Here is a 71,274-nt window from a genome sequence, read left to right as displayed (position 1 = left end):
AGCTCATTCCTTCCATTCTCTTTCAATCACAATGACAGAAAACTCCAATTTTGCTCAACCATCCATCCCAAAGTTCGATGGTTATTATGAACATTGGGCTATGCTTATGGAGAATCTTCTCCGATCGAAGGAATACTGGACAATGAATCTGTCACTGAATTCTTTGCAAGAACTCTCAAGATTGCAAATAACATGACTGCACATGGTGAAAGAATGGAGCAAGTGACAGTTGTTGAAAAGATTCTCAGATCAATGACTGAGAAATTCAACTATGTAGTGTGCTCAATAACTGAATCCAATGATGTAACTACTATGTCCATAGATGAGTTACAAAGCAGTCTCCTTGTTCATGAGAAACTTATGAAAGGCAAAAAGAGTTATGGTGTCACAGTTGGAGAGGAGCAAGCTCTCAAGGTATCCAAGGTATGAATACTGACTGCAAGCATGTGGCTTGGTATCTTGATAGTGGCTGCAGCAATCATATGGTTGGCAACAAAGATTGGCTGTTTGAATTTGATGAAAGCTTCAGAGAATTAGTGAAGCTTGGGAATGACTCAAAGATGGCTGTAATGGGCAAAGGTAATGTGAAATTGGATATGGAAGGAAAAATAATAGTGATTACTGATGTGTATTATTTGCCTGGCTTAAGCAATAATCTGCTTAGTATAGGGCAATTACAGCAGAAGAGTATCACTATTATCTTTAAAAACAATATGTGTCAATTGTTTCATGAAGAGAAGGGATTGATCATTAGCACTGCTATGACTGCAAATAGAATGTACATCATCTATGCACCTGTGATAATTCCAAATTGTCTGCAAATAACAAAAGAGGAAGAAACTGATCTATGGCACAAAAGATATGCACATCTCAGCCTTAGAGGGTTGAAAGTATTGACTGGAAAGAAAATGGTTAGAGGCTTGCCTGAATTGAAGGATAGTGAAGAGAAGTGTGGTGATTGCTTGTCAGGGAAGCAACACAGAGATAGTATTCCAAAGCAGGCAAATTGGAGGGCTTCTGAGAAATTAGAACTTGTGCATTCAGATATCTGTGGTCCCTTAAACCCTAAGTCCAATGGAGGGAACAGGTATTTTATCACTTTCACTGATGATCTTACTAGAAAAACTTGGACTTACTTTATGCAAGAAAAATCTTCTGCATTTGAACTGTTTAAAAGGTTTAAATCCCTAGTTGAAAAGGAATCTGGATGCTTGATTAAGTGTCTTAGAACTGATAGGGGTGGTGAATTCACATCTGCTATGTTCAATGATTTCTGTAGCTCTCAGGGTATAAAGAGACAATTGACAGTTGCTTATACTCCACAACAAAATGGAGTCTCAGAAAGGAAAAATAGAACACTATTAAATATGGTGAGAAGTATGTTATCTTGCAGAGAAGTGCCTAAAAGATTCTGGCCAGAAGCAGTCAATTGGGCCACTCATGTCATGAATAGGTGTCCTACTTTTGTTGTGAAAAACATCACACCAGAAGAAGCATGGAGTGGACACAAACCATCAGTGAAGTACTTCAGAATATTTGGGTGTGTGGCTCATGTGCACATTCCAGATGCTCAGAGAAAGAAGCTGGACAAGAAAAGCATCAGATGTATTCATCTTGGTGTTAGTGAAGAGTCCAAGGCCTACAAGCTCTATAATCCAAAAGAAAGGAAGATCATTGTCAGTAGGGATGTGGTATTTGAAGAAAATAAAAGTTGGAACTGGGATAAAAAGGCTGAAAGCTCAAAGAACATTCAGTATGGAAGTGATAATGATGATGATAATAATGATATTGCAGCAGACAATGAAGGTGTTAATCATGATGAGGCTGACATTGACAATGAAAATGTCAATGGAAATCTTGACAGTGACATGGACTTAGAAAATACCAGTGATGAATCACTTTCACCCAGGCAAAGAAGACCTCCAGGATATCTCAGTGATTATGTGACTAGAACAGAAGAGCTGGACAACATTGATCAACTACAAAACCTTGCAATAGCTATGTTCAGCACAAGTGAGGATCCAGAAACCTATGAAGATGCAGCAAAATTAAAAGTTTGGAGAGAAGCAATGGAATCAGAAATCAGCTCAATTGAATCAAATGATACTTGGGAATTGACCACCCTTCCTCAGGGAGCAAAAGCAATAGGTGTTAAGTGGATATTCAAAACCAAGTTTAATGAAAATGGCAAAGTAGAGAAGTACAAAGCCAGACTAGTTGCAAAGGGATATTCACAAAAATATGGTGTTGATTATGGTGAAGTATATGCACCTGTTGCTAGATGGGATACTATAAGAACAATTTTTTGCTTAGCTGCTTATGAAAAATGGCCTGTGCTACAACTTGATGTCAAGAGTGCTTTCCTTCATGGTGAGCTAATGGAGGATGTGTATATGATGCAGCCACTGGGATATCAGAGAGGAAAGAGTGATGAAGTGTACAAGCTTAAAAAGGCCCTATATGGTTTAAAGCAAGCTCCCAGAGCTTGGTATAGCAAGATAGAATCTCACTTCATGACAGAAAAGTTTGAGAAATGCACTCATGAAGCTACCTTGTTTGTCAAGCAAGGCAGTAATTAGAAGATTTTGATAGTTAGCATATATGTGGATGATCTTATTTACACTGGTAATGATGCCTTGATGATGGATGAATTCAAAGCATCAATGAAAGAGAAATTTGCAATGACAGACCTTGGGAAAATGAAGTATTTCTTAGGAGTTGAAGTAAGTCAGAGTGAACAAGGAATCTTCATATATCAGAATAAGTATAGTGCTGAAATTCTGAAAAGGTTTGGAATGATGGACTGCAACAAGGTATGTAGCCCAATTGTCACTGGATGCAAGCTAGTGAAGGATGAAAATGGGAAAGCTACTGATGCTACTACATACAAGCAGATGATTGGATGCTTAATGGATCTACTAGCCACTAGACCAGATATGACTTTTGCTGTGTGTTTGGCTGCTAGATACATGGAAAGACCAACTGAAATGCATGTTGCAGTGGTGAAAAGAATAATGAGGTACTTAAAAGGAACAATGAAGTTTGGTATTTTGTACAAATGTAAGAGCAGCATTGGATTAACTCTGCAAGGTTGGAGTGATTCAGATTATGCTGGAGATTATGATGACAGGAAAAGCACCTCAGGTTATGTGTTTACATTAGGGGATAGTGCAATTTGCTGGTCCTCAAAAAAGCAACCTATTGTTACTCTATCAACAACTGAGGCTGAGTATGTTGCTATAGCCTCATGTGCTTGTCAATGTTTGTGGTTGAAAAATGTTTTGGATCACTTGCACATTGAGCAAGTTGGCAGCATTACTGTTAACTGTGACAATAGTTCCACTATCAAGTTATCTAAAAATCCCATTATGCATGGAAGGAGCAAGCACATTGATGTGAGGTTCCACTTTCTGAGGGATCTAAGCAGAGATGGAGTGATTGAATTGAAGTTTTGTAGGTCACAAGAGCAGCTATCAGATATCATGACCAAGCCCCTCAAGCTTGATAGCTTTTGCAAATTAAGGGAGGGAATTGGAATGTGTGAATTTTCAATTTCGAATTAAGGATTGGTGTGGCCTGTATGTGTTGGTTGTGTTGGTTTGCAGCTAGATTGTAGCTGAAATTGCTTGTTCTTGATGGAATTGCTTGTTTTGCTTGACTGTGTTGGCTTGCAGCTGGGTTCGTGTGCTTTGTTTACTGTTGCACTGCTTGTGCTCATAGGCGCGCCTGCAACCTGTGCCTGCAACTTGTGTCAAGCCTACAAGCTGTTGACTGCAACTTTGTTACTTAGTTCTTTGCACTGCATTTTTCTTTGTTCAGTTTTAATTGTAATGTTTGAATTTGGTTTTAGAAGGTTTAAGTTGATCAAGTTTGTAATGATCAGCTTAAGGGAGGGTATGTTAGGAAGCTCTTTGGGCCTAGATTGATTGGGCTTGGCCCAACTTTGTAAGCCTATATAAGGCAAGCTTTACTATTGAATACAACATGGATCATTGATTACCCAACAAATAGGAAATGATGATATTATATAATATAAAACAGAATCACACTAAAGGTAGGAATTAATAACATCACTAGCTTGTATTCATCATTCTGAGATTATGGTTACTATAAAGAAATGTATTCAGTAACTGCTAGGCCAACGATGCCACTCTCATTTTCTTTGTACAAAGTGATTAATTTATTGGAGTCAAAATCAATCCTTTAAAACCCAGAATCAATAATGTTAAATCTCCAGAAATACTAAAATTCATGAATGACCATTTTTTTTTTTTACACCAAATTCATGCAGCTTGGCTCTTCTATCCGTTCATTCATTAGCACACCTCATCCTCCTAGTCCTAACCATAATTCATCAGTCCTATATACGTACACAGGCAATTGCTTGTAGCTGTCCATAATAACAGCAGTGGCAAAATTTTCCAGCAAGTTCACCTGCTAATAGTTTAAACTCCTTAATCTTGCTTACTGCCGCATGATTTATGAATATCCCTTTAATCTCAGTCAATTCCTTCCAACCATTTATCCAAAACTGATGCCACAGTCTCCTCCAGATAAATCCTCTCAGCTTTAATTCGCCGCATATCTCACATTCAACCATGCTCACCATGAGTCTTCAATCCATTTATGCTTGTGTTATGATGACCAATTAGTTGTGGAGTTTGGTCTTCTAGATTAACATGTACTTTGTCTGAGAGAACCATTTTGATATCTTTATGTCTCCTTCTGATAATGAGATTTAGTAATGGATGGTGGCATGTCCGTGTGACTAAGTGACCATAACCTCTTTATATATAACCTAGATTTGTTTATCATTTAGTCTCTATACAATAAGGGTTTACTTCCTATTAGATACAAGCCCAAATTATCCCAATCTTATTAGATCACCTTTAATTGGAAATAAGCAACAATATACAATACAATTATTCACATATAAACATAATTTGCATCCCATTGATACCCAAAAAATGGTGAAGAAAACTTAATCATATACTAGTATAGTGCATTGCATTGTTGGCCACAGTATAGACTATATACATTGGTGCAAGCATTCAAATAAGTTCTGTATATAATGCATCTAATTACAATTGTTTATTGCAAGCATCAGAAATAGACATAATCATCATTAATCATACAATTAAGAATAGACCAACAACCATATCTAAGAAAATAAGGACAAAATAGAGATGCGGACTGTCTAAACAAAACAACTCCTCCACTTGAGGCACTAGAAAGTTGATCATTGTATCTTGAAGGACTTGAAATGAAATTCTATCTAGCATCATCAATTTTCAACTGAGAGAAAACTGAATCTTCTGCACTATTTGATTCATCATTAACCATCCCAATAGACATATCATCCATTTCAGTCAGTGTAGACAGAGAAGGTAAACGGCGAACATTAGGCAATTGAATTGATACAGAAGCACTGCTAGAACTATCCTCATGTGGTTCTCTATGTACTGCACCTCTCTGAAGCTGCAAAGCATATTCCAAGTCCCACAACACATCGCCCATTGATGGCCGATCAGAGCCATCATCTTGTAAGCATTTATCCACTGTCTCACTAAACTTTCTAAGTGAGTTTGGTTCAATTTGTCCCTTGATGGAAGGATCAATGATGTCTTCAAGTATCCCTTTGTCTTTGCAAAATATTCCCCACTCAGCCAAGTTCACCTGTTCCCTTGGAAGCGACGGGTCAATGGCTGTTCTCGCACACAACACTTCGAGTAGAACCACACCAAATGAATAAACATCAGATTTTTCTGTAAGCTGTTGTGATCTAAAGTACTCAGGATCAAGATACCCAAAAGTTCCTTTAACACCTGTGCTGACATAAGAATGCTGATCAAGAGGACCACTTCTTGAAAGACCAAAATCAGCAACTTTAGCTACAAGATTCTCATCAAGCAATATGTTTGTAGATTTCACGTCACGGTGAATGATTCCACCAGCTGCACCTTTGTGTAGGTAATGAAGACCTCTCGCAGCCCCAATACAAATCTCAAGCCTTTGCTTCCAAGTCAAAAAATTAGTCAAATTTGTACTGTACAAGCTGTCTCTAAGCGTCCCTTTTTCCATGTACTCATAAACAAGTATCATCTCATACCTTTCATCACAATATCCAATTAAGGAAACAAGGTGTCTGTGACGAATCTTAGACAAAACCATTATCTCAGCTTGAAATTCAGGTAGTCCTTGACCCGACCCTGGCTCACTTCTTTTCACTGCAACCGTCATTCCATTCTTGAGAACTCCCTTATAAACATTTCCAAAACCACCCTTTCCAATTATCCTCTTCGCATCGAAATTCTCTGTCGCGAACTGTAGATCAAGCAAGGAGAGTTTCAATCCAAGGTTAATGTTAGGTAGAGGTGAGCCTTGAATTGTTGTTCCATCAGTTAATCTGCTGTGAGAACTCCCTCCTGCGGTAGCTCGAACTGGCAACCATTCTGAATTCTCAACAGGCTTTTGTTTCCTGATTTTGCTAACCCAAAGAAACAAAACCACCACAATAGAAACCAAAACTAAACCTCCAACGACCGAACCCACCACCACAGGAAGACTAATCTTCTTCGAATTGGAATCCGAATCATCTAAGGGAATCAAACCCAATGATTCAATCACTTTCATTAGTTCTAGACCGTTTAAAAATGCATTTGGTTTAGCAGCCGTTGTATTAGGTGCCACACTAACATTCAATAGTCCAGAGCCATCGGAACGAACCACAAAATCATAATAATAAGCAGAAGACACATCTGCACCACCATTTACAGTAATAACAGGCTGGTCATAAATGTTGAGAATGAAAAGTGTAAGTAAACTCTGTTGGTTAAAAATGTCACAAAAGTGAAGCCTGAGGAAATGATCTGTATTCTTCTCCACGGGAACACTCCAACTTATACTTAAACCGTTGGAACCGTTTTTACTCTCTTTGGCAGTTTGATAAACAACATCTGGAGCAGTATATTGATCTGAATGTAAACCATCAGATTCATCATCTGCATTGCGTTTAATTGTACCTCCAAAAAAGGGACTATCCTTAGCGTTTTGTGGATCAGTTATATAGCTGTCATCTGGCAACCATTCTCTCGATAAGTTATCGGTTTGTCTAGTGACGTTTTCGCCCCCGACGTTAAGACGGTGTTTGGTTTCCAAAGCTCGTGAGAGGAAATCGTGACTATAAGTAGTTAAGCCTCGACCAGTAGAACCGGTGTAACTGAATCGTGCTATTGAACCAGGGATCAAATGAGTTGGGAGCATAAAGAGTTCTATGGCATTAACAAACGCGAATGATGAATTTTGAGGTGTGAAAGTGATTTTGAATCTTTTTCTGATGATTTTAACGAAATACTCTTTTATTAAGCCGGGGTTTGTAGTGTTTTTTGCGTCGAAATTTTGTAACAGAGAGAAACCAGGAACAGAAACGTTGAATTTTGCAGTGTAAAGGTTAATCGGTGAAGAGAATGAAAAGAAGTGTAAACGTACCATGTAGGTGTTGTTTGGTTCAGTAGTAAATTCATAGGAAGATTCAGAATGAAAAATTCTTGCAGTTTGGTAGAGAGGTGAAGGCACTGTTGATTGATTGCTTTCTGAGTAACTATTGCTGCTGAAACTTTTTTTAGGGTAATTACTGTTTAATTCACCAATATAAACGTTGTTATTTTCAGTAACTGGGATATCTGATCCGCAATTGATGAAGTATGTGTTTTGGTGAACATATCCAAGTGAGAGGAAGTGTAGTGATGAGAATTGAAGAAGAAAAGTAACAAGTAGAAAGATAGAGTGTTGAATTTTGTGGAGGTGAAAAGTTGGCATGTTTAGTGAGAGATGAAAATTATGATTATTTGATGAAATTGATGATTGCAATTCATGGAAGTTGGTAGAAAAGTAGGGAGTGGAGAAGAGAAGAGAAGCTAGGAACCAATGAAGAAGACTTTAGATAAGAGGAAGACTTTAGCTGTGGACTGTAGTTTAGTTTGAGTCGTCAGATTTGAATTTTCTGCTACTTGTTTGTTTCTGTTCTTATTTTTAAATACGTGTGGAAGTTGATTTATCAACTACTAGTACTACTTGAACGTTTTTTTAATTAGGGGGGTGTATTGGATTGGGATTTCATGAGACAATTTTGGCAAAAAAAAGTCTTGATGATTTTATGAGATTTTGTTGGACTATATTGATTTTGTGAGATTTTAAAGACTTTTTTACAGAGACTTTTTTACAATCAAGATTTTTAACACATGATTTGAATGGATTTTGAGAGATTTTTTTCAAAAAACTTTTTACAATCAAGATTTCATAATACTTTATATATTAAGAAACTTTTGTATATTAGGCAAATTTTAAAAGAATCAATAAATTTTAATAAAAGAAATTATATTTTTTTGGGAATCCAAATTTTTAAACAAAAAAAAAGCCTTACATTTTTTTCACGTATATGTTTCTAATCACAAATAAAAACCATTATCACCATTGATGGGAAAAGAAGCAGATGAAGGTAACGAAAAAAAAATTGCCGTAAAAAGTTGTATTGAATCAAAAGTTTGTAAAAAAGATGTAGAATTTGTTAAAATATTTTTTTGCAAAAAAACATATTTGATAGAAGAAGAAGAAGAAGAAGAAGAACTGATATAATGATGATGAAAGTAAAAAATCTTGGAGAGTTTGAAAAAGTCTCAAGTTTTTTGGTGAGATTCTTGAACAAGTGAACAAAGAAAAGAAGGAGTGCAGTGATGATGAACTATGAAAAAATAAAGAAAAAAAAAATTTGATACAGTGATGATGAAAATAAAAAGTCTTTGAGATTTCAAAAAAGTCTCAAGGCTTTTGGTGAGATTGTTGAAAAAGTCTATCAAGTGTATTTTCAACTAAAAAGTCTCTCAAAATCCATTCCATAGAAGAATCCATCAAAATCGGTAGACTTTTGAATACCAGTAGACATTTTAAAAGTAGTACCAAATCTCAATTGAATACCAACGGATTTTATTGCCCTGAAAAAAAAATCATGTTTGTCTTAATTGAATACCACAAGATTTATTTAACTTTTGTAAAAGTCTTGATTGAATACCTCAAGATTTTTTTGTCATAAAAAAGTCTTTTAAAATCCCATGAAATCTCAATCCAATACACCCTCCTTAGACTTTTTAATATAAAAAGAACTGTTCCGATGTAGAACTCCGGTTCACAACCGCGGTACAGCGTTGGAAGATACCTCTTCAGACTTTTGAATAGTTGTTATTTGGTCGGAATCCTTGTCTTCCGGACTAATAATGGTGGTGTACGAGCAAATCTTTCAACAGTCAAGTTAGTATGTGCTTAAGGTGGAATTGAGATTCACTGCCGTCCAAATTTCCTGCTGTTCCCAAAGTTTACACACAAAACTACCCATTTTATTTTTTTGTTAAAATTATATCTTCTCTCTCCTATAAAAAAAAAATCTCCTCTCTCACAAAATGTATTACTGCACCTTTACTGCAGTATTTTCAACTGCAGGAAATCCAAACTGCTTAAGGTGAGCGCTATGTGTATGTTTGGTTTCAATTCTGGAGCAGCCAGAATTGATTCTAGACCCGTAGAATTGATTCTGGCTTGTTTGGTTTCTCAAAAGTATAATTGATTCTGCCTCCAGAATTGATTCTACTTGAAGCTAGAAATTGTAGCTTCTCATTCTAGAATTGATTTTTACACTCAAATTTTTTGTTCAACTCACTTTTGTATGAATATATACAAACATAAATCAATTCTATCAAACTCAATTCTATCAAAATCAATTCTGTCAAACTTAATTATGTCAAAATCAATTATGTCCACCGCAGAACCAAACACATACTATGTATAATTGAAGTATATTTTGAGTGGTGGTGATATGAGTTTTAAATGAAAAATGCTAAATATAGTGAAAGAAGTAGTTGTGAATACGTCACGAAGCCTTGTGATTGGTTATTTAACACCAATACCATGGTGTTCTTCACTAAATCTAGAACTTAAAACAGTTTTTCTGTCTCACTTTTAACTCTTTAACATGTTTCTTGAAGTTTTACGAAAAATATTCCGGGTTGTATAACACCACTCGTCTCATATAGACTAATAGATGTGGTATTGGGTTTGCGCTAACTTTATGTTAACCGGTGTTTTAAGGAAATTGTTTAAAAAGTAAAAAAGAAATAACTTTTACATAAAAAAAATGATATTATTATTACTTTGATAATATTATATAAATAAATTCTGTAAACAATATTTTAAGATATTTATTAGCAATTTAGCATAGTGTGACTTTTTTTTTTTAGACAAAATGACAAACAAATTTACGCACACTTGTAAAAATTTCTTGACTGTGTGACTTCATTTTTATAAGACTATATACTTGAACTATTTGAGTAATAAAAAAATGAAAGTTCCCTCTAAGTTAAAACATGATTGGTTGGTTGAAGTCTGGAGTCATAATTTTTGACGCACTTATGCAGCAAATCCAAGTCCCTATTTTAGTAGTATTCAATTGCTGCGGAGAAAGAGTTAAGAAGCTGCTGCTAATAATGCAGCCAAAGTGAAAAGGCACACTAGAATCCAAATATCTCTCCCAGGGCATTAAAATTTTCAAGAAGTCCAAAGTGGTATTTATTTGTCGTGGCGTTCTTGTAATGGAATGGAATATAGTAGAAATTTGTGCGTGCAAATAGTACAATATATATTTTTATATTTTTAGTACTAATGATTTTCGATAATTGATCTATAATATTGGTAAAGTCATAGGCTATGAAGTAATTAATTTAGATTAATAATTAGCAAAAAAAGAAAAATTGTGTTCAATGATTTATAATTGATTGATATAGAAAAGCGTGTACTCACCAAAAAAAAAATGGATGTAATAAAATAAATTTAAAAACAAGCTTTTTAGATACAAATAAAGAAGGCTCAAATTCAAAAAGCAGGAAAACTAAATAACAACTAGTCGTCGGCCCGCGCGTTGCACGGGTTTTGTGGAACACCATAATAAAGCGAATTAAGTGAAGAATCACATCGAATTTTATAGTGGAGCTTTCAAGATCCATGATATGTATAAAATTAAATTTTTTCCTAAGAGCACACATAATTTAATTTTCTAATGTTTAGATGTGCATCTCAAATAATATAAACTAAGTTGGTCAATTTTTTTCATGAGTATAGCACGTTTAGATGATGAAATTTAAAATCATTCATATAATCATTGATAATATGATCAAGAAGTACATTGCATAATCGTTACATCCAAAAGAGCAAACAAACTTAAAAACCAAATTATAATAAGTACAATACAAAAGTGAACCACCATATTGTTGGATGACTCAGTTACATCAAATTTTGTAGTTGAGCCTTCAAAGACCCGTGACATGTATAAAATTTAATAGAAATGTTTATACTTCAACCTCTACTAATAGAAAGGTTTATAATTTCTTCATGATACTTCGACCTTCGAGTATTGATAGAGAGATTCATAATTTACGCGCTATTATAAAGAGGTTTACAATTTTTTACGTAAAAATTATCAACCTCTAAGTACGTATAGAGAGGGTTATAATTTTTGTGTATACTTCAACCTCCAAATATTGATAGAGAGATTTATAATTTTTACGCGCTACTCATAGAGATGATATAATTTATGTGTGATACTTATAGAGAGTTTTTTTTTTCTTTTCGCGTTAGGTCAACATCAAAATATTGATAGAGAAGTTTATAATGTTTACGCAAGGTTTATAATTTTTGCGTGATACTTAGACCTCCGAGCATTGATAGAGATATTCATAATTTTTACGTGCTACTTATAAAGAACTTTATAAAAAAAATTCCGCGCCACTCATAAAGAGGTTTATAATTTGTGTGCGCCACTTATAGAGTTAAAATATCTCAGTAAAAATTATCAACCTCTAAGTACGTATAGAGAGAGTTATAATTTTTGTGTATACTTCAACCTCCAAATATTGATAGAGAGATTCATAATTTTTACGTGCTACTCATAGAAAGAATATAATTTATGTGTGCTACTTATAGAGAGTTTTTTTTTTAATTAATTTTTTCGTGCTAGGTCAACATCAAAATATTGATAGAGAAGTTTATAAATTTTACGCGCCACTTATAAGAAGGTTTATAATTTTTGCGTGATACTTCTGAAGTAGCAAAGTTTTTTTACAAGGAAGGGGAGGTTTGAATTGTGAACCTTTTTAAATTTAAACTTAAGTCACAAAAATAAATGGTTAGTAACAAAATTAATTTTGTGCTCAGTATCGTTCTAAGAATGATCTGTGCTGTGTAAAAACAGATACAGAAAATAAAAGTTTAAGGGAAAGAAGATAAACACAAAGAGTTATCCTGGTTCACCCCTAATCTTTGGGTTACGTCCAGTCCCCACCACCTGTGAGTTTGTCCACTAGAATCACTTAAATGTTACAGATCCAAGACTTACACATTCACCTTGATCTTGACCTAAGATCAACAACTTACCAAAGCTCCTAGAGCTTTGAACTTTCCTAGTCACCTTGACCAAACAACACTCAATCAATAGTCACGTATTGACTTGAGCAATTACAATATAGATGATTTGTTTCTAAGCTTAATTTCAGACTCACTATAAAAGAGAAGCTTAGATGAAAGCACTCTAAAGAGATTTTGTACTCAGATTGTGTTACAAGAGAGTGACTTAAAAAGGACTTAGAGCTAAAGAGATTGAATGAGATGTTTATCACTTGAATTGCTTGAAAACTCTTGCTCTTTCCCTTGGACTTGATTGCCTTTTATAGATGCTTGCTTGAGGTTGAAGCTTGGCCTTCAAGTATATCAGTTAGAGAGCAAAATAGAGCTGTTACTCAGTGCTCTACATGCAGCAGACAACTTCTGCATAATTTGCAGATTCTCTGTTCAGTCTTGGAACAGTCTTGATTTCCATTTGGCTTTGATCCATAAGATCCAAATATGTGTGAGCTGTTACCAAGTACATATGAGTTGTTTCTTACTTCCTTCCACTGTCATGTATCAGATATAGCCGTTTGGATGCTCAGAAAAGGACTCATGACAGTTGGAAATGGTTTTGAAAAACTGTGTGCAGGATCAGTCTTGCATCAGTCTTGAAACAGTCTTGACTGCACCAGCCAAAGTGATGAACCTTCATCCTTCCTTCCTTGTGGTGTGCAGCTGTTAAATAGCTCTAAGGGCTGATCAGTAGTAGCCTTAGCTTGAGAATAAAACCAGCTGGAATAGTACATGAGCATATGAGACAAAAAGTACTTCTATGACACCACATTGAAGAATGTTCCCAAAATGGTCCTTTAGCAAGTACATCACAACTCATACTTAAAAATGTGTTGTTGCATTCTGATTGGTCTAGGATATGTGATCAGGTGTTTTCATTGGATGATCAATACCATAAAAGATCATGAGAGATCAATGCTTGTGATTCATCACATGACTAGGAAAGCATATACTTAAATTCCATCACATGTTGTTGATCCCAAAAGAGATTATCTCCTGTAGTGATTTGGTCCATGAATCCATTGTAAAGTGCTTATTTGTTTTGTTCTTAGTTGACTTGAAAAACCAGAAAGCACTTATTCCAAAACGTGCTTATAGGTAAAATTGTAGTCTGTCTACTAAGAATGTTCTCAGAATGGTCTTGAAACAACTTTGCAGGATTTTTACTTTGCAAGTGGTTTGTTAGAATCTATTTAATCTTATGCCACTCAAAAGCACTTGTTAGATAACAAAATGATCAGAATCATTTAAAATATAATTAAAGATGTTTGTAATCTTTAAAACATCAAAGGTGGATTTTGCCTCAACAACTTCGACCTCAAAGCATTGATAGAGAGATTTGTAATTTTTACGTGCTACTTATAAAGAACTTTATAATTTTTTCGCGCCACTCATGAAGAGGTTTATAATCTCTGCGCGCCACTTGCAGAGTTTTTTAATTTTTGCGCACTAGGTCAACCTCTAAATATCCATAGGTGGATGTTAAAAATGGGAAGAGAAAATTGGCCATCGATAGTTTTCATCTCTTCCCAAAAATTTAATCCTCATTGCAATCATTATGATGCACATGAAGTCTTCCTTGCATGCACCGTATTGTTTTTGCTATTAATTGGTGGGTATGATATTTAGGTGTAGAAAAGAAAATGTTAGATGCTAATTAAAATGTTGCATGCAATTTTATTGGGTAGATGAATTTTTTTTCTATTTAGTATTCCACATTACACGTGTGATCAGGTTGCTTGATATGATGAAGCTTATTGTATTTCAGAATTGTTCATGGTGATACATCAATCATTTTTCTCTATTTGAAGTTGCAAGTTTGATTTTTCTTCATGCATGATGATCTTTAGTTTGGTAAGTTGATAAAAATACAAACTTGCCACCAAAATAAAACATTTGCACTATGAGCTTCAAACTCATATGATCTTTCTGAATTTTTTTCCTACCCCAACGATCTTCACTCTACCCCAACATATTTATCAAAATACCAAGTATACCCTTATAAAAATTAGTATATTTTAATTTTTTTTTTGTCGTATTATATTGTTCCGGTGGACTGTTTCATCCTCCCAAAAAACTATTCCGATAAGTATTTATCTTTACCGTTATGTTAATTTTACCGGTACACTTTTTAATAAGTGTTCCGATATATTGATTTTACCGGTACACTTGGTTTCAATAAGTGTTCCGGTATGTTTAATTTAAACACTGATCTCTTCGTTCATCAATAATTGCAGAGCATGTTCTGCTTCTTTCAAGAATAATCGAGTTAGCTGTTTTTGACCTCGTGTATATACTATAGCAGACCATTTGTTTCTAGTCATCAACTTTGTTTCCGCCGACTCATTTGCCATTCTGCTCAAAGGAAATCAAGAAAAATGTATTACAAAGACAACAATATATTGAAGGAAAAATAGTACCGGAACACTTATTAAAACCAAGTGTACCGGTAAAATCAACATACCGGATCACTTATTAAAAAGTGTACTGGTAAAATTAACATACCGGAATACTTTTTAAAAAGTGTACCGGTAAAATTAACATATCGATAAAGATAAATACTCATAGAAACTATTTTTTGGAGGATGAAACAGTCTACCGAAACAGTATAATACGATAAAAAAAATTATCAAAATATACTAATTTTTTATAAGAATATATTTGGTATTTTGAAAAATATGTTAGGGTAGAGTGAAGATTGTTGGGGTAGAAAAAAAAAATTTCTAACTTTTTTATGTGTTTCTTTACGGCATGATCCAAATTAAAATACAAGGTAGTAGACCGACTCAATAGCCCAACTCATTTTAATATAGCTGTGGATAAAATAATAGGTTGTTTGTTATGATTTTTAGGGTTAACAAATAGTTACTTGTAACAAAAAAAAAAAAACAAATAGTTTGTTATCGTATGAGTTTCATTCATAGCATAATATAGCTATATTCTATGGAAAAAATCTATTATTATTTCATAAAAAAAAAAAAAAAAATCTATTTTTTACCCAAAAAAATGTACATATCTTTTTTAATTTGACATAAGTTAAACACAGGCAGACGCGAAACGCGCTTGCCTGGCCAATTTTTATGGGACAATAAGTTTAAGTCAAATTTAGATTAGATTTTTGTTTACTATAAAATTTTGAGGTTTAAAATTGAACCATCCAATTAAACGAATGGTTTTGAGCTTGTTGACTGCATGCATTCACCAACTTGTGTGACTATCCACACAAATCAAATGCGTATTTTGTTGAGAATTGAGATATTCCTGACTTCCTGTTAAGAAATAAAGCAGTAAAAAAAAAACTGACATGTGGTCTTTTATGTCCATTTTTTGTTGGGGTCCTATAAGATAATGTTATCTTTTTATTTGTTTGTTACGTACGGAAAAGTTTGTTATGTTCTGTTTACCGCAATTTATAGGAAAATGTCTTTTATTTATTCTAGGATAATGCTTCATAGAGTGAAGTATTAAGGTAACTTTAAATACAAGAAATATATATAATCCACTACACTAGTGAATAGTGAGTGAAGTATCATAGTTTCTTCTTGGAGATGGATGCAACAGAGAACAAGAAAACCCCTGTTTCCAACTTACAAGAAGAGGTTTGTTTCTTTGCATCACCTTGCTGCATTTTTTTTAAAGTAAACTTTGTTGCATCTTCTCCCTTTCTTATTTTTAATGAATGTTCTGTCCATTGTTCGTCTCTTACAATTTATCATGCTTCGCAATGTACTCTGACTATTATGATCGTATAATTCAATTTAGGGTTATTTGTTGTCTCGTGCTTCGCAATGTATTCTGACTATTATGATTGTATAGTTCTATATAGGGTTATTTGTTCACATATTAACTAAGCAAGATTTCCTTTTATTTGGTGTGGAAACACATAAGTATTGTTTCTGCCTTTGATTTTCTTCCATCAATGATTTTCGGACAAGCACTTAAAGAGAGTAAAATGAGTAATATAATAACTACCGTTGATAAACAAATTATTAATGGTTGATTTTTCTCAAAATCACCCTATATACTACCTATTTTACTAACTAATTTTTACTACCTATATGCAGGATGATTCTTTGTTTGACTACCTCAATAGTCTATCTCCTTTAAAGACCAAAACGCGCGTTGAAGCTACTCTGACGTTGAACGCACTTGGCATGGATTATTCACTTCTGGCATCAAAGCCTAAAGTTTCGTCCGAAGATGTAAATAAAATATATAGACATGAAGAAGCTCTTACTGATTCTACTCATGGATGTCAGTACTCACTTGGGCCATCTAGTCAACATAAAAAGATCGAGCTTCCACAAGCTATGCAATATAGTCCTTATAGCTCCGAACAACGTCCTCTAATTTCAACTGAAGAGGCTAACTGGGCTCTTGAATTACTTGGCATGCAAGTACCAAATGGTACCAATGTACAAGACAATTCTATGAAAGATTCAGTTGAGTGTGGAACATATATCCCTGCACCAATGGAAAGACATTTGGTGCCATCTGAGAATGATGATTTCACCAAGTCATCAGTTCACATTCCTGGTGAAGATTTCTGTCGGAGTACCCCCGACCTGATGAGTAGAGTGCAATTTAACGACCTAACGAATAAACTATTGGATGAAAACATGAAAATGACGTCAAAAGTGCATAGTAAAGATTCGATTGGTCTAATTTCTTCTGGCTCAGAACATGAAATGGAGGAGGAAAGTGTTGATTTCTGTCAGAATATCCCCAAAAGGAAGAGGAAAGTGTAGTTGTTGATTATTGATTCCTTTGCTTGATGATCTTTATTCCATTATTAACTTTCTTCATCAGACTAACACCAATGTTCAACTTTTCAGGAAAAGGTCCGATCTAACTGGGGAAGGAGGGGCATGCAGAAGCTGTAAATGTAAAAAATCAAGGTGTTTGAAAAAGTAAGTTATAAAACATACATGCTCCTTTTTTTGGGTCGATGATTGCGCAAAGATTAAGCTACTATTATAAGTTGTGAATTACCTTCATTTATATCGATTTTTCAGTTATTGTGAGTGCTTTGCTGCTGGAGCCTACTGCATAGGACCTTGCTCATGTATAGACTGCTCGAATAAAGGAGATAATGAAGATACAGTTCTGCAAGCTCGCAGGAAGAATGATTCTAAAGTCATAACAAGTTCTAATTCCTCACCTCAATTTGAGGTCAGCAAATAAATTCAAACTTTAATTTTTTATTTTGCTTTTGAATTTGATCCTATATTAATGATATTTTTCTTGTAGGAGGACCCTAACATAACTTTAGCTTCAAAGCCAAAGCTACAGAAAAGAATATGTAATTGCAATAAATCTGGTTGCCAGAGGAAATATTGTGCATGCTTTAAGGTATCTGCTGTTACATATATCATATATTATAGGGTCTATATTATATTATCATGTAAATTTTTAATGTGAATTACAATGAATGGTTTTGTTTTGAAGGATGGTGTTGGTTGCTCTCCAATTTGTAAATGTCAAGGGTGCAAAAATATACATGGTAGAAAGAATAGTACAGCTGAAACAAAATCTGAGCTTGAAGAAACACAAACATTACAAATTTCCAGGTTTGATATGCTAATTTTTATGTTTGATGAGGTGAAAAGTTTATGCTCATTATTGATTTCTATTAATTTGTATGTGATAGAACATTTCCTCCATTACCATATTCATCGATGGGAAAGCCGCCTCAAATATTGTGTTCTGAATTGTTCGGCAGCCAAAACCAGGAGCTTGTGGAATCAAATGCTACTGGATCAATAACTATTCCAGATGATGTAAATTGCATCAATACTTCTTCTATTGGCAAGTGGATATGCATTTCTAATCCTGGTTGCGAAAATGACGTTGAATCATCACCTACTCGAAGTGGTGGCCAGAACTCGACATTAGAATGAGGGAAATTTTGTTTTTCTTTTGATACTATATGCTTAGGTTTCTCTCTGTATATGATTCAGGTCTTCTTTTTCTTACTTTTTCAAATCTTATTTTGTTATAGTCTGTGCATTGATTCCACAATGCACAACTTCAATTGTTAACATGAACTAATTCCAATGTTACTTAAAAAACTATTTGTGAATGCACATGTCTATTGATTTTTTCTTGATATTTAAGTTTGATATTATACTAAATTAGAAAATTCATTTAGAATAAAACATTTAGAAATATGTAAAATATAAATGAAAATAGTGTGCAATTTCATGTAAAATTTATAAAATGAATAAATTTGTTGATAGAGTTGAGAATAGGCCAGACTGAGTTAGGCATTTTTTCAATGCATAATATGACGAAGCCTTTTTTCGCGACAGAACACGAATGCGGCGGCAATAACATTAACTCTGCCCTTTTGATTGGTTTGTATGGAGCTTTTCCTGAAATTTGTTCGAGGGTAAGTATTACTTGATTCACCAATATAAAGGTTGTTACTTTCATTAACATTGATAGTTGCACACTTGGGACATGAAAAATGAATTCAATTTCCAATAGAACATCAAAACATAGTTGAGAATGATTACATTACTAAAATCAATTCATATTTGTCAAAACTTTCATATCATTGCTACCGTAAATAATTTCATTCATTCATTCATAGTACCACAACCAACTTGTATAAAACTACAAATTTATCCCTATCTTGAATCACTAAAATTACATCTTTATTATTTAAAAGTAAATAAAATAATGAAACTAAATTTGTAAGCTAACACCAGCTTATTATTCTTTAAACTCTCAAGTTAAGGGAACTAATGTTCAATGAGGGATATGACATTTGAGCGAGCCTTACACATGGCCTCTAAGGGAATTAGCTTTGGTGTAGTGGCTCCTTTTCCTTCCCTCATATCAATTTCTTCCTCACTAATTCTTTTCCAATCAAAACATTGGATAAATAAAGCCAAAGTTAAACCAACTGTACGTTGCCCTAAATTTGCTCCTGGACAAGCCCTTCTTCCTAATCCAAATGGAATCAACTTTTCAGCTTCCCCTTCTTTATCAAATCTCTCTGGCTTGAATTGTGTAGGGTCACTCCATAGTTGAGAATCTCTATGAATTGCCCAAGCATTAACCAACAAAATAGTGCCTTTTGGGACATTGTAACCTCCTATGGTGCAATCTGTTGAAGAAAAATGGGGTGCTAACAATGCGAATGCAGGATGCAACCGAAATGTCTCGTGGATTATATTTTGAATGTAGGGAAGATTTGAAATGTCCGACTCTTCTACTAAGCGATCATGTCCTATGTTGGCATCGATTTCATCTCTAGCCTTCTTTAATACTTCCGGATGATTGAGTAAAGCAGACATTGCCCATTCTAAAGTTGTAGCTGATGTTTCTGTTCCTCCAAGGATCATAACCTAACAAGTCAAACAAAATCAATTTCAAGATGAGTGGAATCATCGGTTACGCTTAAAAAGAAATGCTACTTTGATTTTATAGATCATATATATTGTTGCAACCGTAGAAACCGTTAGGTTAGATTAAAAATAATCTCTCTAAATTTAATGGTCCTTACAATTGCATCTGCAGAATATAGCTGCATACTATATTCTGCAGATGCATATATAATCAAGGTATTACCACTATTACATGGTTAGGTACAAAATTCAAATAAGGTATTAAAAAATTAAAATATCAGGTTCAGGTATAAAAAAATTGCTTAGTTACTTACCAGAACAATTCCTTTGATGATTTGATCAGTATAATACTCTGGTTGTGATTCTTGCAAGTTCAAGAGATGATCAATCATGGTATTCCCATTCTCCTTCTTTCTCCTAATCTCATCAATAAGTCCTTGCAAAAACCCATCAAATCTTCTACTAATCCTTTTCAACTTCTTCTCATAATCACCAAAATCAAACAACCTAAAAATCCCAACAAATTCACCGGGATTACTCGATCCACCCAACGATACCATCTCCTTAATCAGTTCCCTAAATTCTTTTGCTCCTTCCTCAACACTCACATCACAATCCTCTCCATAATACCTCTTTCCAGATATCATTCTCATTATCGTGTTAAAAGTCATCTCCGAAAATTTCGATTTCATTTCCACTTTTGCAAAACCGTCTCTAGAACTACGAGCTAGGCTTTGCAAGAGCCTAACTGATGTAGGAGGATTTCTTCTGTATTTTATTATTTTAGTTAGATTTAGTTTTATTATATTTTAGGTTGATTCCTTATTTTTATATTTCACCTAGATTAGTTATTTTTTATATTTTAGGTAGATTTGTTATTTTTATTTAGTTAGGTTAGTTATTTTTATTTTTACAATGTTTTAGGAGATTTGTTATTTTTATTTTTCACTACTATTTAAGCTAAATTATTGTAGCTTTGAAGGCAACCTTTTGATTCAATAAAAATTCAGAGATTTTTCTCAAATTTGGTGGATTCCAAATTACTCTTTCGGTGGACTCCGAAACCCTATTTTGACAAGTTTGTGCTTGCGGCTTGTCTTTATCAATTAGGTTTAGCGTTTTGCTTTTCCTTCACGCTTCCGTACTGCGTCAGTTGGTATCAGAGCAGGTTTCTCCTGTTCTTTTCTAACGTGATCAGATGGGAGATCAACCGGTGACGAAAATAGAGTTTTACGGTGCCATGATGGCTTTAACCGCGGCCATCACAACTCTGACAACACAGGTGACAACGTTATCCAACAACAACCGAAACTACAATAACAATAGAAACAGTAACAACAACAGAAACGGCGACAACAACCGCAACAACCCATCTACTAATGACTCGAGTTCTAAGGATGAGGAAGTTGTGTCCGAAAAGGGAGGTGAAGAGAATCCAACTAGGATAAAAAAAATTGTCTTGTGCAAGTCTGGCGATCCACAACTTGATGTCGACCTACCTGTGGCGGCTCCGTTTAGGCCAGATGTATTTGTGCGAAATCCGGCAACAACCTCACCGCCACTAGAACCTCCGGACACTAGGATGCAGGCGGCGACTTCCATCTCAGCAAAACCTCCGCATCACAGCCGTCACATTGAACTCAAGGATTTGCTTATAGATCGGGTTCAATTCGGATTTTACCTTAAATCTTATGGTTTAGGCACTAGCTCAAACATGTTAACTGAGTTGGGTCAAATACCCTTTTGTGATAAATTTCAAATTCCGTGTTCTATCTTTGAGCAATGGAACCCCGGTGGTTATTTGGATGTGTTGACACGAGACAGGTCCTCTCACTTAATTCAATGGGATCCAGGAGGGTGGTCTCTTGTTCATTGGAGGAGTCAACCTGCAAAGGAAGCTCTTTATCAAGATGAGAACTCGAGGTCGAGTTCTTTTGAGGTAGAGGAGTCTGATGTAGGAGGATTTCTTCTGTATTTTATTATTTTAGTTAGATTTAGTTTTATTATATTTTAGGTTGATTCCTTATTTTTATATTTCACCTAGATTAGTTATTTTTATATTTTAGGTAGATTTGTTATTTTTATTTAGTTAGGTTAGTTATTTTTATTTTTACAATGTTTTAGGAGATTTGTTATTTTTATTTTTCACTACTATTTAAGCTAAATTATTGTAGCTTTGAAGGCAACCTTTTGATTCAATAAAAATTCAGAGATTTTTCTCAAATTTGGTGGATTCCAAATTACTCTTTCGGTGGACTCCGAAACCCTATTTTGACAAGTTTGTGCTTGCGGCTTGTCTTTATCAATTAGGTTTAGCGTTTTGCTTTTCCTTCACGCTTCCGTACTGCGTCACTAACGATTTCGTCTTTTCTAATTCCTAAAAAGGAGTTTAAACGGTGTGTTGAGAGAACCTCGAGGGAGATTATACGACGAACATTACGCCAGTGATCACCATAAGGTGCTACCGTAACAGCAGTGTAATTGTAGCCAATGTGTTTGCCAGCAAGAAGAGGTGGACGGTTAGCTAAAATGGTGTCATTTTTCGTGAAACATTCGTGAACGATCGAAGGTGATGAAACAACGACGACTAAACGTGAACCGAACCATAGGGAAAATACTTGACCGTATTTTTGTGAGAGATTGTAGAGAGTACGGTGAAGTGGATGTTTGAGTTGATGAATGTTGCCAATTATAGGAATACTTAATGGACCTGGTGGAAGATTTTTGAGTTTTTTTGTTGTGATTAATAGAAAGATTAGTGTTAAAAGGGAGATAATAGTGATGAGAGTGTAATTGAAGAATGGTGTCATTTTGATTGATAATTTTGGTGGGTACGTACAATTTAATTGCCAAAGTGATTTTGTTGATTGATTCTATGATTTGTTATGTAGTTAGAAATGCGTTAGTCTCTATAAATATGGGTTTGGTTGGTTTGTAATAATCAAAAATTTTTTTTGAAGGATTGTAATAATCAAAATTGTTCAGCTGTTATTATGATTTTGACTTATCACGAGATTTGTTTTTTCTTCCTACTTGAAAGTGTTTTTTGACTAATCTTCTTCGTGAGAGTTGATGTGTATGAAACGAAATTAATTTTTGCCACGGAAATGATATGTTTGTGGTTAATACAACTAAGATTTTTTTAAGAAATATTTGAAATTTAGCTTGTTCAAAATTCTTTCTAACTTGGACCAGTCAGAACTAGTGTTTTTGTTGTAATTGGCTTCTAAAATTATGTCAGCAGCATTGTCACCTTGAGGGTTAGAGGAAGGAGACAAAATACTACTAATCAATGTATAATACATTGTTCATACATACTGATATTACCTGCGACCGCGCCGGCGTTTAGCTTGTGTAAACCCCTGTTGAAGCGGAGGGGGTTGTGTACCTGCAGGCACTCCGACGGTCAAGTCAGTTTAAGTGTGGAGTGAGGTTTTCTGTGCTAAGATAATACGTATTTTTGTGAATGGTATGGAGTCACGTATATATAGCCCCAAGCGCTAGGCCAAGACCCTTGATGACATTTAATGGCCATCAAGTGTCTGCCGGAAAACGGCTGGATAGCCATGATATGCAGTTAATGCTCATCATTCTGGTAACGGCCGTTACAATACGCGTTGGTATTGTGACCGTTGGTGGGTTGAATATTCCGCCGAGCGTTCTTGCGTTGGGGATTGCTTGGAAGCCTTTGCTCGTGGTGCGTCGTCGTCCGAGCGTCCGATCCCAGTCGAAAACACATACTTTCTTTTCTTTTTCCATTTAGTTTTTTTTTTTTTAAAATTAGGTCTAACTCAATCCTAAATTGGATTGTAAGAAGATGAGGGTTATCCTTACTTATAAACATATATTCAGGTCATACTTTCTTTGTTTCCGACATAAAAGAGAATTTGTCAACAAAAAAAACTCCATAAAAGAGAACAAAATAAAATTTTAAATTAAACATTATTACAATTAAAATTCACTAAAGAAATATTAACATATCTCCGTCCACATGCTCACCCAGACTAAATTTTTTTTTTTTAATTTTATAGTATTGATAAAGCCTATGCATGTATTGGCAATATTTAATATAAAATAATATTTAACAAACATTCTAACTCTGAGCAAGTGGATAAAATAATTATCCACAAAATTAAAATGGATAAAAGAAGATAAAATGTTAACCATTATTCATAATAATTTTTTGCAAATAAAAAAGCTAAGATAAAAGGAGGAGGATTACCAGGCAAAGGGCAAACTTAACATGCTTGTTTTTTATATTATGGCTAACATGCTTATTGAAACACAAATTCTATTTACGGTGGAGAAAAACACCACATTTCACATAACCAACCAAAAAATTTATTCCATCGATAACCATATCAAAGGGGGAAAATACAAAGAAGTACGCTATCTAAAAAATAACTCTTTAATTTTCATGGAGACACTTGCGAGTTGATCGTTGTGCCTTGATTTGCTTCACATGAAATTCTATCTAGCATCATCGATGTTGTAGTTTCAGATTCATCAACCCTCCCTTTAGACATGCAATCCACTTCAGTCAGTGTAGACGGAGAAGGTAAACGATAAATCTTTGGCAATTGAATGGATACAATAGCACTGCTAGAACTATCCTCATGTGGTTCTCTCTGAAGTTGCAAAGCATATTCCAAATCCCACAACACATCAACCATTGTTGGCCTATCACGACCATAATTCTGTAAGCATTTTTCTACAGTCTCACTAAATATTCTAAGTGAGTTTTGATTAATTTGTCCTATGATGGAAGGATCGACGATCTCGTCAAGTATACCTTTTTCTTTGCAAAGCAATCCCCACTCAGCCAAATTGACTTGCTCACTTGGACAAGACAAATCAATGGCTGGTCTTGCACACAACACTTCAAGTAGAACCACCCCAAAAGAATAAACATCAGATTTTTCTGTAAGCTTTTGTGATCTAATGTAATCAGGATCAAGATAGCCAAAAGTTCCTTTAACACATGTGCTGACATGAGAATGTTGATCAAGAGGACCTGTCCTTGAAAGACCAAAATCAGCAACTTTAGCTACAAGATTCTCATCAAGCAATATATTGGTGGATTTCACGTCACGGTGAATTATTCCACCATCTACTCCTTTGTGAAGGTAATGAAGACCTTTAGCAGCACCAATACAAATCTCAAGTCGTTGCTTCCATGTCAAGCAAGGCAAATTTGTATTTGTACAAATTCTCTCTAAGTGTCCCCTCTTCCATGTACTCATAAACAAGTATCATCTCATAAATTTCATCGCAATACCCTATTAAGGAAACAAGATGTATGTGACGAATCTTGGACAAAACCATTATTTCAGTTTGAAATTCAGGAAGTCCTTGACCTGACCCCGGGACACTTCTTTTCACTGCTACACTCATTCCATTCTTGAGAATTCCCATATAAACAATTCCAAAACCACCCTTTCCAATTACCCTCTTCGCATTAAAATTCTCTGTTGCGAATTGAAGATCAAGAAAGGAAATTTTCAAGCCAAGGTTTATTTTAGTTAAAGGTAAGCCTTGAGTTGTATTTCCATAAGTTAATCTGCTATGAGAAATCCCTCCTACAACAGTTGGAATCTACAATAAATTGGAATTCTCAACAGACTTATTTTTCCTGATGTTACAAGTCCAAAGAATCAAAACCACCACAACAAAAACCAAAGCTAAGCCTCCAACGACCGAACCCACCACCACCATAGGAAGACTAATCTTCTTTGGATTGGAATCTAAATTTACCGGCGATTCAATCACTTTCATTAGTTGTAGCCCGTTTAAAAATGTGTTCGGTTTAGCAGCTGTTGTATTAGGTACCACACTAACTTTCAATAGTCCAGAGCCATCTGTACGAACCACAAAATCATAATAATAAGGAGAAGACACATATGCGTCACCATTTACGGTTGAAATAACAAGCTGGTCATAAATGTTGAGATTGAAGATTGTAAGTAGACCCTGTTGATCAAAATTGTCACAAAAGTGAAGCCTAAGGAAATGATATGTATTCTTCTCCACAGGAACACTCCAACTTATACCTAAACCGTTAGAACCGTTTTTACTCTCTCTGGCAGTTTGATAAATAACATCTGGAGCAGTATATTGATTTGAATATGGACCATCAGATTCATCATCTGCATTGCGTTTAATTGTACCTTCAAAAGAGGCACTATTCAGAGCATTTTGTGGATCAGTTATATAAATGTCATCTGGTAACCAATCTCTCCACAAGTTATCGGTATCTCTATTGACAGGTTCGCCACCAATGTTAAGACGGTGTTTTGTTTCCAAAGTTCGTGAGAGTAAACTGCCACTGTAAGGAAATAAGACTTCTCCAGTAGATCCCATGTAATTGAAACGTGCGATTTTATCAGGGATAAAATGAGTTGGGAGCATGAAGAGTTCCATTGCGTTATAGCTTTTTACATTTTTCTCATTTTACCCTTATTATTTTTATTTTTTATTTCTTTATTTTTTTAAATATAATAACTACTCAGTAACCGTACCCACTAACCATGTAATTTTAAGGCCCGTTTGGTGCGCAGAATATGATAGTGACAGGATAGGATATAAAACAGGATAATAAAGATAGGATATGATATCAACAAGTTATCCTATCATGTGTTTGATGCACACAGGATAACAAACATAATAACTATTATATAATGTTTTTAATACATCGTACTTGCTCAAAATAATATGATAAAATATATAACATATTTAAATGACAAAATTACCCTTGTAAAACATTTTTTTTTTAAATTATTTTGTAATACTATCAATTTTATAAATAAAAAATATAAATAAGTAATCAAATAAATTTATATAATTTTAAATAAAAATCATAAGAAAATAATCAAGTTTAATTTTTTATATGAATCATGATCAAATAAATAACTCAATGATATATACATGATAGATAAGCTAAATAAATATGTGATATATCTCATACGTAAATAATAAAACTACCATTGCAAATTAATTATATTTAATTTGTTATAAAATTTAAATTAATATCCCTATTTTATAATTTTTTTAAAATTATTTTACTTTAAAATATTGTAATTTTAGTAAATTTTGACTTTTTAGATTATGTAAATTACAAAATTACCCTTGTGAGAAAATCGCATATATATATATATATATATATATATATATATTTTTAAAAATTAATTATTTTATTATTAATTTACTATCAAATTATTTTATTATTTATATTTTGTTAATTTTCATTTTTTATTTTAAAATATATTTTATAGAATAAATCGGTAAATTATTTCTTATCCTATCCTGCTGGTAACTCAGCTCAAATTCAGGATAAGAACTTTAACTAGAGAGGCAGGATAGGATAAGCTCCAGGATTAATTTATCATATCCTGCTGTTTCACCAAACACTGGATTAAGACAGGATATGATACAGTTATCCTATCATGTCTCTTATCATGTGCACCAAACAGACCCTTATGTTATTTTGTACTTACAATAGCTAAATTTGTCAAACACTTTAATTTTATTCTACTAATTATTCAGCTATAAGCTATCAACCATCAGCTATCAACTATAAGCTAGTTTTTCAGCTATCAGCTAATTTGTAGCTTATTTTTACCAAACATGGCCTAAATGGAACAAACTCAAATTCATAATCATCATTAGTATAAGACGAATTATAACCATTTAAAGCCAAAATTATAATCATGAAAATTATAACCATTTGCTTAAAAAAAAAATTTATAACCATTTAAAGCAATATATATATATATATATATATATATATATATATATATATATATATATATATATATATATATATATATATATGAGTCAGGATCCGTTGACACCAACTAGTTTGACACCAAATGTTACACCTCTCAATAACGTTTTAACCGATATAAATTTTATAAAATCCACCGTTGGATTGAAAGTTTACATCATATAGATCATTTGTGTAAAATTTCAGACAAATCCAAAATCATTTGATATGCTATTGAGACACATAAAGATTAACGGCATTTAAAAAAATACAAAAACCGTTAATTTTGATGTATCTCAATAACATATCAAATGATTTTGGATTTATTTGAAATTTTACACAAATGATCTATATGATGTAAACTTTCAATCCAACGGTGGATTTTATAAAATTTATATCGGTTAAAACTTTATTGAGAGGTGTAACATTTGGTGTCAAACTAGTTGGTGTCAACGGATCCTGACTCTATATATATATAAACATTTGAGTCGGGCCGGGTCGGGCAAAAGTGCACACGGCACAACCCATCTTGAGTCCACAACCTAATTAATTTTAGGGGTGGACAACGGGCCGGTTTGGGTCGGTATGGGCCCAAAACCTCAAACCGGCCCAATCCACGGTTGATGAACACTGGCCCATTTTGACCCAATTTCTCATTCGGATTTGACGGGTTTCGGGTCTAACGGTTTCGGGTCTGGTCGGATAGTTTCGTACGGGTTCACAAACAAGCTTTTTTTTAGCAAAAAAAAAATTCAAAATCGAGCAAAATAAAAAAAAAATTTGCGAAGATTAAAAACTTGGATTGAAAAAACCAGAACCTTCAGATTTGTATCATCAACTAACAAAAACATGAAACAATTATGATTTGAGAGTAAAAAAAAGTGAGAAGTATCTCTCAAATAATGATATTGAGATATTGAGAGAACATGTTCTTCTTCACCTATGAAATCCATATTCTGCTTCACCTATGAGAATGAAAAATAAAGTAGTAGAATTCATGAAAAAAGAAGAGAGAACATGAAAAAATGGTAGAAGATGCAGGACAAGTATGGTGTGAGATCTAAAAAATGTATGTAGGTAGTGGTTTTAACGGAAAGAGAGTTAATGGTAAAACAAGTGGTTTTATTTCCCCTTTTCAAGGGCCAATTTATTGTTATTGTTATTTTCAATAATAAAAAAAATTACTAATACTAGTTGTGTGTCTCGAGACACAGTTTCCACCACATACCACATATATTCCCAATGAATAAAAGTAACTTTATAGTACTACGTGTATTAATTAACAAGAATAAGACATGGGTTGAGTTGGTTCGGTTACCCATGGATGGAGAAAAATAAACCGAACCCGATCATTGCTAACCACAGAAAACCGATATTTTGGACTTTTGGACCCGTTTTGCTTGTTGAACCCGACCCGTTTCGGGTTTTTAATCTCGGTTACAGTGGTTTGGTTCGGTTTTTCGGGTCTTGTCCACCCCTAATTAATTTAGTACTTGGTAAATTGTTTGGCAAGAAAATTGGAAAACAAAGATTATTATATGGTCGAGCTTTGCCATCGTCACTACATTTACATTACATTATTATTATTATTAATCACAATCACACCACCGCATTCTTAAACGGTGCCGGTATCACACTTTCGTATCAAAGAAAATATTGTTGGTTATGTTTTTAAGTTTTTTCTCTCCTTCTTCTACTATTCCATAGTCCATCGCCGCCACACTCAAAAGTCTTCGCATCTCTCCCCAAATACTACGAGATGCTATTTTCACGAATTTCTAGAAACCTTAGAACTACCTTCAATGGATGTCGCTGGTATCTGTCTCTTCCAGAACACAACCGTCGGTTTCTATTCTCTCAGTCACCTAGAGATTCTACTCAACATGTAACTGTCTTCTCCTCTGTTCATCTCAGTTTGACTTTGACTTTTTGCCTTTTTTAATTGTGCTTCAATTTGTGCTTTTTTATATCCCTTATGTTTCAATTCGAATTGGGTTTACTAATGTGTTCTATGGAATTGTTGCTTTGTGAATTTTGTATGTAAGCATGATTATAGTATTAGTGCCTACCATTTGTATGTAAGAATGATACTTTGCTTTTTAGTAAAGGAAAAAATGAGCTGTTTCTACTAGATTTCAATATTTGTATTAAGTATGTGTTAAGAGTTCCAAATTCGATGAGATAAGGTCTGAATGTAAGAGTTTATGAATGGGGGCAATCTTCATCTTACAAGCGGTTTTGTAAGTTTGATTTAAGTCCAGTCCAAATTCTAAGAGTATGATCCTGTTGTGGTGATTTGTGAATGAATGGTGCAAACACACACGGTTTTGTGATCAATAAGTGCGTGTGAGTTTGCCGAACTCATGGTTTTGTAAAATCAATGTAATTTCGGCAAATCAACTGTGATACCTGTTCTGAACAGAACTAGGATTTTATCCCAAGAGGATAAAGGAGAGGTTAGAGGAACTCACAGTGAGTTGGATCGGTGGAAGGAATGCTCCGATGTGGAGGTAGAGACCAGAATCCAATGAATGAAAGGTGGTGTAACTGCAAAAAACACTCCGACGCCCAAGTCGGTATAAGTTTGAGGTTGAGGTAGGTTAGAGTGAGGCATACCTTGTGAGGTTGTGAAGGGTTTTATATATAGGCCAATGAATGTGGCATTGGGTTTGACCCAGGCCAAAAGTCCAGTCTAGAACAATACCAAACATGTACTATGATAGCATGCTCTTACTTTTTTTTAATTATTAAAATTATTGTACTTATTAGCATTTATGTTTGCATTAGATTTTATAATTCAAATGGAAATGTTCTACTTTTTGACCCAAATACATTATATGATTGATGCATGCAGTAGATTCCACCTTACGGGAAAAGACATTGTTGTTGACGAGATTTGTTCTTGGTAAATGGTTTCTTTGACAAGTGTCTTAGGTAGATTTGGATTTTAATGTGGCTGTGGTTTGCTTCTTTTGTTGGTTTGCTTTCCTTTTCTATTAGTTTGTCCGAACTGAATTTTTTAAAATTCTCCTACGTTTTCCCCAGTGTTCTTTTGTTTACATAAAATTGTCTTCTTTTATCTAAAGAAAAATGCGGTGACACTGTATTTTTACTTGTATATGATTCTTGTGTCCTGCAGGTTGTGAGAAGTTTTATTTTTTCAAAGGGCATTCCAGCATTGTATAGTAGTAGATATCAAATTCATCAGCACAGCAGCTCCCTAGTCGAGGTCAATTTCCTTGTGTTCTTTCTCGGTTTCTCATCTTTCTTCTGTGCACTGATCCAAATCCCCATTTCCCAAATGTAATATCTTTTAAGAGTTATATCTTCGTATTTGACATCTAACAGAATCTCTTATTAGCAATGTAAAAATTGTAATGCAAAAATGTTTTCCTAATCACATGAGTATGTATATGTGGTATGGTATGTACAAGTGCTAATATTTATTCAAAAGGGACAAATGTAAGAATGTTACAAGGATTTCAATCTACAACTTTTATATTGAGTTAACCATAATCTTTTCTTCAAAACAACACAAACTCCTTCGCTTTTTACTAGTAGAGATAGATTTATTAAAATATCAATAGTTTAACCGGTATATTCTCATCATAATTCTTCAGTATTCATTCTTACCAACTTATCTATGAATCTTGTATCATTCTCAGGATGAACTTGATCCGTTTTCACTGGTGGCTGATGAACTATCACATATTGGTAACAAGCTGCGAGAAATGGTAGTGGCTGAGGTATAAGACTGATCTTTGTTAACTTTCTAGTTTCTAATACATGTACGGAACAAATAATAGCCTTGTTTCATGTGCTGCATAGAAATCAGTTAATCACGGTGAATATTTGGTATTTATGTGACAGGTTCCTAAGCTTGCCTCAGCTGCTGAGTACTTCTTCAAAATGGGGGTGGAAGGAAAAAGATTTCGTCCCACGGTAAGAATATTCTCAATGATATGCAGATCTTGTTGTATGTTTTGCAGTTTGCAGAAACATTTGCTTTTGCATATTTATCATTGTTAATGGGTACTTAACAACCATTTAATTTAAGCTTGAAAAGTTGTAAATTTATTGATCCTCACGTATTTTTCAAGTTGCCCTTTCAAATTACTGAAATTAGATTAATGCATTCATACTACCAAAACCTATAATTTACCAGCACACTACCTCTGTTCTTCAATATGGTTAGCTTATATAATTCTGTGAAACATGGTCATTGACACATACATTAGAGGCCATCATGTTGTAAAAACGGAAATATATGGAGATACTAATAGTTTTGACTATGTCAAGGATAAGATAGGTTTTAACAATAGCTACAACACGAACTTATTTTCTCTTCTGGTATTTCTGGGATCAGCATGCCTTCCTTCTGTCCTCAATTCCTCACTTTGTTGTGCTGATTAGCTCTGATAGCCCTACTTATGCTCGAGTCAGTATCCTCTCCATTTTCAATTATTTCCATTTCCTCCATTACTAAAGTTTTTAGATATTTTCGGGTATATAAAAGAGATTTGGACTCATTTAACGTCACACTTTTGTATTTATATTTCCAAAACTATATAGTAATGGAGAAAATGGAGAGGATCCCAACTTCTGTTGCTCCATCTATCTGTTTGAGTGTGCATATAGATATTAGGTGATAAAATATAGGTATTTATGAGTTTCTCATGCCTTATTCATGAATTGTCTAGCTTAATTTTTTAACATGTGGGATTGGGTTAATGGATGGTTTTTTTTTGTTGTTGCAGGTTTTGTTGTTAATGTCAACAGCATTAAATCTACCAATTCCCAAAGCACCTCCTCCAATGGAACATGGAGGTACTACATCATCTGACCTACGCTCAAGACAACAACGCATAGCTGAAATAACAGAGATGATCCATGTCAGTCCTTTAGAAAATTTCATTTATTAAATAACGCTTTCATTATACTGCCGGCAATATTGTTTTTGAAGTACATAATTAAATTTTGTATTGCACTCAACCAGGCGATGTCTTATTTTTGTACTTTATTCATTAATATGATTGCTAGTATAATCACACAATAAAGCTTAGAGGTCAATGGTTGGACTGTAGACATGATTTATGATAAAACATTATGATTTCACTTGATCCATGTAACCAACCTCACTTAGCTGGATAAGACTCGACAGCCTTACCTTGCATTTACAAGATTGATTTCACAACTTTAACTTGTGACCTTCAAGTCACTCAGCAGCATCTCTAATGCCAGGATTCTCTATTTTTTTTTAGTTAAAAAAGTTATTGGAGAGTTTTTAATTCTCTAATAATTTTGATAAAAAAACCCTTGTTGCTGCTGTGTCTGACCTTTTAGAATTTTGAAAATGATTGTATGATGCAAGTTTGTTTTCCCTGCTGACTGAGAAAGATCTTTCTATAAATATTTTACTATTTTATTTTATCACTCCTGTTTTTTGATGTCAATGCCTTCTTGATTAAGTGATCACCAAAGAGAAAGTTATTTATGATTTATATTTAGTCATGTAAAAAATTTGATAAGTACTATATAGGATAAATGAAAAGCTTAATTTTTGCTGGTGATATATTAATTTACTGAACCATTTGTTTTGTCAACAACCATCATCATCATCATCATCATCATCAATATGCCACATCTTTTGTGTTTGTCAAGTACCCTTTATTATGATTTGTGTAGTTGTACTGATGGGCCACATGCAAATGACTAAACCTGCAAACTATGTTCCAAACATGTACTTGTGGGCATGAGGGTTGTGTTTAAAATCAGTTGGTTTTATGAACTAACTCTTATAATGGGTTGACAATCCTTCCCTCTTAACTTAGCTTTTGGGATCCAGTTAGGCCTATTCTATTCTCACTTCCGATTATCATTTGTATTGTGTGGCAGATATAGTTTAGCCGTTCATTATTTAGGTCCATCAATCAAGTCGTAATGTGGAAATGCCCAATGATAATTTTGAAACCTCTTATTTGTACACTTGGAAGAATTTTTTTCCCAAATAATTTTGGCATTATTTTATCACAGGTGGCAAGCCTTCTTCATGATGATGTATTGGATGATGCCGATACTAGACGTGGTATTGGTTCATTGAATTTTGTAATGGGAAATAAGGTACGTGTATAAAGTTTTGTTCTTTTCTCCTGCATGTTATTTGCCAGATGATCATAAATTTCACTACTTTTTACATGCATACTGCAATATTATGGTGAGTGTAGTTTGCTTGAGATTTTCTTGGGTATACTTTTGTTGCAGTTGGCGGTATTGGCTGGAGATTTTTTGCTTTCCCGAGCTTGTGTTACTCTGGCCTCTTTAAAGAACACTGAGGTGCAGTAAATGAGTAATATATGTTTATATGTATGTATAACTGTAAAGATGTATTATATCTAGGTCCTTGATGGTGCACATAATTATGTACCTGTCATCTGCCTAAGGACTATGTTTTTGTATATGTAGGTTGTATCTTTGTTGGCAAAAGTTGTAGAACATCTTGTAACGGGGGAGACCATGCAAATGACTACAACATCTGATCAACGGTGTAGGTATGCTTCTGAGTCTGTTTCTGTCACATGTGCATGCATTTTCTTTACCTGGGTGGTTAACCTTCACCGTACATAATTTGTGTAACTATCAATGAGTAAGGTTTATCTATAAAATTCCTGGCTATTCGCTTACAGAAGCACACAATTGTCGGTCTTAATTTTAAGAATGCATTGAATCGTAGAGATAGGGAGCCTATTGTTTGTTTCATTTCCTAACAATTGTTTATATTTTCAGCATGGAGTATTATATGGAAAAGACATACTACAAGACTGCATCATTAATATCAAACAGTTGCAAGGCAATAGCCATCCTTGCAGGGCAAACAGCTGAAGTTGCAGTGCTTGCATTTGAGTACGGAAAAAATCTGGTTTGTATATTTGTGGATCTACCGTCTATAGTATAATGTTTGCTGTTGTAAATTATAAATAGCTTGTTTAATTATTATTATTATTATGGGGAGAGATCAAATTACACCGGTACAACATTTGAGTGATGTCATTGAGATTGAAAGTTTATATCATATCGATCACCCAAGTTAAATTTTACAAAAATCTAAAATCGTTTGACATGTCATTGAGATTGATCAATATTAACGGTATTTAATAAAAACGCATAATCCGTTAATTTTGATGAGTCTAAAAAACATATCAAACGAATTTAGATTTTTATAAAACTTAACACAGATGATCTATAAGATATAAACTTTCAATCAAACGGTGGATTTTACAAAATTTGTTTTTGTTAAAGCGTTATTGAGCGGTGTAACATTACTCAAATGTTACACCAGTGTAATTTGATCCCTCTCCTATTATTATTATTATTATTATTATTATTATTATTATTATTTATTATTATTATTATTATTATTATTATTATTATTATATTTTTGCGTCAAAATAAAATGAAACGAAGGCTTTATTTGCGAGTTTGGGGGGGAAGGGAGTGGAGGGTTTTGAAAATAAGAAATCAGCAAGTGGAAAGACTAGAGGACTTTGGGAGTGGGCGTTTCATTTTTCTTCATAATACAAAATCCTCCTAATTGGAGGAACTCGAAAAATTTATTGGAGAAGGGTTTATATGAATTCTTCGAATTTAATATATATTATTATAATATTCTCAAAATTAAAAATATATTAATAAAAAACATTCATTTTTTATTCCCTATAAAAACACTCTCAAAACATGTGGAAGATTTCTCTATTTTTCCATCTACTTTTCTCCCCCCAATGCCCTTACCTCCCCTCCAAACTCGCAAGCAAAGACCAAGTTTTTTGGGTCTATCCATTTCATATGGCAACAAATTGGTTGATATCTTTCTACCTATCTGCACATGTTATACATGTTTCTTAATGCCGTAAGTTAATTCTTTCTCTTCTGTTTTGCAGGGTTTGGCATTTCAATTGATAGATGATGTACTTGATTTCACAGGCACATCAGCTTCCCTTGGAAAGGGTTCTTTATCAGACATTCAACATGTAATTTCACAATTAATCTGATTCTAAATTTCATCTAGTCTTGATTTTGCCTTTTCAATTATAATTTGAAATATTTTTATGAAAGTCTGTGAATTCTTGGTGTTCAAGTTGGTAAAACATGATATGTTCCCCCCGCAAGTGGTATTATAATACTTCATGGTTCTATTTATATCTTCTCCATGTTTCTGTTTCATACATGCTTTTTGGATGGACAATATCTATGGTTCCTTTGCTTGTGGGGTCTCCAATTGAAATCTTTAGCCAAATTTTGTTGTAATTTTTAAATTCTTGATTCAGAAATAAAAAACATGTATAAACACTTATAGCAAAGTAAAAATCTATCACAAGTCAGGTACCAAAAAAAAAACTATCACAAGTCACAAACTGGAATCTACAGAAAACAGTCCCTACTAAATGGATAAAAGTGAGAAAAGTTTATTGAAAGAAACAAATATAGTATTGCTAGCACATTGACTTGAAACATCTTTTTGTAGCTGTAAAGAAATGTGTAATATATTCTGCTCTTTTTAAATAACTTTGAAATTATAGTTTTGTATTGATACTCTGTTGGAATTTGAAAACCCTTGTTGGGTTTCTGTCATTTAATAGACTTTAAAAAAAAAATTGTGCTTGCTTTTATTTTTCGTATGATCTGGTGTTATGTTTTAGAATAATCTATGACCTTGTCCAAAAAAAATATTGCAGGGAATTGTTACAGCTCCAATATTGTTTGCAATGGAGGAGTTCCCTCAGTTGCGCGCAATTGTTGAAGAGGGCTTTGAAAACCCTGAGAACGTCAATATTGTAAGCTAATAAGTTTTATGTGGTTGCATTTTTCCTACTGTACATAATTAGTTCTTCTGCCACGTCACAAATTCAGGAACTATTTTGTAATATTTGACTCTAGTTAATCAACCACTTAACAGGGTGCAATTGGTTTCGGTTAATCCATCAGTTTGCTAGTAATATTAACTTAAGGTTTTCTTTTGATAAAATCATTGGTAACATGATTTGTTTAAGCTGATTTAATCAGTTGATATGTGTGTGTGCGTGTGTGCGTGCTTCTAAGTTCAGTAACATTACTATGATTAGTCCTTCAAATTAAGATGTCGTTACACAAAATCCACATAATACAACCTTGTTACACAATTACATATTTTTGTATTTACATGTGCAGGCTCTGGATTATCTTGGGAAGAGCCGAGGTATACAAAAAACGAAGGAGCTAGCCGTGAAGCATGCTAACCTTGCAGCAGAAGCAATTGATTCCTTACCTGAAAGTGATGATGAAGAAGTAAGAAAATCAAGGAAAGCCCTTGTAGAACTTACTCAGATAGTCATTACAAGAACAAAATGACAGGAAGGCATCGTCATCTGTTTTTGTTTTATTTTATTTTTTTGTTTTGGTAGCTAAAAGAAGTCTCTCACAGTAAAAATCAACAGCTAAAAAGTTGTTCTGTAGCCATTTTTCAATTCTTCTATCATTGTTCCCCGTTGGGGAAAATAAGTTGTATTCTAGGATAATGTCATATTGTCGCCTTTCCTTTTTCTTTTTTTCCTTTTTTTTTTTCTCTTACATATCTTTCCATCTGTCCGTGTTTCATTGTTTGCGTCTTCCCTCGTGCTTGAAGGGATCTTTCATGTTCTTCAAATTGCTTGGAATAGAGGATTTAGAAATATTACGATGTATTTTTGACTCGAAGTGTTTGTTCTTTGTTAACGAATGATTGTAGCCATTCTCACGCTTCTTTGTTAGATTCATGTTCTCATAGAAGCTAGTCGAGTGCATATGCTTTTTAGTTGTTTATATTTTGGATCTCAGCCCCTTATAATTCAAAAAAGAAGTGTTCTTCCATCCAAAGAAACTAACACTTTGCCTCTCACAATATGTAGATGCACTTCAAATTGTGCACGATATGATAAATATGATTTCTTGCAAAGTTAATATCAAAGTTGATATTAAAAATATCTTACAAGTCTCCTTATTATGACTAAATCACCAAATTTTGAGTAAAAAAAATCACCGATTTTTCAATAAATATCAATCCATAGTGAGAAATGACATTGTGTGCAGCTGCTGAGGAGATTATTACTTATACATGGATTGAGATTAGATTTCCTGCAGTTAAAAACCACAAAGTTTGACACAGTTTCAATCTTGGCCATCCATTATTGATCGGATGGTTCAGATGAATAAAGTTAAAAAGTGATTCAAAACGATCTGGATCACACATTTGAGATTAGGCGATTATAATTTAAAACTGCGTGAAAATTGTGGCTAACTTTACAACATGAAATCTGATTCCACTTGTACATACCCTTGAATTGTTCACCTACTAGGGTTAAACAATGTTCGACCATGGGTTCCTGGAAAATGACAAAAGGAAAGGAGGATTATGATACAATGAGAATGTTCGACCATGGGTTCCTGGAAAATGACAAAAGGAAAGGAGGATTATGATACAATGAGTTGTGGAAAATCTTGGACATTAGTATGTAGTAATGTGAGTGTGTCTAAAATTGATGGTTATGGTAACGTGACCACACAAAAATATCTGTGTGTGATTGTAAGATAAAATGGGTAGAGTTGTCCAGATAAAAAAAAAAAAATGGGTAGAGTTGTATCATTGAAGCAAAGATGATATATGCTCTGATCCTTAATATAAAAAATAGTTTAAATACATCAATCTATTTTTTTTTGGTACATAGATACATCTATCTTTTAATGTATTTAAAAAGTGAAATTTTCTTATATTAAAGATTGGAACGAGTATATCCTATGTCATGTAATTCTCCAATTTGAACATGGAAAGCTAGCTACACATGCATAAAATGAAATCTTGCATTTGATCTCCTAAAAAAATAAGGGACTGGACATGACAACTTCTGTTGTAATGTATTTGATTTTAAAACTGTTTCTGGTACTGGACAAAATAGTACAGGACAAACGTTTAAGGTACTGAACAAACTTTGTGTTGTACAATGTTTCTTGTAAAGTTAGTGAATTTGAATTTTAGTCCAAGTAAAAAAATGCTTCCATTTTGCCCTTGTAATTTCAAATTACTTTGATTTTAGTCCTTAATATGGTCATGTCACACAAAACGCTGACATGGCCATAATCCGTTGACCGGAAGATTGCCACGTGTTCAGAGGGCATTGACTTGACAAATTACAGGAATGGAAACAAAAATTTGCACAAATTACAGAGATAAAAATCAAAATTTGCACAAATTAAAATGATGAAAGCCAAAATTCGCTCAAATTATATGGACAAAACTTAAAATTCATAAATGTGAAAACTCGTGCTCCAATTCTTCATTTTCTACCTTGCCACCACCAACGGAGAACTCTTCCCGCCTTCTTAAAATCACAAACCCCATAAATTCTTCATTTTCTCTCTGAAACATATTTCATGTTAATTTTTAAATTTCGTCTAGTTTCCTTTACATATTTAGTGTTAAGAAAACAAAATTCTCTCCTTCTGTCACTTTTCACCATCTGTTATCAACACAATGATTATATTTTGGTACCCTAATTTCTTATATTATTTCACGACAAAATTTATCAAATTTATGAAAGAAAAATCAAATTTATCATAATGCAAAAATTGTTGAAGGGATTGTAAGATTTTTTTTCTTACAATAAGTTTTTTTTTCTTCAAAAATTGTCTTTTGGAGAGAAGAATTTACGGGTTTTCAGGTTGAAGAAAGTGAGAACAATTTTTTAACGGTGGTGGTTGCATGGTAGAAAATGAAGAATTGGATAATGAGTTTTTCACATTCCTGAATTTTAAATATGGTCTAAGTAATTTGAACGAATTTTGGTTTTCGTTTGTGTAATTTGTGCGATTTTTGGTTTTTGTCCTTGTAATTTGAGTGAATTTTGGTTTTCGTCCCCGTAATTTGCCAAGTCAGCTCCCTCTGAACACATGACATTGGCTCAGTTAGCAGATTTTGGACATGTCAGCATTTTTGTGTGGCATAATCACATTAAGGACTAAAACCAAAGTAATTTGACATTACAAAGGCAAAATGAAAAGTTTTTTACATAGACTAAAACTCAAATTCAGTAACTCTAAAGAGACCAAAACACATTTTACCCAACCTAATTTTAAGAAAAATCGGGTATTAATTTCATAATATTTCATATATATATATAACAAACACTTAATTGTTCACATTACTAATTGAACTCAATTCTCTCAGACAATTTATCATATAGAAAGTTTATTAACTGATTGAAAATATCTTAGTTAATGTCATGCAAACTTATACTTATATAAGATGATAAATGATATTTGTACGATTAATTTGTATTTTTTTTTATGTAAATTTATATAATTTTTGAGACAATTTTTTCATACTTTCATTATATTCTTACTCTTCCATTCTCTCTCTCACTTTAATACTAGTACTTATTTTTATCTTCAAAATAAAAATAAAGATAGAACAAAATAATTGTCCTAAAAATTGTCCCCAAAATTATTACAAAATAGTTATCCAAATATAATTACCCGTGAAATATAGCAATAACCAAATAAGAAAACCGACAGAAAACATATGAAATGAAAAAAAATAAATGAAAAGGCGACTCAAAAGTGGAGGAAACGGAAGCGGAGGAAACTAACGGCGGTAGACGGAACCCAACGAGCGTGACCGTTACAGTTGAGTTATCTAACCAATCAATCAATCTTCACTCACTCACATAACACCTTTGTTAACCCCTCACCTCACCAACGCTTCGTTCATTTTCCTCTCTCCGTCGCAGCGGCCAAATTCATGGTCGCGTAACCGTTTTCTCCGCCCATTTAAGCCTCCTGCTTTCACACCATGTCCTCCATCACCTCCGTTGAACTCAACTTCCTCATTTTTCGCTATCTCACCGAATCAGGTTTCTTAACCCCTTCCCTATTTTTTTTTTCTCCTCCATAGCTTTCTGTTCTGTATATTCACATGCTTTCTGCTTTATATATTTTTTTTTCATCATCTCAACGAATCTAGTTTTTTTTTTCCTGCTGTTTTCGTAACATGTTAGGGTTTTGGAAATTTTGATGAATTTCGTGTTTTTTTTTATTTTATTTTTTATGTTGATGTTTTTTTTATGGTTTGAGTGGTTAATGATGTTATTGTTTGATTAAGGATTATGTATTGTTGAGAATTGGAACATATTTACCTTTTAATTAAAAAATGCTCCTTCATGTTTTTTATTTTCTGGTTGAAGATGAAGGAGTGGGGAATTTCTTAGATCTGTTAGTTAAAGCTAGATTTGTTGTTGAGACTTGATTTTTGATGTTGTGAAATGCGTTATAGTGGTTATGTTTTCACTTTGGGTTCGTTTGATTTGTAAAACGTAAGTACTAGACAGACAAGCTTGATTCTTTGAAGTGGTTATGTTTTTATTGTAATTGATTATGTATTAATTTATAAATTATATATATATGTATGTTGGGAGTTGTATTTGCAAAAGGGTAAAAGAATTTTAATTGAAATGAAGCATGATTACTGTTTTGAGCTGTGGAACTGAGTGTCTGCTTAGGAAATAATTCTCTGTTGCTGTGAAGAATAAGTCTTTGCTTGCTCATTCGTTATTAATATAAATGTACTTATCGTTTTGTTTAGAATCATGTTACATGCGATTTAATGTTTGATATGTATTGACTTTGTCACGTGTTTTTGCGTAATTATAAATCAAGCTTTTACGGTTACGGGTGTGTCAGATTTTGATTAAAATTAATATCCGAGATTCTGAATCAGGTATTTTATATGAAAGGTAATTGTTGGCCATTTTCTTTTCTTGTTTTTTCTCCTTCTCTTTCCGTTACATGTTAGGGTTTTGGAAGTTTCAAATAATTTTTAGTTTTTTTGAATGCTGACGTGTTTTTTTGCTAATTTGAGTGGCTAAATTTTGCTATTGTTTGATTAAGGGTTAGCTTAGCTATTGTTGAGAAATAGAACTTTTTTACCTGTTAATTGAAAAATTCTCCTTCACGTTTCTTATTTTCTGGTTGAAGATGAAGGATGACAGAATTGTTTTAGATCTGGTAGTTAAAGCTAGATTTGGTGTTGTGACTTGATTTTCGAAGTTTTTAAATGCGATGATAATGAGTGAGATGCGTAGAGTGGATGAAAATGATGTATATGTTGAATTGACTATGTATATGTTGGGGATTGTATTTGCAAAAGGGTCGTAGAAATTTCAATTGAGAGGAAGCTTGATTACTGTTTTGAGCTATGGAACTGAGTGGTCACTTAAGAAATGATTCTCCGGTGTTGTGAAGAATAAGCGTTTGCTTGCTCATTCGTCATTAGAATATATGTACTTGTTGTCTTGTATACAATCATGTTACATGCGATGCAATGTTTGATATGTATAAATTTTGTCACATGTCTTTGCGTAATAATAATAACTCAATCTTTTACCATTACGAGTGTGTCTGATTTTGCTTAAAATTAATATGAAATTCTGAATCGGGATTTTTTAAATTAAAGGTCATTATTGGCCGTTTTCTTTTCTCGTTTTCCCCTTCTCTTTCCGATACATGTTAGGGGTTTTGGAAGTTTTGAAGGATTTTTAGTTTTTTAAATGTTGACATTTTGTTGCTAGTTTGAGTGCCCAAGTGTTGGTATTGTTTGATTAAGGGTTAGCTATTGTTGAGAAATGGAACTTTTTTACCCTGCAATTGAAAAATGCTCTCCTCCATGCTTTTTTATTTTCTGGTGGTTGAAGATGAAGGAGGTCGGAAATGTTTCAGATTTGCTACTTAAAATTTGATTTGGTATTGAGACTTGATTTTTGATGTCGACTCTTGATTTTTGAAGTTTAGACATGCGTTGATAATGAGTGAGATGGTAGAGTGGTTATGTTGTTTGGTTGCTTTTCACTCTTTACCGAGTGAAATACGGAAAGTGGATGAAAATGATGTACACGGCAAGCTGGATTATTTGAAGATTATCCTTAAAAGAATACCTGAATCGGTTTTTTATACAACAAGTCATTATTGATAACTTTCTTCATTGAGTTCCCTTTCTCACTCGACCACCCTCCATCCTGTTTTCCCTTTCTCTTCCTCAAGTCTCTTTGGGTTTTTATTTTGCATCAAATGCATCTTAAGAGATTAGTCTTAAACATGATATTGAAACCCCAACGACCAAATGGTTAGGGGTTCGATCCTTGCTATCTCCATGCTTTCTATATAAAAGTTGAATGCGGCATATAGTGAAAATGAGCCTTTGATTTCTCATACATCATGCCCAATGGACTCTTACCCCATTCTTAATTAAATTTTAATTTTTATACCAGGTTAAGTGGGTCAGTTGTTTATACGCTTCAAGTCCTAATTGCTCTTGCGTGAAGTGTTGGCTAAACGTAAAATCGTTCATGTGCTTTTTATCTTATAATAATAATTTTAGCCTTTAGAAGAGTTAGACCTTGAAAGTATCCTGTAGAATAATGCTATTATTGTAATCTGTACTTCTATACTTTCTTACAACGAATATGCTTATGTCAATTTCACATTATTATAACATAAACATTATAACACAAACTCTAGTGATTTTGTAAGACAACAATGAAGAAGAATACATTGGTGATGTTGTCTTGGGTAATAATATAGACCAGGGCATCTGTGAGAATGAGGAAAACTTTTTGAGGTTGATTATATTATGTAATTTGTTTACTTAATTATAAAGAATAATTATTTCCATTATGCGATGCTTTGCTTATTTATCAAATGGCGATATAGGTTGCAACTGTATTAATTTATTACTGGATACTTGTGTTACATCACTACTGCAGGTTTCACACATTCTGCTTATACTTTTGGCAATGAAGCTGCCATTAACAAATGCCCCATTGATGGAAATTTGGTACCGACAGGTGCTCTTGTTACATTTGTTCAAAAGGGACTGCAGTACTTTGAGATGGAAGCCAACTTGAATAATGTTAGCATCCTCTTTTTTTTGCATTCTTAATTTTTATCAACATAATATTCATCCATTTTAATAGTTCTTTTTAAGCTTTCATACCCTAGGTTTCATTGTTGATCAATGTTTCTTTTAAGCCTGCCAGTGTGATGCAGAAGTGGATGAAGATTTTTCATTCTTACAACCTTTGGATCTTATCACAAAAGATGTGCATGAACTTAGGCAAATGGTTAGTGAAAAAAGGAAAAAACTACAGAAGGAGAGAAATAAAGAATTAGAAAAGGAGCATGAAGCTGAACGTGGACGGGCAAGAGAAAAGGAAAGACATCAAAGGGAGAAAGAAGTTGAAAAGGATAGAGAGAAGGAGAGGGTAAAAATTGCAAAGGAGCGTGAACATGTTAATAAGACTGACAGAGAAGTGGTCAGAGATCAAGACAAGGTTGCTGCAAAGCATACTGACAGAGAAGTGATCAGAGATCAAGACAAGGTTACTGCAAAGCATACTGACAGAGAAGTGATCAGAGATCAAGACAAGGTTACTGCAAAGCATACAGACAGAGAAGTGGTCAGAGATCAAGACAAGGTTACTGCAAAGCATACAGACAGAGAAGTGGTCAGAGATCAAGACAAGGTTACTGTAAAGCATGAAGTGAATGGAACTGTTGGAGGTAATCTGCTGCTCAGCGGAAATTGTTTACTTATATCACAATTCTTTGTTGTGTGTTGTGTGTTTGGTGTTTACCTGTTTTTTCTGATCAATAATCTGAGCTAAACGTCAATATCATGTAATTATATTTTTCTCTGTTATCCTTCATTTTCTGTTCATTTTGTTTCTGAGTGCTTCCCCCTTCGAAAATTTATAATAAGCTTTCTTCATTATCTTGGTTGGATTAGAAAGCTGGAATGGCTTAATGTCCAACGACTAAAAAGTTGATCCATTTATATTGTATTTGCTATCAAATCTGATTTTTTAATATATTTTTTCTTCTTTCGGAGTGTAGCAATGAAATCATTTATTGCAGTGGTTGCAAATGCAAGTGTTTACACCACTGGACCCCTCTCCCCGAAATGCTTTTAGCGAGTATTCATTGTATGTGGTGTACGGAAATTCAAACTAGTGTCTGGTTCAAACTCTCTGTTAATTTTCTTTCTTCAAATATGGATTATTTTTTCATTTGCTTCAGTAGGACCAGAACCAATGGAGATATGTACGACATCAACATCTCAGCCACGTCAAATTCCTAGTTCAGATGTGACAATATTGGAAGGGCATACTTCAGAGGTGAGGTGTATTATTGATGCTCCTTTTGCTTGTACACATCTAAATTTTCTTTCATCTTTTGTTTATGCTGCAAAACTCTCTTGACAGTTGTCCTGTTCACCATTCATTTAGGTGTGTGCTTGTGCTTGGTGTCCTTCAGGATCTCTTCTTGCATCGGGGTAGGTATCTCTGAATTGTATGCATAAAAATATGTATTGACGATGGACATGTGAATGTGATAAATACCCAAGTCCCTATCAAGTAACTCTAATAGTTGATGTGCATATTATTATTTTGCATCTTGAATTTCTAATTCCTGGCGTCCAATTTTGATCACCTTTCATCTTAATGGAGGGACACTGACCGCATTCTGTTTTTTTTCCTTCAAAATAATTAAACCTGTTTGAAATAATTGTTTTTTGTATTTAGTTTCTGAAACTGCAACCCTATTGTCTTTTTAAAGAGAAAATAAAATGAATAAACCTTCGATTTGGTCCCTGAACTATCAAGCTCTCTCCAATTTGGTCCCTCAACTATAGAAATATACTAAATGGTCCCTAAAATATTAATAAACCATCAATTTGGTCCCTGACCTATCATTTTCTCCCATGTTTTTAAAAGAATTGAGGGACTAAATTGATGTATTAATAATAGTTTAGGGACAATTTGGGCATATTTTGATAGTTTAGTAACTAAATTGGGGAGGTTGATAATTTAGGGACCAAATTGATGGTTTATTCTCAAATCAATTGGGTAATTTTTACAAAAAGCCAGTGTTTCTGGAAACAACTTTCAAAGTGCACTGTGTTAATTATTATACAATATAAGCAATTTCATAAATACTGTCTTCTGCTAAATCCTTTCATTGCTTTGATTTCATTGGCATCAAACACCCAATCTTTACTGTCGTTGAAATGATAGCTAAGAGGATCCCATTTTCTCAGTTCCTCATTTCCCCAATTTCTCAACTTCTAGTCTCTTGTTTGACCACTAGGTCTCATGTTTTAAAAGCTATAAATACATATTAAAGGTCAAGCTTGAGATAGTGCAAGAAAATAAGAGAAAGGGGAGAGAAAAATTCTTGGAGTGATTTCTGAGTAAACTGGTACTGCAAACTCTACCGAATGTCGAAAGAAGTAACATCGATCAATGTTTACTGATACACTGGGGGACCTAAGATCCGACTATCTAACCAACTGAAAGCCTGTAATAACAAGTTAGTAAAGGAATAATCAAAACACCTTATTACTATAATATTCCCTGCTAAGAGACTTAACTGATCTGTTATAACAGATAAATGAGTCAGTTATACCTGTCAAAACAGGTAATTATACAATACAGTCAGCTGCAGAAAGCTAGACATGCCGCCTGGTTGCATGAGTATCAACTATAACAAATCATATTAATTTTCTTTTTCTGAATAAATTTTTGAAGTTTGTTTTTTTCCAAAACATTTGCAATAACAACTAAACTATATCCTACTAGGTGAGATCTGCTATATGGATCAAACTACCCCATAATGTTCTATCATATAATTCATGTTTATAGACAAACCACTGTCCTCTAAATCTTTCTTAATAGTTTTATAAATTATGTTTATAGCCACACCGTTGTCTTCTAAATCTTTCTTAATAGTTGTCTATAATTTTTACTTTTCCTTCCTCTGCCTCTAGTGATTGGGCTGCTGTCCATTTGATCTACTCTCGTTACTATAGAATCTATAGGCCCAACACTCAAGTTCAATGTAGTTGTTTCCTAAACATTTTTTAATAACCTATTCTCCTGGAGTTGCAACATATTCGGGAGAGACGTAATGCACTTGTTTGGACCCAAGGTCTCAAATTTGATTATAACTAAAAATCTGAAGATGCATGGTTATGTCAATCAACATGATGATTTATCTGTCATTAGGAATTCAGACTTTATTTTTCCTTCTTTTAGATGCTTTACTGTTGTATAACATCATACAATGACTTACATTATATATCATGCTATTTTATCTTTTCTTTTTTATTGGTGTTCTCAAGCTTTTATAAATATACATGATTTATGATACCCTTTTAGTTTTGTGATTTTGAGATTGGGATTCTGATAGATGACTTCTTATAATAATCTTGTGCTTAACCATATTATCATTTCAACATTAAGGTCTGGGGATTCGACAGCTCGTATTTGGGCCATACCAGAAGGAAGAAGTAAGCCTGGTTCACAGAGTGTCCTTCCGGATGCGTTAGTGTTGAAGCATGTCAGGGGTAAAACAAATGAAAAGAGTAAAGATGTCACTACACTTGATTGGAACGTGAGTTACGTTGCATATTCTGATTTATATCAAGACGCTTATATTTGTATGTTTGAATCAAAAGCTGTTATTTTACTCACTTACAAAAAATCATGTGAAGTTGCAACACCCACACCCGTTTTTCCCACACCAAATTAATAGGAAGAGGATATAAACTTCTGTACTGAACTTATTTATCACATTATATAATATTTAGGACAAATCACACCCCCCTTCCTTGAAATTTGATGTTATTATCTGTAATTTGCTTATAATGTTTCATACCTGGAATTTACTTTGGTGTCCGTTGTACAGGGGGAGGGGACACTTCTTGCAACTGGTTCATATGATGGGCAAGCAAGAATTTGGACAACTAATGGTGGGCATTTTTTCCGTCCTTATATTTTATAATAGCATTTGAGGACTTGTATGAGATGAGATAAACTCAAAAATGCCTTGTTCTTAATATCTGGTATACTGTTTTTAGTTATTATTTTAATGGGTCGGCAAAGGAGTTTAGCTATTTTTGAAGCCCGAGGAAGGCCAATTTACCTAAGGAGATGAATTTAAATTATTATTTACTTTGTGACAAATAAATCTCTCAAGAAGGAATATATAATATGGGCTCCTCAAATCATGGTTGGAAAAGGCTACTCAAGAGAGTTGCAGCCTTTGAAGAGATGAACATTGCTGGAAAGAACTCAGTGAGTTAGTAAGATGGCCGGAATGATCATTATCCTGAAAAGCTGGTTTGAATGTTGCATAACCAATGAATAAGAGATTTTTCTGGAATTATTATCAGTTGAAATTTCATAGCAAGTGATTACACACTGCAAGAGCTCCGCATCCCAGCACTAAGCACTGTGATAGTCCCATTTTGGTTTTAAAAAGTCAATTGTGTCTGTGGGTTGTTTATCTAAGGAACAGTTAATCACATATTGGCTTGCTGACGTTTTTTTTCTAACTAAAAGGGTGGGAGAGCAATTAATCTTATGTTATTTTTAATTAAAAAACTAATTTAATTAATTGTTACATTTTAATCTATATTCTCACAATCTTATGTATTACATTTCTCATCAATAGTTTGTAGTTTATGATTGCCTGCATATGCACATTTTAAGTGTATGGCTTTCTCTCTAGATTGTGAGAAAATTATTCTACTAGGGCCTATTTGCTTCTAGCAAATTTTCTGAAGTGAAACTATGTTTTCACTTTGCTATTGTGTTTAAAGATATGTTTAGGAAAGTGTGGGGACAACTAAATTGTTTTCACTGTTTCTGGATAAATCTTTGAATGGGTATATTAGGGCCTATTTGATTTTAGCAAATGTTTTCTGTTTTCATTTGTTGTTTTGAATTACAAAAGTGATCTCTGTTTTCACCTTGCTTTTGTTTTCAAAGATTTGTATAAGTTTGGAAACAACTATATTGTTTTCACTGTTTTGGACAAATCTTTGAAAACATCCAGCAAAAGTAAAACAAACTGAGATTTTGTAAATTATTAGCAAAAACGGGAAATGTGAACAAAAAAGGGTTTCTCTAAGTAAACAAGTTTATAGTATCTTGTTGCCTCATCCTATTTGTTAAATCATTGTTCCTATTATTGTGTTTTTAAGCAGGCTCTTGGTTATTTGAGTTTGCCTTTAGGATTTAGACATTGGTCATTGTTTTGAATTTGATCATGCGGTGGTTATCTTTGACTAGGTGAACTGAAGAGTACATTAAGCAAACACAAGGGACCAATATTCTCTCTGAAGTGGAATAAGAGAGGCGATTATATCTTGACTGGAAGTTGTGATCAAACTGCGATTGTTTGGGATGTGAAGGCAGAGGAATGGAAACAACAATTTGAATTTCATTCAGGTGAAAATTTTGAATGTATATTTTGATCAAGGGAGAAAACTATAAAAGAACTCTTTAATTTTCTTAACCATACATATGAATATTTTCTGATTGTGGTTTTTGATGTCTTGTTTAGGTCCAACACTTGATGTTGACTGGCGCAGCAATACGTCTTTTGCCTCAAGTTCCACTGACAATATGATATATGTCTGCAAGATTGGTGAAACCCGTCCTGTACAAACTTTTGCCGGACACCAGGTTCATACTTGAGACCTTATTTTGCAAACACAAATTTTTATAAAATTGCAGGGGAATAAATCCTCTCAAGAAAAGAAATTAGCTGTGTTGACTTTCAAGACGGAGTCCAGACTTCTTTAGCTTAGCTGCCCCACTATTTAGTTGGAATTCTTTCGAAAACGGACAGCACTAAATGAATTAATTGGATTGTGAATTCAGTTTGTAATTTTCTTCGATCAAGTAGAGTCCTACTTAACTAATTTGTAGGCTTTGCATGGTTGCATTTTGTATCATTATATCATAGTTTGCTGAGGTTGAAGATTGAGAGATCTGAACATTTTTGTCTGCTGTATTTTTCAGAAATCATTACTTTGAGATATTTCATGAAAATGCAATAATTATTGGATTAGTCTTACATCTGCCAATGACCTTGCTGCATTTGCAGGGGGAAGTTAACTGTGTCAAATGGGATCCCACAGGCACATTGCTGGCGTCCTGTTCTGATGATATCACAGCAAAGGTATTACTTAGCTTCTTAGTTACTGATCTTATATCGTTCATAGTTACATAAATATTTTTGTGTCTGGTCGGGCCTTTTGCACTTGTGCTTTATTTTTCACGTTAACATATAACTATGAAGTAATTTCTGAAGTTACTGTTTGTAACACCTGTGTTTGATTTTTTTTGCTTGGGTTGGATGCATTGCTTGTAGATATGGAGTTTGAAGCAGGAAAAGTATCTTCATGATTTAAAGGAGCATTCCAAGGTACACCGAGTTTTGCATTTTTTGAATGTCCAATTTTTTGTGTTTGCATATCAATTTAGCTACTCATTCTGTGTTGTTGGGTAAACTAAATAATTTTATTTTTTTGTAGGAGATATATACCATCAGATGGAGCCCCACTGGTCCGGGTACAAATAATCCTAACAAAAAATTGGTATTAGCTAGGTAAGTTAATTACTGGTGACATTATGTTTGTTACTCTTGATTTCATGCATTTATTTATTTATAAAAAACAACCAACAACTGAAGTTTTTCCTCTACGTTTATGTATGCTTCTGCCGAAATATAGAATTGTTGTTTTCTCTATTTCTGTACCCCCTGAATCTCAAATGGATGAGTGTAATGCTTTGAATTGTATTGCTGTGTTAGCTGAACTATATAAAAATGCTACCTTTGGCGTTTTGCTGATTCCAATTGATTGTAATTGCCTGCTCAAAGTTTGTCACTATTTAGCTCATTTGTTGACTGCCCCTCCATATTAGTTCTTTTTAATTAAATTAAATGATAATTATGTACCATATATATATATTCTATTGTGATGGAGTTGCTGTGATATTACTGTTCTTTAGTTTTTAACTGGTTCCACTGGGAGACAGTCCCAGTGGAGGTAGTATGTGGGCAAGGCAAAAACATAAAGATTAGTGTTCATAAAAGGAAAGGTAAGAAAGTAAAAGAAAAAAAGGAGTGACTGCATGCAAAACCGGAGTGCAGTAAAATTAGAGTATCTTTTGTGATGCCTAAAAGTGCTGTTTCTGGGCAGGTTGTGCTCATTCTTTCCTCTCTTGTTCTCTATATCCTCTCCCCTCTCAGTGACTATGTACCCGAATTCTGAAAGGTTTTTTTTTTCCTTTCTCTTTCTAATTATTTGTTGTATCCAAGGAGGCCCAGTTGCCAAATTTTTTCTTTCTAAAATCTATAATTGTACAATGCTTGGAGCACTGCATGTCATCTTTAGGTCCTTAGGGATGAAGATATAAGCGTGCAGCCGTGCACAGCCTACAGAAGAGGCTGCAGGGAAATAGGTATTTGCAATCAGCATCAGTCAATTTCCAGTATTTTCTGATTCAGCCTTGAGACAAGGCTGAAATTCAAACAGATGACAGTGATGGAATCCATGGAACTGGTCTCATAGGAAGAAACACTTGTGCAGGGTGAAAATCCCAAAGATTAGTGTGATTACAAGAGGGAAGGATTACACATGTAAAGGGAGGGGAATGTGGGGAAGAGAACTGATTATTAGAGTTTAGCCACTAGCATTTTACAATTTTTGTAGGGACTGTAAAATCTCCGAGGAGCTAAGTTTCGACACTGCAGGGAACCTTTTTCTGTAATTGTTATATTTTTCAGTAAATAATAATTCACATCTTCAATGTATGATATTTTGGATCTCTTGTCAGCTTTCAATCTATACATCTTGGCAGTTTTATTATTGTGATGGTGCCTATATTTTTTTTCTTCCCTTTTTGTTTTGTTTGGGTACTGTTGGACAGTCTGTTTTCATGTTAGAAATAATATAGCCATCTTTTTGTGCAGTGCCTCATTTGACTCGACTGTAAAACTATGGGATGTCGAACTTGGGAAACTCATCTACAGCTTGAGTGGACACAGGTACTATTTTAATAGCTTTGGTTTATATTGAACAAGCATAGTATAAGATTCCCCCACCTCTCAGCCTCTTTCTGCTTCAAAGTTGTAAACATATGGAGGAGGCTGGTCAACTCGAAGTCCTTAACCTTCGACTTGCAGTTTAACAAATGTTGCAGATAAATCTATATATGAGATGCATTCACTTGTAGGAGTTCTGCTATATTCTCTTTTTTCTTTGTCTGACATGTTTATTGTCTTACAGGCATCCCGTATACTCTGTTGCATTCAGTCCCAATGGTGAGTATATAGCCAGTGGGTCTCTTGACAAATCCTTGCACATATGGTCGTTGAAGGAAGGCAAGATTGTCCGAACATATGCAGGCAGTGGAGGCATTTTCGAGGTCTGTTGGAATAAGGAGGGTGACAAGATTGCTGCATGTTTTGCCAATAATACGGTTTGTGTTTTGGATTTCAGAATGTGATCCTGAGAAACACCATGCATGTTCTCCTGTGGCTGGTACATTGGATTCTTTCTTTTCCTTCCTTTAGCTTAGATTGGTGGAAGTGTATTTTGGTGGATAGGTTTACCATTTTAATTTGTAGGCATAACTTGTTGTTCTTGGATTCTGTTGTAATTTGTTAGAAGAAAGTAATTTGTAGGAGTGCATATTTTTAAAGAGCAAAAATGTACAGATTTAGTCGGACAATATCCTGTATAATTATCGCTTGACTTCAGTATTGTGTATGTAGTTGCCTTTTCCTGCATATTCTGCCGATTTCTTCCATTACAGTGTGTTCCATGGAAAAGGGATGGGTTTTTTTATTAATCATTTTTCAGTTCAAAAACATAAAACAAGATTTGTGATGTGGTATTCTAAAACAGCTCTATATATTAGTATCAATCTTAGTTTTAGGGAATGTTTAACATTTAATTGGAGAACGTGGCGAAAGGTTCTAATCCTGATTGAAAGAGGTATACACTTAGAATGGGATTACTTCAGGTGATGGAACTTGTGAGGAAAAAACATAAACTGTTCCTTATTTGTTGTTTATCATTATTCAATTCCTTTAATTATATTAACACATTGAAAAACTGAATGGTATCAACTAGGTTTTTGTCCCTCAAGAAATAAGAATTTTAAGGATTAAGTTCACCAATAATCCCCACATGAACATGAACCGTTGTCAAAGTGGTGGAACCGATTCCGGTCCCTCATTACAATTCTGCGCCCAGTGATTCTAGATATCATGTTCATCACATCATGACAATCCAAACAAACACGAAGGTTCTTTACAATCTTGATTGTAGTTCCTGGACGTGTACTAATAAGTCCAAACGCCAATGCAAGTTTCTCGCTATGAACTTCCAGGGATAACTCCTTCTGCTCCTTCCCTATGTCATGTAAAACAATATCTGTCTTTGGAGTATAACCATTGCCCTTGAGCCAACTATTCATCTCCTCCAGCATCAAATATATATCTTTACTCTTAGAATGTTTTAAATCACCAGCAATAAACTCATGTATCCTGTTGTTAACTTCTATTGTACTACAACCAGGTTCCTTTTCAACTCCACTGTCTTTCATCAAAGCTCTAACCTTAGCTGCACCAACCCAGTTGCCACTAGCGGCATATATGTTCGAAAGAAGAACATAAGTTCCAGAACTAGCTAAATCATTGCTCAGAAGAAACTCTGCTATCTCCTCTCCCAAAGAAATATTGTTATGAAGTCTACAGGCCCAAAGCAAAGCTCCCCAAATCATAGGATCAGGTTCAATCTTCATACTCCTCACAAGATCATAAGCTTCTTGCAAACGACCGGCTCGACCAAGAAGACTAACCATGCATCCAAAATGCTCAACCCTTGGTTCCATTTCATACTCATTCTTCATCATATTGAAAATCTCCCATCCTTTGGCAACCAAACCAGAATGTCCACAAGCAGTCAATAGTGCAATAAAAGTAACATAACTAGGTTTAACTCCCACACTACACATCTCATAAAACAACTTCAAAGCTTCTTCACTAAACCCATTAACAGCATAACCCATTATCATTGAATTCCAAGCTACAACATCCTTACCATCAATTTTGTCAAAAACCTTTCTTGCATCCTCCAAGCTCCCACATTTACAATACATATCGACCAAAGCAGTACCGACACGAACTTCAACTCCAACACCACCATTTTTCTCATTCTTAACATAAGAATGAACCCATCTACCACTCTCCAAAGCACCAACCTGTCCACAAGAAGAAAGAACAGCCAACAAAGTAATCACATCAGGCCTAACTTTTTCAACAAGCATTCTTCTAAAAAGCAACAAACACTCATTAGGAAACCCATTTTGAGCATACCCATCAATCATCACATTCCAAACAACCACATCCTTATTCCCTTCCATTTCATCAAACAACATCCGAGCCTCACAGAGCTTCCCATGTTTCGCGTAGCACGTAAGCATTGTCGTATAAGAAACCAAACTCTTCTCAGGCATTTCATCAAACAGTTTCTCCGCAGAAACAAAATCACCCCCTCTTGCATAACCATCAACTAAACCCGTTGCCACATAAGTATCGAAAACCAAACCGAATTTCACGACATGGCAGTGAACAGCCTTGGTGGGTTGAAGGGTTGTTCCATTGAGAAGAGAAGAGAAGGTAAAGGCATTGGGTTGAACATGGTTTGTAAGCATTTGAATGTAGTAAGAAAGTGCTTGGTCGTTGAGATTTGATTGGGTATGAGCATGGATAATTGAGCTCCATGTGAACACGTCAGGGTTACGGGTTTGGTTAAAGAGGGTGACGGAGTAGTGAAGGTGACCAACGGCGGAGTAACGGCGTTGGAGTTTGAAGTTTAAGATAGTGTGGTCGTCGAAGCCGCGACGAATGAGAGTTGCATGGATTTGGAGTAGGTGGTATTTGGATTTGGATTTGTCAATTAAGAGGGCTAGTTTGTCTACTTGTGATGAATGTGTCGACGGTGGCGCTGCGGCGGAAAGTGGTGGTGGTGTGGTGAAATTTGGGGTTGTGGCCATCATGTATGTATATATAGTTGTTCGAGAAAGAGACAACCTCAAGAAAGGTTTGAAGCAACGTTAATTTTTTGTGCTTCGACATTCTGAAGCTTCTTTGTCTTCTATGGAAGAAACCTTATCTTAAGATTCATTTTCGTCCATTGCTAATGTAGAAGAAAGAACCTCGTAATTAAGTGTCTTATCTTAACTGATATATTAACGGTTTTATCTCTAGGGGTCGTAGTACAAATAGTTTGTGATATATTTATAAAAAGAAAATAGGATTATGCAAATATAGTTTAAAATAATTTTAAACTGTTATTCAATAACAACATATTTTATGTCAAAGCATTTCCCTACACCTTACTTTAGTTATATAACATGGCGGAATCTTTTTGTATTTTTTTGTCGTCTAGTGACTAGAAATTTCACTTTTAAGGTCGGTTAGTGAGATGACTAAAGTTCAAACACTAACTCCGCATATATAATGTAATATACCTCAGGGTAGTCAATCGCGCGCGATCCCGGTGGGATCCCGGTGACGCGGCGCGGAGCGGTGGCCAACCGCTACGGGAAGGCTCGGAGCGGAGCAGCTCACCTTCTCGGTGGGATCCCGGGTTCTCAATGGAGCGGGTCTGTGCGCGGGTCGCGTATATCCATCCCGGGATTGGACCGGGTTTTAAAAAACATGGGTTTTTGGGAATTTTATTGATTTTAGTAAGGGTATATTTGGTATTTTACATCTTGTTCACAACTTCACAAAAGAAACCCTAGCCGCCGCATCAATTCACATCTATTATTTTCTTCACATCAAAATAACGATCCAAAATCAAATTCATCGTATTATCATCTCCAAAATCAAAGCTTCATCGTATTATCATCTCCACCTCCTAACTTCTTCAAAGCTTCATCATCTCTCCAAACTTCACCAAGGTTGGTTATGTTTCTTTCATCATCTCTATTTCATCATCATCAACTCTGTTTTTTTTTTGTTCTAATCTCTCTACTTCATCATCATCAAATCTGTTTCTTTCTTCTCTACTTTTCCAACTCTGTTTTTTCAAGCTCTGTTTTTTTTTTTTTCAAGCTCTGATTGTTGTTCTAATTAAACCACTCTGTTCCTTTCTCTTCAAGCTTAGTTTTTTTTTTCTTTCTATCTTCTAATATCTATTTCCAGTGGCGGAACTAGGGGAGGGCTGAGGCGGGCCGCGGCCCTCCCCCAAAAAATAGGAAATTACTAATATACCCTTGATATTTTAATAAAATTACATATTTATAATACTATATATATTTGTGAAGGTAAAAAGGAATAGAAGCGCAGGGTTAGCCTAATTGGTAGAGGTTTCAATTCCTAATGCATTGGAGGTGAAGGTCATGGGTTCGAACCATGCAGTTTTTTGGTTTTGCTTTTTTTTTTTTTTTTTTTTTTCAAAAATCAACTTTAACACACACCTTTGAGGATAAATGTTGCCTTAAACATGTAAAGACATAATTTTGAGATTAATATTTTTCTTATGATATATCAATTCTCAATTTTTATTTTTACCAAAAAAATAAAACACAACTATTTTTAATTTATTTAATCCGTGTGTAATTATTATCTTATATTTATTAATGAATAAATTTCAATCTAAATTTTTTTTATTGTCTAATTAAGCAAGCAATAGTTCAAAGTCAATTATTGATGATTTCAAGTCATTTGACATACGCAGTGTATTATTTTCTGGTATGTAATTTAATTTTTTAATTATCAAATTATTGCTTATTATGACTTAAATTTTTATACGCAATATAATTTTTTTTATTTAATTTATATATTATAAATTTTTTTAACGGCCCACCCAAGAAAAAATTCTTGGTTCCGCCACTGTCTATTTCATTCTGTTATAGTTTAGAATTTGTCAACTATGGCATCATCTTCATCTTCAGCAATACCATCAATCTCAGAAACTGTGCAGTCTAGTTATGTGAGGCATACAACAAGTGGAGGATGAAGGTGTTGAAGAAATTGGAGATGATGTTGAAGATAATGTTGTGGAGGCTGATGAGGATTATGAAGAAGACAATGATTTTGATGATGATTATTAGACTTGATTATTTATTTTAGTTACTTTATTAATCTAAGTGACTTTTGCTTATTTATTTTGCTTGACTTTTGTTGGTAATTTTTGTTACTTTATGATGATGAAGGTGTTGAAGACTTGAGATTTGTGGTTTGAATTTATGATTTATGAATGTTTTATGGATTTTGAGATGTTTGTTTAGTTTTACATTAATTATATATTTATAGTATTATTTATGTAATTTATAAAAAAATAAAAAAATGAATAGCGCCATCCCGGCCATCCCGCTCCCCGGGATGCCGCTATCCCATTTTTGGGGTTGGCCGCTCCGCTCCGGGATCCGGGATTAACTACTATGATATACCTGCAAGTTGAACTAAGCAATTGAGCTAAACTCACCGGATGGAAGAAAAGAAATTTCTATTGAATGTTACTAAAAGTAATTTACACTAATAGAGACATGTTTGTCTTAAACATTTTGAATCCTCTGTTCTAATCTTAAAAATTAATCCCCTAATATAAAGACATGTAAAAATTCAAAAAGAGTTGTCATTTATTTAAATTGTAAATAACTCAAATTAGTAAACAACATCAATAATATAAAGAAACATCCTTGTAAATAACGAAAATAACAGTCATGTTCTAATCAATAACATCATAAACTCAAAATGTTACCAAATGAAGCACAAAATACTCATACTACTATATTTAATTATAAATAACATCTCAATACAACTTCAAACTAATATCAACCTTCTAACTACTTAAAAAGAGACATCATTCTAATACTTTTAAGTAAATTCATCGATCAAGTCTTCATTTGTATTGGCTCCAAAAGATCATTGTCAACCGCTATCAATGTTAATACATTACTCCTTTCTTGTAACATGATAAATTGCAAGTAAGACTTCAACAATTTCAATTTTGAAAAACTTCTTTTTGTAGAAGCAACTGTCACGAGAATAGTCTTTAAATTGTTTTATCAATAGTCTGGTTCTTTTGCAGCCTTTGAAGCAATTCATTCCAAGTAACCATATTCTTGATATGTACGGCGCCTCTCTCATGCTCTCTAAGCCTTTCACCAATATGCTTCCAATTACAAAAACCCTCATTTGTTAATAGACCATTAACATTCCCTCTTTTAAAAACTTTACAACAAAAACAAAATACTCTATCGAGCTCTTTCGAATAAACAAGCCATTTTCTATCCCACTTCTCTCCATTTGCTAAAGTCCTAGTATATAAATTAGCTGTAAAGCGTCTAGAAGATTTATCTTTAGGACCATTTACAATGGATAAATCGCGTTTAGGACCTTCCATAACTAATAAATCAATCATTTTAGAATCAAGAGCATCCCAATTTCTTGGATCAAATATATCAAACGAACGTTCAATTGGGTTTGCTTGCTCTACATTGTCATTAACATTACCCTCCAGATTATCATCATCTTCATTATCAAGTGAAGTATTCAAATTAACATCATCACCATGAACATCGCCTCTATTTTCCGGATTAACACTTTCATTCTCCGTATTATTATTCTCAACCACATTTTCAAGAATTTCAGAATCAACATTACCAACATTCTCATTTTCAATAGAAATTTGTGGTTCCTTTATGAGAAATTTATCAAGAGCTCCTCTTTGAGATTGAATGAACTCTTCGAGTTTTTTCTTTTTCTTACGTTTCTCATTTCCAGATTCAAACTTTCTAAACTTAGGAGGAATCTTAGGAGGCATGAATGAAAAAATAAATTAGAACCTGAGAATTGAGCTTGAAGGATTGTGCAATGCCATAATCGAAACCTAGCAATTCTGAAATGAAAATAAATATAAAAATTAGTAAATAAAATCACACATTAGTAATTTAGTAGTAGTAGAAAAACCTAGTAACTCAGAATAGTGAAAACAATTAGCAAAGAAGACACAATTAGACAAGTTTTCATATCAATTAGACAAATTTCCACAGACAATGTTAAAATACCAAATAAAATTAAGATATTATTAGCAATAAGTAAATTAACAATTAGCAAAGAAGAAGCAAATAAAAAAAAATTAGGGTATTATTACCTCAGTAACAGAAATTTGCAGTAATAAAGAATAAATAAAACTTAGTAGCAGAGATTAAAGACTCTAAGAATCGCAACCTTCTTCAACCGAACACTCTCACAGTCGCAGCAAAATGGAAGAAGGGGAATAAAGAATGGGTTTATGGTGGAGTTGTACTATGGGCCTAAAAAATATTGGGCCTCAATAGTTGTAAGGCTTGTGTAATTAGAACATCTGAATTTTATGTACAAAAAAAACAATCCTGAATATTTTATGAGAAAACTTAACAAACTTACTAATTTTGTCCGTTTAAAAATAAAATAATAAAATATATGAGATATTTTTTTGTCTACATATAATACAATTATATATATTTATAAAATTTAATAGGAAATATTTTTTTTATTGGTGACCTAAAATAAGTGTTTTAGTTTTTAGTAGTCTTACTATTGGGTAGGTCGTCAATGAGAATATTTGAAGACTATGGATATGGATGATACTTTTGTTGTTTTAGTATGCAGTGGTTGTTGGAACTTTTGGTGGGTTGGGTTGTTTGCTATGTTGCCTAGTTACGGGTACGGTACCGGTATTCGGTACGGGTATTGGTACGTGGTACAACATTTTTAGAAAATTTAAGGTACGAGTACGTTAATATAAAATATTAGAAAAATTATTTTTAAGTGAATTATTATCATCATGCTTTGAAGATTTAATTTTTTTTGGTCCACCGTCTCAACTATTTTCATCAAAAATGAGAGATAATTGAAATATAATAAAAAATTACTTATATTTTAAGAAATTTTTCAACGGCCAATATGTTTTTCCGTATTCATCATCATAAATCAACCAAATAAAAATGGATACGGAATCGGTGAGTACCATACGAGTACCATGGAGTATCCGATACTAGTACGTGCCCGGTACGCGTACTTCACCATTTTAGGAGTACCCATGCTACATAATTGTTTGTGGATTTGGTTGTATCTTTTCATATGGCTAGGCCAGAAATGGCCGTGTTAGCTTGTTAGTAAGTCATTGTTTGTGAATTTGTTTCGTGTTAGCGGTCAAGTTCACCACCATTCTTCAACAGTTTAAGTTTGTATGGGTTCGTCTTTGGTTCTGACTTATGTATGCTTGTGCATCACTTTTTTTACGATTTGATTTCAGGTCCTGCACGCCTGCTAGATTGTGTTTGTGATGCGCGTATGTGCGCTTAGTTTTTTTTTTTTTACCCTTTTGGGTTGGTATGTAAAGTACTAGTTGCTTGTGTTGGTGTTTTTGATTTTACATCCTCCGGTCTTTTGTAATGCTTTTTATTTTAATCTACGAAGGATTTGCAGATGTTCTATCTACACTAGTAAACAATTTATTTTTTTTGAATAGGAGCAAACTCTAATACTGTTGTTTACTAGTGTCATATAATATCTGACCCAGAAAAACCCTAAAGTGTGTCGTATATGCAATAATTATTGAATTTGAAAGATATTTTATATCTAGCTTACGTTGTTTCATCCAAATAAAAATATCTAGCTTATGTTTCAAATGACTTGGCTTTTGGGTGAGGAAGCTAGCTACTATTTGTAAAATGTGATGCGCACTAATATATCGTTTGTTATATACTATATATCACATGTATATCACATGAAAATCACATGAATATCACATGGCGCTGTTAAAACTTTACCCTGCATCTACCCATTATAACAGTGCTCTGTTCCCCTTTTTTGTAACCTTGTGCCATTTACATGGTTGTTAGAACTTAGAACTGATATCAATATATGCCACTTGAAATGGTGCAAATAGTGTTTATGATGAGTAACAAGCACATCAGTTCTGTTGTTTTTCGACTATGACATCGTTGTCACTGCATGCATTATGGATGCTAACCCATGACTAGATGCCAAAATACACTATTGCTATATAGTACCAATTAAGGATTATATTTGGACACCTCTAACTCATCAACATTCATTCATACACCTCTATTAAGTCATTAGGTTTTTACGCAGTACGAAAGCGAGAAAGAATATCAAGCGCTAATCCTATAATAAAATGCAGGTTTGCAAGCGACAAACTTGTCAGATAAAGTTCTGGAATCCACCAGGTTTCCGGAATCTACCCGAAAGAGTAATTTGGAATCCACCAAATTTGATAAAATTCTCTATAATTTTATTGAATCAAAAGGTTGTCTTTCAAGGCTACAATAGTTTAGTTTAAATAGTAGTGAAAAATAAAAATAACAAATCTCCGAAAAGATAGTAAAAGAAAATAACACATCTAGCTAAAATAAAAATAATAAATCTACCTAAGATATAAAAATAACTAATCTGGGAGAAATATAAAAATAAGAAATCTACCTAAAATATAATAAAACTAAATCTAACTAAAATAATAAAATACTAAAGAAATCCTCCTACATCAGGTTTGGTCTATGATAGGAATTTAGCAAGTGTACTAAATCGTCGTCAAGTAGTATAATAAATCGTTCTTTCAGCAGGGATTGTTGTAATTCAAATGCAAATTGAAGGCATACTTAAGAAAATTGACATAATAGTAACAAAGAGGGGAAGTTTGCTTGGTTCAAAATTTTGATCATAAACTTAAAAATGACTTAAAATTCAAATTGATTAAGAAAAGTGATTGATCCTTTTGGTTCATCTAATTACTATTTCTCTTGGTGATTTCATGTATGATAACAAATTACTCAAATTAGTTTCATGAATAGATTAAACATAATTGATTATGCCCAATGTCTTGGTAATATAATCCTCTCCCTTGATCATAAATCCCTAATTTCTTAGGATGATCGATGATCAATTGAGGAATAAAAACTTTAATCCTTTAAATCTCAATTAACAATCCAAAATGTCTTAAGTGAAAGTCAATTGATCAATTATTCCTAGATCGATGATTCATTCCTATTTTCATAGTAAAACAAATAATTGAAAGCATCATACAATTGACCAAATCATATAAAGCATTAAGCATAAGGAATAATCAATAGTAACTAACTTCGTAATTCATTCATAATATCAAATGACAATCACATTGTTCAAGATCAAAAGTAATTAGAATCCCCTAAGGATCAATCATAAAGATTTAGTCAAACATGTTCAAATAAGAAATTAAATTAACATGAGTGAAAGAAATCATCATTACAAGAAGAATCTTGATGTGTTTCCACACTTGAATCCTTGCTTGAATGCCTCTTTGATCCTCTGAAATAGCTGTCAAAAATCAGTTCTTGATCCAATATTTCGTAACCCTAAAATGAGAAACTGTTTCCAATTTATAGTGCAGAATTCATGCCAAGCCAGGCTTGGCACTGCCTAAGTTGGGTGCAGAAGGCAGAGGACAATTCTTCAATTTTCAAGTTGGGCTCAACTGCCCCTAAGCTGGGCGCAGAAGGTAGAAGCCAGACAATTTTTTCATCTTTTCTTGTTATCATGCTATCTCATATTTCATGCAATTTCTTCTTATTTAAGTGTTAAAAACATGGTAAAAACCTACTTGTTTCCTTGCATTTGCTTAAAAAAACATAGTAATGACATGAAGTCATCAGTCTAGTAATCTTAAGTCCTGTAGGATCAAAATGGATGACACGTTCTTTCTAAAAAAATTAACGTTGTTGCACGTCAAGACTAGAAATCAAACCCAGAATCTTTGTTGGGTGGGTTCACTCCCCAAGTGGGGCCCACACCAATTATAAGAAAACTAAATAAAAAGAAAAGAAAGAATAAAAGGGGAGGTGTTAAAAGCTAATGGGCTTGGCCCATGGTGTGCCATGTGACATTGTCACGTGAGAAGAGAAAAAAGGATTCTTTAATCCCTAATTTGAGAACCATATATATGTATGTGTGGTATACAACACGGTAGGAAAAAAAAGAAGTGAAGAACAACAACAGCAACACAGCGTGCTACGGCAGACTTGGAGAAGAAGAGATTTGTGATTCAAGTGATAAAGTGTTGCTTGGTTTAAGTAACAATTTGAGTATGTGTTTTCTATCACTTAGATAATTTTTATTGGTTGTTTAAATCTCTCTCTAGGTTGTGTTAATTTACCCACTTGTGTGGAAATTGAGTTGTTGTTTGATTCCACCTTTAGGTGATGATTATTGGTGTTCCTAGTATTTACTAGAAGACTATTTGTGTACCCATTATTGATTTATAGTGGAAGATTTATCTGGCTAGGCCCGTGGTTTTTTATTCTCTCACATTGAGAGGATTTTCCACGTAAAATTCTGGTGTCTGATATTTATTTTACCGTCGTTATTATTTTGCTCTGCTATTGGAATTTTCTGGTTGTCCATTTAATTGCACAGGTGGTTGGGAGAGTTAATTCCGCAATTTAAAGAGACTATTTAGTCTGGTTTTCCCCAACAAAGTGGTATCTAGAGCTTTGGTTGATTGGTTTTATGCAATCTTAAAATGGAGAAAAATTCAGAGCCAAATATGATTAAGCTGAACTCTTCCAATTACACACTTTGGAAGACTCTCATGGAAGATTTGTTATATACAAAATATTTGTATGATCCCATTGAGGGTGAAAGTGCTAGATCGAAGGATACTTCAGATACTGATTGGAAGAAGATGAATAGAAAGGCAGTTGCTATTATCAGACAATGGCTTGATTTAAGTGTGTATCCTCATGTTGAAGCTGAAACGAATGCTCATACAATGTGGAATAAATTGAAAGAATTGTATGAACGGAAGAATGTGCAGAATAAAGCATGTTTGATTCGAAAGCTGGTTAACATGAAGTATAAAGACGGTGAGTCAATGGCAGAGCATATGAGTGTGTTTCAGAACACGGTGAATCAGTTGACAGCTACTGATATTAAGCTGGATGATGAGTTGCAGGTTTTATTATTGCTCAGTTCTTTGCCTGACAACTGGGAAGTTCTTGTTGTGACACTGACAAACTCAGCTCCAAGTGGGAAGCTGGTAATGTCAACGGTTAAATAAAGTGTAATTCCTGGCACACAGTGGACAGGTGTTGCTCAAGATGTAGCAACACTTGTCTGTTGTAGACAGATGTTGTCACAGGTGCGCCAACACTTGTCTATAAACAGAGTAAATAACATAAAACGATACAAACAGTAAAGTAAATAACACACGAGAGTTGTTAACCCAGTTCAGCCTAAAGCCTACTCTGGGGGATACCAATCCAGGAATGAAGTCCACTATCAGCAGTATTACTTCGAAGCTAAACTCACCCGTTTACAACTTCTCACTTAATCACTACCCAATGACCCTTCTACCTAGGAACTCCTAGATATGAGACCCCGTCCCAATTCCCACCTTAGCAACACAGACAGCGCTGCTATTCAACTCAGACGATTACAACGATTGGAGACACACTCCTAAAAACTAGGATTCACTCTTGCTTAAAAGCTTGCGAGTAAACCACACAACACAATAGAACAATCTCCGTACTTCAAAGCTTAGGAGAAGTTCACACTTACAACTCAATAACACTCAGGTCCTAAGCTTGCATCAATGAGACACAAGATAGGCTCACAATTAACACTCTAAAATCCCTAAAAACACACGCTTTGTAATACACGATTTTAGATGCTTGAAACCATATGCTTGCCTTCGTATTTATAGTAGTAGAACGACTTGGGCTTCAAGACAAAATTAGGGCTTCTAGAATTGCGGCAGCAGTGATATATTTCTGAAAATAATAGTTATATTTTTGAAACGCAAAAATATATTTTCCAAAAATATAATTCCTTTGGAAAATAAAACTAGGGTTTGGCTGCCTCATGAAACACATTAAACACGTGCGCCTTCCTCTGTAAGAAACCTTGAAACAATTCTTCAAACAGATCTTCAAAAGATTGAGTAGAAAATAATAACATCCAGCTGGCGCGCGCAGAACAGAGTCAGGTGTTGTTCCAAAGTGTAACAACATTTGTCACAACACTTGGGGTCAGCACACTTGTCTCAACACTTGGCTAAAATATGTTTTTGCAAAATGTAGCCAATCATACAAAAACCCAACAATCTCCCCCTTTGGCAAATTTTGGCTAAAACAATATTAGACCAGTATATAGAGAGATACAGTATTACCTTTCCTTCGAGTCAACATGATCACACAACTAGGAAAGAAAGTAACACTTAGTAAAAACTACTTCCAGAAGAAATAAGTAGTATCAGAGGCAATGCAACAGCGGAATAAAACACATCTAGCCTCATGGAACAACACAAGGGAAAAATAAATTCCCATAGGATAAATTCTCAGTCATAGTAGATAGTGGACTTAACAGTCAGGTGCCATAACACTTGGCACAACATTTGTCATCAAACATATTCAGGCGATCAACTCCCCCTGAATTTATGCATACAAACACCAGATAGAGAAAGAATATTCACTACTCCCCCTCAGTACATGCATATTACTTACACTCCCCCTCAATACGAGCATACGAACAATTCATGCAAAAACAGAACAGTCACCAGATGTGAGGACATCTGTTACCACACTTGTCACACTTGTCACACACACACACTACTCCCCCTTTTTAGCCACAATTTAGACAAACATCATGAATAGGAAATCTTAGTGTACCAGAGCATAGAGAATATCAGTGTGCAGTTATTACAGACCATAGAGCACACACAGGTGCTAGAAATTCAGGGCCTAGCCCATAAAGGAACAACAAAAGAAACACCAAAAGTACATCAGAAACAAATATAAGAAAACATCAGAATTCAGATTGAAGAACTTTCATCAGAGTCCTCCATCACATCCTCAGAACCATCCTCAGACTCACTAGCCTCTTCTCCTTCTTGTCCATTTGGCTCACCCTCAGCCATCTCAGCAGCTTCCTCAGCCTTGAGTGCCTCAATCACACGGTCTATTTTCAGCTTCCTGGCCTCAAGAGCTCTGCTGGTCTCAGTCAAGTCTGCAATTATCTGCTTTCTTGAAAGTGCTCCAGCCTGGACAGATGTGCCAACACCTGCAGCAGCATTTGTCCCATCCAGCAGCCTCTGCTCAATCACCAACACCCCTTTCCTTTTACAAGGAACATCAGTACTCCTTAGTATATCTGGGTGTTGTTCAAGAATGATATTGCATAGCAGAGTAGGGAGAGCAACTGGCTTCTCAACAGCATAAGTCAGGGCATGGCTTAAGGTTTCTTGAAAGAAATAAGATCCATAATCAAACTTGGCCTTGGTACCCACAGCATAGATAAACCTACCCAATCCTCTTGCCACATCACCTGAGTGGGTTGTAGGCACCCAATTATGTGCAGCAATTCTATTCAGAACAGCATAGAATGGTGAGAGGGAAGTTGCAGACAACTTTGCCTTGCTTGGCCACACCTTAATTTTTCCACCAGTGAGGACCTTGCAGATTTCATTATCTGTGGCTTTCAGAGGAGCCACTTCTTCAGAATCCCTTTGCAAATATTGGTTGATCATAGTTGGAGAGAATTGAACACACTTTCCTCGTACAAAAACTTGCCTGTATTCAGGGCTTTTTGGATCATTGCAGTCTGCAGCCACATTAATCAAAAATTCCTTAACAAGCCTGTCAAAGCACTTGTCCAAACCAACCACAGTTTTCATCAGACCTGCATACTCAAGAGCTTCTACAACACTAGGACATTCAAGAATATCAGCTTTCAAATTTCTTTCCAGAGCTAACCTTCTATGATATACAAACTTCCACCTTGCAGACCCATTTTCCAGATGAAATGAAACATTATCTAATGGAGCAGATGGAACAGATTGAGGAACCTTCTTCCTTCCTACACTTTTCCTAGATGTGCTGCCAGATGCAGCAACATCTGTCTCTGGTTCAAAATCAGAATCACTAGTTGGAGGAGCTTTTCTTTTCTTGGTCTCTGACCTAGGGACCACTTTACTGACAGGTTTTGGAGGTCCATACACAGGCTTTTTACCAGTACCCTTTCCAGCCTTAGAGGGTTTGGGTGTTTGGACAGGTGTACTAGCAGTCTCTACACCTTTATTAACCCTACTTCTAGTCCTCCTAGCCACACTAGCCTCAGAGTTTGTAGGGACAGCCTTATCACTGGTAGTAGTTTCATTAACAAGTATAACCTCTGGATTATCATTCATAGCTTTATCAGGAACAGTTTCTTTATCAGTAGCCTTAGGTGGGGGACTCTCATCAGACTCAGAATAGTCAACCAAATTTTCCTGTGCCAAAGATGTGGTAACATCTGGCACCACATTTGGCGTATCGCCATGTGTTGCAGCACTTGGCATAACATGTGTCTCAGTGTCAATTTTTGTGGGCGACTCAGTAGAGACATCAACATTAGTCTCAGTAGCAGCATCAACATCAGTATTAACAGCAATAGGGGAGTTAGGAGTACTTTTCCCCAAATTATCAGTTACAGTAGGTTTCTCTATACCTAGGTTTTTGACAGAATTTGGAACATCAGAGTTTGGATTAGGTGGATTCTTACCAGATGTATCAACATTGTCCTTTGTAGCATCAACGACTGGAGTGGGAGCATCACTAGATGGTAATGGATCAACATGCAGTTCAGACATGGTATAGGACTTACTCGATTCCGTTCGCGATTTTTTGCTCTTCTTCTTTGATTTCTTAATTGAAGAGGAGGGAGATGAAGGATTCGCTCGTGATGACCGTTCCTTCTTCGCAACTGACTTTCTTCGCATCTTTGGACTTGTGAAAGGAATGGAGTTAAGAGGAATAGCGTTGATTACTTCTTTTTGTGTCGATGGAGCAGCATTTGTCTTGCTTGGTGAAGATTTGACAGAATCAGACATGATTGTTGAGTAAGAGTATCTGAAAAGAGCAGAAATTGGAGAAGTGTTGATGGAGAAGTTGGATCGGTTTTGAGCGTGAGAGAGAGAGTAGATGAAAAGTAATGATTGTGGTTGATGGAGGTTGTGGGAAGTTGAATGAAAACTTCCTTGATTAGCGTGTAACTTTAAGTGAAGAGAGGTAGTTACACGCATTGCATGCTGTAACTGCTATTTGTCTTCAAAAAGGCAAATTCCAAGTTTGCCTCTTAAATTTTCAAATTGACTTGCATCCAACGCCTTAGTAAAAATGTCTGCTAATTGTTCTTCCGATGCAATGTGCTCAAGTGTAACAATTTTTTCTTCTACAAGCTCTCTTATAAAATGATGACGTATGTCAATGTGCTTAGTCCTACTATGTTGAATAGGATTTTTAGAAATGTTTATAGCACTAAGATTGTCACAGTAAAGTGTCATGACATCTTGCTCCACACTATACTCTTTCAACATTTGTCTCATCCATAACAATTGAGAGCAACTACTCCCAGCTGCTATATATTCTGCCTCAGCTGTTGATAGAGACACGCTATTTTGCTTCTTACTAAACCAAGATACTAGATTGTTTCCCAAGAAGAAACATGCACCAGAGGTGCTCTTTCTATCATCAGCACTTCCAGCCCAATCTGCATCACAATATCCAATTAAAGTAGAATCATTACCATGAGAGTATAGAATTCCATAGCCACATGTGCCATTGACATATTTGAAGATCCTTTTTACTTGAGTCAGATGACTCATCTTTGGTTCAGATTGGTATCTAGCACAAACTCCAACTGCAAACATGATATCAGGCCTGCTAGCTGTAAGATATAGTAAGCTCCCAATCATACTTCTATAGAGACTTTGATCCACATCAACCCCTTTCTCATCTTTGGTAAGCTTTAAGTGTGTAGGTGCAGGTGTCCTTTTGTGACTACCACCTTCCATACCAAATTTCTTCACAATGTTTCTTGCATATTTTTCTTGAGAGATAAATATGGTGTCTTCCATTTGTTTGACCTGAAGACCTAAAAAATAAGTTAGCTCACCTACAAGACTCATTTCAAATTCAGATTGCATTTGATGCACAAAGTGTTCCACCATTTGTCGCGACATTCCACCAAATACAATATCATCCACATATATCTGAGCTATCATTAGCTTCCCTTTCTCTTTTCTTACAAACAAGGTTTTATCATTTCCACCCTTCTTGTATCCATGGCTGACAAGAAATTCAGTCAACCTTTCATACCATGCTCTAGGGGCTTGTTTCAATCCATAAAGTGCTTTCTTTAGTTTGTAAACATGGTTAGGAAAGCTTGGATCTACAAACCCTTTTGGTTGTTCAACATATACCTCTTCATTTAGATAGCCATTTAGGAATGCACTTTTTACATCCATTTGATATAGCTTGAATTTCAAAATGCATGCCACAGCCAAGAGTAATCTTATGGACTCCAAGCGAGCAACTGGAGCAAAAGTCTCATCAAAATCCACTCCTTCTATCTGGGTGTATCCTTGTGCTACAAGTCTGGCTTTATTTCTAGTAATATCACCATTTTCATCAGTTTTGTTTTTGTACACCCACTTTGTACCAATAACATTTATACCATCTGGTCTAGGTACTAGATCCCATACCTCACTTCTTTTGAACTGAGTTAGTTCTTCCTGCATAGCATTGATCCAGTATTCATCAGTCAAAGCTTCTTTAACATTCTTTGGTTCAATCTTTGATATGAAACATGAATTTGAGATTGCTTCTTTTGATCTTCTTGTTGCAATTCCTTGATTTGGATTTCCAATGACAAGTTCCAGAGGATGATTCTTCTGTGTTCTAGTAGATGGTCCCTTGTTTGGTCTAGGAACCTCTGTAGTAGACTCAGAGTGTTGATCAGGTTCAGGTTCAGTTTGATCATCATCAGGTGTTGGGACAGGTGTTATGACATCTGTCTCTTCAGCTGGATCTGCACTTGTTGTATCACTATCATCAACTACAACATTAATTGATTCCATCATAGTTCTTGTTCTGGAGTTAAAAACCCTGTAGGCTCTGCTGTTGGTTGAGTAACCTAAAAAGATCCCCTCATCACTTTTGGGATCCAATTTTCTCCTAGGTTCTCTATCTGCCAAAATATAACATTTTGACCCAAACACATGGAAGTACTTCACAGTAGGCTTCCTATTCTTCCATAGTTCATACAATGTTGTAGCAGTACCTTTCCTTAATGTTACTCTATTGTGAATGTAACATGCTGTATTCATGGCTTCAGCCCAGAACTTGTAAGGAACATTTTTGGCATGCAACATTACTCTAGCAGATTCTTGTAAGGTTCTATTCTTTCTTTCAACCACACCATTTTGTTGAGGTGTAATTGGTGAAGAGAATTCATGAATTATTCCTTCAGCAGCACAAAAATCAGCAAATTTAGAGTTTTCAAATTCCTTACCATGGTCACTTCTGATTCTTACAATACCACAGTCTTTCTCTTTTTGAAGTTGTACACAAAGGTTTTTGAATTCTTCAAAAGTTTCAGATTTTTCCCTAATGAAATTCACCCAAGTATACCTAGAGAAGTCATCAACAATAACAAGAACATATTTCTTACCTCCAAGACTCTCAACTTGTATGGGCCCCATCAGATCCATATGTAGTAACTCAAGAACTCTAGAGGTGGACAAGTGTTGCAACTTTTGGTGCGACACTTTGGTTTGCTTCCCAATCTGACATTCACCACAGATATTGCCTTCCTGTATCTGTAAGATTGGTAGTCCTCTGACAGCTTCCTCTGATATGACTCTCTTCATGCTCTTCAGGTTAAGGTGTCCTAATTTTTGATGCCACAGCTTAACCTCTTCATTTTTAGTTAAGAGACATGTAGATACATTACCTTCTTCAAGAGGGATCCACAAGTAGCAGTTGTCTTTTGATCTAACACCCCTCATAAGGATGTTTCCTTCATTATTGCTGACCAGACATTCATTTTTTGTAAAGTTGACTTTCATGCCTTGATCACATAGTTGGCTTATACTGATTAGATTGGCAGTTAGTCCTTTTACAAGGAGAACATTTTCAAGTTTTGGTAGACCATGGTCAATCAGTCTTCCAATGCCTTTGATTTCCCCCTTTGCTCCATCTCCAAATGTCACAAAACTTGTGGCATAAGATTTTACTTCCTTTAAATATTTTTCAACACCAGTCATGTGTCTGGAACAGCCACTATCAAAGTACCAATCTTCTTTTGATGATGCTCTGAGAGATGTATGGGCAATCAGACTTTTCCCACTGTTTTCAGCTGTATACTCCTTGGTATTGGTTGCATCATCTTTTTGCTTCCATTCCATCTTTGTTTTAGTGATGGATTGATCAGATTCTTGTGGAATTTCACTTGGATAACCATACAGTTTGTAGCAATAAGGCCTTATGTGCCCCTTTCTTCCACAGTGATGACATCTCCATGAATGGTACCTGCTTCTTGGTCTAGGTATAAACCTAGGTCTCTGCCATCTTTGCTGATGTGGTGCCACATGTGGCAACACTTGTCTCTGCTGTCTAGGAGACAGGTGTGGCGACATCCTGTCATGCATTTTTGGAGACGGTTGTTTACTCAACTCAGGCAAAAATTTCCCTTCTTTGTTGTAATCCATAATCCTATTAACATTTTTGTATTCATACCCAATGCCTGTTTTGGATCTACTAGGGGCAGGCAAAGTTTCTAGGATTTCATCTAGATCACTTCCTTTGAATAGCCTAAGAACATGCTTCTTTAAATTCTCAAGATGAGAGTTTAATTCAGTTACCTCTTCATTCA

At 34.5% G+C, this 71,274-nt stretch overlaps 6 protein-coding genes, 2 long non-coding RNA genes and 1 pseudogene across 12 annotated transcripts; 4 read left to right on the top strand and 5 right to left on the bottom strand.

Moving 5' to 3' along the window:
- Positions 1–4,981: 4,981 nt before the first annotated feature.
- LOC123919793 (probable receptor-like protein kinase At2g23200) lies at positions 4,982–8,065 on the bottom strand. Its single transcript, XM_045971795.1, has one exon. It carries the CDS (start codon positions 7,816–7,818, stop codon positions 5,272–5,274), a length of 2,547 nt encoding a protein of 848 aa, XP_045827751.1. The 5' UTR covers positions 7,819–8,065; the 3' UTR covers positions 4,982–5,271.
- Positions 8,066–19,042: 10,977 nt separating this feature from the next.
- Positions 19,043–22,728, bottom strand: LOC123919792 (cytochrome P450 81E8-like). Its single transcript, XM_045971794.1, has 3 exons — positions 22,210–22,728; positions 20,168–20,601; positions 19,043–19,853 (listed from the first exon to the last, which is right to left on the bottom strand). The coding sequence occupies exons 1-3, from the start codon at positions 22,661–22,663 to the stop codon at positions 19,245–19,247; spliced, it is 1,497 nt and encodes a 498-aa protein (XP_045827750.1). The 5' UTR covers positions 22,664–22,728; the 3' UTR covers positions 19,043–19,244.
- A 1,540-nt stretch (positions 22,729–24,268) lies between these two features.
- LOC123922765 lies at positions 24,269–26,382 on the bottom strand (annotated as a pseudogene).
- A 2,736-nt stretch (positions 26,383–29,118) lies between these two features.
- Positions 29,119–37,381, top strand: LOC123919791 (solanesyl diphosphate synthase 3, chloroplastic/mitochondrial). The gene is made up of 12 exons (XM_045971793.1): positions 29,119–29,500; positions 30,755–30,844; positions 31,281–31,361; positions 31,486–31,557; positions 32,373–32,507; positions 33,649–33,735; positions 33,877–33,948; positions 34,078–34,163; positions 34,399–34,531; positions 35,550–35,639; positions 36,345–36,443; positions 36,817–37,381. The coding sequence occupies exons 1-12, from the start codon at positions 29,375–29,377 to the stop codon at positions 36,994–36,996; spliced, it is 1,251 nt and encodes a 416-aa protein (XP_045827749.1). The 5' UTR covers positions 29,119–29,374; the 3' UTR covers positions 36,997–37,381.
- Positions 37,382–40,084: 2,703 nt separating this feature from the next.
- Positions 40,085–52,314, top strand: LOC123919788 (WD40 repeat-containing protein HOS15-like). 4 transcript variants are annotated; one of them, XM_045971791.1, is made up of 15 exons: positions 40,187–40,529; positions 43,434–43,579; positions 43,707–44,144; positions 44,193–44,229; positions 44,746–44,843; positions 44,955–45,001; positions 46,971–47,121; positions 47,416–47,479; positions 48,804–48,962; positions 49,078–49,199; positions 49,624–49,698; positions 49,891–49,944; positions 50,054–50,127; positions 51,496–51,570; positions 51,812–52,314. In XM_045971791.1, the coding sequence occupies exons 1-15, from the start codon at positions 40,469–40,471 to the stop codon at positions 52,029–52,031; spliced, it is 1,821 nt and encodes a 606-aa protein (XP_045827747.1). In that variant the 5' UTR covers positions 40,187–40,468; the 3' UTR covers positions 52,032–52,314. The 4 variants fall into 4 exon arrangements, with proteins under 4 accessions (XP_045827745.1, XP_045827746.1, XP_045827747.1 ...); XM_045971789.1 differs by having other exon boundaries at positions 40,085–40,529; positions 43,707–44,229; XM_045971790.1 differs by having other exon boundaries at positions 40,174–40,529; positions 43,707–44,229; positions 44,749–44,843.
- On the top strand, positions 50,137–51,336 carry LOC123919789. The gene is made up of 2 exons (XR_006813321.1): positions 50,137–51,113; positions 51,173–51,336. It is a non-coding gene; the product is annotated as an uncharacterized LOC123919789 (long non-coding RNA).
- A 320-nt stretch (positions 52,315–52,634) lies between the features above and the next one.
- Positions 52,635–54,800, bottom strand: LOC123919787 (pentatricopeptide repeat-containing protein ELI1, chloroplastic-like). The gene has a single exon (XM_045971788.1). It carries the CDS (start codon positions 54,588–54,590, stop codon positions 52,701–52,703), a length of 1,890 nt encoding a protein of 629 aa, XP_045827744.1. The 5' UTR covers positions 54,591–54,800; the 3' UTR covers positions 52,635–52,700.
- Positions 54,801–55,075: 275 nt separating this feature from the next.
- LOC123919786 lies at positions 55,076–56,820 on the top strand. The gene is made up of 2 exons (XR_006813320.1): positions 55,076–55,499; positions 56,457–56,820. It is a non-coding gene; the product is annotated as an uncharacterized LOC123919786 (long non-coding RNA).
- A 348-nt stretch (positions 56,821–57,168) lies between these two features.
- LOC123919785 (zinc finger MYM-type protein 5-like) lies at positions 57,169–58,835 on the bottom strand. Of its 2 annotated transcripts, none has more exons than XM_045971786.1 (2): positions 58,777–58,835; positions 57,169–58,444 (listed from the first exon to the last, which is right to left on the bottom strand). In XM_045971786.1, exon 2 carries the CDS (start codon positions 58,367–58,369, stop codon positions 57,599–57,601), a length of 771 nt encoding a protein of 256 aa, XP_045827742.1. In that variant the 5' UTR covers positions 58,370–58,444; positions 58,777–58,835; the 3' UTR covers positions 57,169–57,598. The 2 variants fall into 2 exon arrangements, with proteins under 2 accessions (XP_045827742.1, XP_045827743.1); XM_045971787.1 differs by having other exon boundaries at positions 57,208–58,444; positions 58,700–58,808.
- Positions 58,836–71,274: the final 12,439 nt, after the last annotated feature.

Source organism: Trifolium pratense, linkage group LG4 (genome assembly GCF_020283565.1).
Source record: "Trifolium pratense cultivar HEN17-A07 linkage group LG4, ARS_RC_1.1, whole genome shotgun sequence".
Lineage (NCBI taxonomy): Eukaryota > Viridiplantae > Streptophyta > Magnoliopsida > Fabales > Fabaceae > Trifolium > Trifolium pratense.
This window is presented reverse-complemented; position numbering and strand designations above follow the sequence as displayed.

What these genes read in the sequence shown, in the direction of transcription:
- LOC123919791 (XM_045971793.1), top strand. Translation starts at nt 29,375, where the DNA reads ATGCTATTTTCACGAATTTCTAGAAACCTTAGAACTACCTTCAATGGA. An exon ending in ACATCTGATCAACGGTGTAG is followed by an intron (nt 34,164 to 34,398) that starts GTATGCTTCTGA and finishes TTATATTTTCAG; the next exon opens with CATGGAGTATTATATGGAAA. An exon ending in CTTTATCAGACATTCAACAT is followed by an intron (nt 35,640 to 36,344) that starts GTAATTTCACAA and finishes AAAATATTGCAG; the next exon opens with GGAATTGTTACAGCTCCAAT.
- LOC123919792 (XM_045971794.1), bottom strand. Translation starts at nt 22,663, where the DNA reads ATGACACCATTCTTCAATTACACTCTCATCACTATTATCTCCCTTTTA. An exon ending in AATTAGAAAAGACGAAATCG is followed by an intron (nt 20,602 to 22,209) that starts TTAGTGACGCAG and finishes CTCCTACATCAG; the next exon opens with TTAGGCTCTTGCAAAGCCTA. An exon ending in TCATCAAAGGAATTGTTCTG is followed by an intron (nt 19,854 to 20,167) that starts GTAAGTAACTAA and finishes TTGACTTGTTAG; the next exon opens with GTTATGATCCTTGGAGGAAC.
- LOC123919785 (XM_045971786.1), bottom strand. Translation starts at nt 58,369, where the DNA reads ATGCCTCCTAAGATTCCTCCTAAGTTTAGAAAGTTTGAATCTGGAAAT.
- LOC123919787 (XM_045971788.1), bottom strand. Translation starts at nt 54,590, where the DNA reads ATGATGGCCACAACCCCAAATTTCACCACACCACCACCACTTTCCGCC.
- LOC123919788 (XM_045971789.1), top strand. Translation starts at nt 40,469, where the DNA reads ATGTCCTCCATCACCTCCGTTGAACTCAACTTCCTCATTTTTCGCTAT. An exon ending in TGGAAGGGCATACTTCAGAG is followed by an intron (nt 44,844 to 44,954) that starts GTGAGGTGTATT and finishes CCATTCATTTAG; the next exon opens with GTGTGTGCTTGTGCTTGGTG. An exon ending in AAACTTTTGCCGGACACCAG is followed by an intron (nt 49,200 to 49,623) that starts GTTCATACTTGA and finishes CTGCATTTGCAG; the next exon opens with GGGGAAGTTAACTGTGTCAA.
- LOC123919793 (XM_045971795.1), bottom strand. Translation starts at nt 7,818, where the DNA reads ATGCCAACTTTTCACCTCCACAAAATTCAACACTCTATCTTTCTACTT.